Below are 72,089 nucleotides of genomic sequence, written 5' to 3'. Positions count from 1 at the left end.
GAGATTTTCCCTTCTATCTCTTATATTCTGTTGATGTGCTTGAATGTATGACTGCTGATCTCTTTCCTAGGTTTTCTTTCTTCAGGGTTGTCTCCTTTGTGATTTTTTTTACTGCTTCTATTTCCATTTTTAGATGCTGGCTGGTTTTATTCAATTCTTTCCCCTATTTGGTTGTGTTTTCCTATAATTCTTTAAGGGATTTTTGTGTTTCATCTTTAATTGTTTCTAGCTGTTTATCTGTGCTCTCCTGTATTTCTTTAAGGGAGTAATTTATGTCCTTTTTAAAGTACTCTATCATCAACATGAGATAGGATTTTAAATCAGAGTTTTGCTTTATTGGTGTTTGCTGTATCCATAGCTTACTGTGTTGAGGGAACTGGGCTCTGATGATGCCAATAGCCTTGGTTTCTGTTGCTTATGTTCTGGCACTTACCTCTCAACCTCTAGTTATATCTGGTGTTAGACGGTCTTGCTGTCTCTGACTGTTACTTGTCCATCCTGCAAGCCTGTGTGTCAGTACTCCTGGGAGACCAGTTCTCCCCAGGAGGAATTTGGGTATGGAGAGCTGTGGCAAGGATTTAGTTCAGGGATGCAGATGGAAACTGGAAGGATCCTGCCCCCAGCTGTTCCTTGGTTCCTATGTCCTGACATCTCTGGGTAGGTCCCTCTTATGCAGAAATTTGATCATAATTGGTGGTCTTACCTGTGCTCAGAAGTGTGTCTGCCCTCCTAGGAGACCAGGCTTCTCCCAGTGGTATTTGGATATGTAGCACTGTGGCAAAAAAATCAGCTTAGGGTCCAGTGACACAGAATCAGCTCTGAGCACAGATGGAAACTGGAAGGCTCCTGTCCCAGGCTGATCCTTGGTTCCTGTGTCTAGAAGGCTCTGGGCAAGTGCCTCTGAGCAGAAGTGGTGGTCATGCATGTGCGCACAGACTTGTCCACACCACTGGGAGACCAGCTCACTCCCGGCAGTAGGGAGTACTGTGGCACTACTTTTGTTATATTTTTAACTGAAATAAAATAATTTATGACATATATCACATCTGTATTTTGAGTGTGTTTAAATAGTTCCAGTGTGTTTGGAAGGAAATGTACTTGATATACCAGAATCATCTTGTATACGATAACCTCCCATTACTTCAATGTTCCCACCAATATTTTCTCCTGAAGTGCATTATTCCATATTCACTTTCAAAAATTACACACCAATGATTTTAGCTCAGTTTTTGTGCAGTACACATGCTCTGTGAAGTGACTTTCCTGAGGAGGTTTCTGCATATTAATTACACAGTGGTGATTTCTGCCCCTGATTTCTAAATAACTAGGATCAAAATTCCAAGCTCTTAAGAGAAACAGTCTGTGACTGTCAATCCTTCAGTTGCCCCAGTAAGAGAAAGTCCGTCAAGCTGCATCCTGTCCTGCTCTGTGCTTAGCTCTCAGATTTTCTCCATTTATATCTTTTCATAAAAACATCAGAACAGGCAAACACAAGCCAACATCTTGCTTCCTGCTGACATGCAGTGACTAAGACTAGGAGCAAGGGCAGGAGCTGTGCAGAGAGCCAGTCTTGGCTGGTGTTTCCTTACTGAGCTTAAATGGCAAGCAGAGTATGTTGTAGGTTGTGGTCTCCCAGGCTGACAGCTGTGTCAGACCTGAGGCTTCTCTGCAGCCTCCAGATTCTGTAATTCAAAAGTGCACTTTAGTCTGCTGTGTTACTGTGTATGTGCTAAAATATTGGTTAATAACCTAGCTGTAAGTCTGAACCTCAATAGATACCCACAGTGGTTTTACTTTTTTGTTTGTTTGTTTGTTTGTTAAAAAAAATGATCAGGATTAATTGTCAAGATACTTCTCAAAAGTAGACATTATTACCTAGCACATATGTTCTTCAGGCCTTGGGCATGGCATTCCTGCAGTTCCTGTATTTCATGATCTCTCTGGATAGAACTGACACGTGCTTGTTGGTACTTTCTTTCCTGATGCACCAGCATCTCCCTGAGTCTTCCGAGTTTTCAAGATAGAATTGTGCAATAAAAAGAGCACACTGTTCAATTCCACCTCATCCCGATCCCATGTGCAGTTGGAAGAGTCTTTTCCCTATCCAGATCCCTGTGTCAAACTTACATTAGCTCACAGCGGTGATGAGGGGGATGAGGACATGGTAAAGGTGAGCTGTATGATAGTGAGAACATAATTCACTGATCTATGATTATGAAAGCAGGCAGGTGGCAATCCGCTCTGACATAAACCATGAGCTTCACACGCCATCTCCACACCAGGATGAGGGCAGGCTGACTAGATGCTGAGAGGAGGAAACAGACGTGTCTGTCCTTCCTACTTTTTCTTGGATCAGTGCACACACAGAGTCATAACTGCCATCATGCAAGGCATCTGTAGCAGGGTTTTCTCCTCCTACTCCACTCTCTATCTCCCTCCATATCACAAGTTCAAGTCACTGTCCTGAGCACTTGTCATCTGTGTGGAGGCTCATTTGGTGATGCCAGGCACTACAAGGCTCTCACACATTGCAGTAACTGCAGGATGGCCCTGTGTCTGCAGACCTGGCTTCCTTCAACTCTGCAGTGCAGGGCAAGCTAACTCTGTCATCCTGCAGGGGACATTACTACAGCTGACACTAACAAAAGAGGGTTCGAGTTTTTCTTAGCCACTTCTTCCTCCCTGACTAAATCATTTCCCTGAAATGCTCATTATACTGTTTCCTCTTCTGTCTCTTACATGGGACCAACTTTCCCAACATATATTGCCATTTCTGTGACTTATTTCTTAATATACAGAGTGTCTTGTATCTATTTAATAAACCTTTGTTTTTGTTGGAAAACCTGAAAATCAAGTAGAGACAGCAGCACAGGATTGGATTCATTGTCCAAATATTTCCTCAAACAAAATGAGATTCTTGATTTTTTTTCATTATAAAAAAATTACACATAGTACATGGAAGAACACAGCAAAAGACCAAACAGGCAACCAGCTATTTCTAGGTCATCATGTTTTTTGTCTCAGTGAGTCAGAGAAGTGAACTTGCCACAGTTCACAGTGACTGAGTCAATAGTGTCCTAACAACCTCTCCATCCTGGCCACTCTTTGACAGTTTCTACCAGGTGGGCAGGGCCCCAGGGACTGACTCCACGAATTTGTGATGTCTGAAATAGAATTAGCAATAATAGTGACCATGACCAAACTCTAGAGGGCAAGGTGCAGTCCTGTGAGGTCCTCTTTTGCAGCAGACTCCATTCCTTACAGAGAGTTTAAAACTTTTAATAACTAAAACAACAGAAGAACAGAAGAATTTACTTCCAAACAGTTTTACTCAAAAGCATGCTCATTGTCCAGAAAACAATCCTCTGTGCTGAGGGACTATTAAAACCCAGTGTCTCCTCCACAGATGGTGAAACTCCCCCTAAGGCCCCCAGGCTGCTCTTCTCACAGCCTGCCTGTGTCCTGACTACTTTCTGATTCTGCACTTGGGTGCAGAGTACTTTTTTGTCTGAGGAGAGTGACAAGTTCTATCTTGAAAGTATGGAAACAAGGCATCCCAGTGTTAACTGCCTGTCACAGTACTCACTCCCTCCCAGAAACAGCCATTTTGGGAGCACTAAGCACAAACTTTAGGTGAGCTCCCTTGCCACACCTGCAGGAGAGATCAGAAAGTTTACACCAAATAGACAACCCTAGCTTTCCTCACTTTACTCCTTAGACTTAATTCTGATGAATTTCATCACCATGATGGTTCTCTTCCAGGTTGCAGGCCTCCTGGTCTTCTTAAGAGTTTTCTGTTCATTGGATGGAATGCAGAGAGCTTCAAAGCTCTGAATAGCCAGGGTGACAGAGACAAATGGACATAGCTGAGGCCAAGTTGGGGTCTTCTCTGTGAGGAACCTGAATGTTCAGCACCATCCTCACTGACAGAGGCAGGATGAGGCTTCATATCCAGCATAGCTAATACACAGTTATGGAAAGCATATGATCCCTGTGACAGAAGGGACCTGGTGACCTGTAGCTGAAGCTTGTAGTCAATCAAGCCCAGTGATACACTCCTGATGCCTGAATAATATGATGGCTCCAGAGTTGGAGGCAGGAAAATTGTAAGTTCAAGGCTAGCCTTCGATACAGTGAAAGGCTCATTTACAAAAGGGAAAAAGAAATACAATGATGTCACATGGGGTGATTTGCATTCATGACATAGAATTTGAGAAAATGCTGTAAACAACTCCTGTCTTGTGTCAACATGTAATTGGACAGTATAAATGGAAACATGATTCTGGAGAGAACTGGATATTAGGAAGGAAGAAATATTTTCCTAATCTTCTATACAGGATCTCACCATGTAGCTCTAGGTAGCCTAGAACTCACAATATACGCTAGGCTAGCCTTGAACTCACAGAGCTCTGCCTACATCTACCTGTTGTGGACAGCCCTGGGGCTGCTTGTATTTTGATGCTAATTCTGATCTCTTGGAAAATCCTGCCACAATGAGTGTTAAATAGCCCTACCTTGTGTCAATATTTTGTACAACAGCCATAAGAGATGATTCACAATTTCCCCAATCTATTATTTATCTATTATTATTATATATTGTATAGATGACATCTTATTGGCTGATCCAGATACAAATATGCTGGAAAGAATGTTTGACAAAGGAAAAAAAAAAACTTTCTTTGCTGGGGGATTTTAAATTGCCCCTGAAAAAATACAAAGGGGAAATTCTATTAACTATCTAGGATATAAAATTAGTGTTCAAAGGTTTAGACCACAAAAGGTGCAAATCAGAAGAAACCAATTAAGGACCCTTAATGATTTTCAGAAGTAACTGGTAGATATTAACTGGCTTCAGCTGCAATTGGCTTGACCACTCAAGACTTACACAATTTACTTCAAACATTAAAAGGTGAGAAAGATTTAAATAGCTCAAGAAAACTATCAGCTGAGGCTGAGAGGGAGTTAGCTTTGTTAGAAAAGAAAATGCAGGATACATATCTACATCATATTTATCCAAAAATGGCCTGCATCTTAATTATCTTAACTTCTACTCATTCTTTTATAAGAATTCTTATGCAGAGGGAAGATAATACCTTAGAATGGATATTTTTACCACATAGAGCAAGAAATTAAAAACCCAGATTGAGAAGGTCTCTGAATTGATACTAAAAGGAAAAAAATGAGACTTCGACTATTACTCAGAATGGATCTGGATGAAATTCTGGTACCGTTTATTAATGCAGAAATTGATTCATTATGGGCACAAGATGAACATTGGCAAGGAGCAAGTAGTAACTTCTTGGAAGACATTAACAACAGATACCCTAAAAGCAAGTGGCTTCAATTCATAAAAAGAACTAATTGTTTTCTACATTGTATAATAAAGGGAACTCCAATATCTGGAACCTCAATATTTTACACTGATGCCAGTAAGTCAGGAAAGACTGGATATACATCAGAAGATGTGAGGAAGGTGACCTAGAGTCCCTATAATCCAGCTCAAGAATCTGAATGACATGCCATACTCATGGTGTTGTGAGATTTTCAGGAGCCTCTTAACAGAGTAACTGACTCTCAACATGCAGAAAGGGTTGTTTTACACAGAGAGACTGCTGAACTGACTCTGGATGATCCTGAATTGACGTCACTATTTATTGACCTACAACAAGTCAATTAGAAATAGGAGTTATCCACTATATATAAAACACACATAAGAGCCCATACAGGTTTGCCAGGCCCTCTGGTGCAAGGTAATAATTAAATTGACCAAGTATTGGTAAGAAGTATACTAGAGGCTTTAGAGTGCCATATAAAACACATGTGAATATCAAAGGTGTAAAGAAAGATTTCTCTATCACTTGGCAACAAGCCAAGGAAATTGTGAGGCAATGTCCTACTTGCTCATTATATACCCATACTCCATTGCCTACAGGAACTAACTCTAAGGATACCCAAAGAAATGACATTTGGCAAATGGATATCTTCCATTTCACAGAGTTTGGTAAACTGAAATGTGTGTTCCATACCATAGACACATATTCAGAATTTCAATGGGCAACTGCCTTAGCATCAGAAAAGTCTGATTCTGTTATTACACATTTGTTAGCAGTTATGGTCATTATGGGAATACCCACACAAATTAAAATGGAACAGTCCAGCATATATCTCTAATAAGATGAAACAGTTTTTCAAATATTATAATATAAAAATGGTACATACATATCATACAATCCTAAAGAACAAGCAATTGTGGAGTGATCTAATTGAACTCTATAGGAGATGCTTAAAAGGCAAAAGGGATCAAGGAGAACCCTCAAAGATAGATTACATAGTGCTTTATTAACCTTAAATTTGGAATAACAAAAAACCTAGGATAGCAAAAACTCTTCTCAAGGAAAAAAGAACCTCTGGTGGAATCACCATGCCTGACCTAAAGCTTTACTACAGAGCAATTGTAATAAAAACTGAATGGTACTGGTATAGTGACAGACAAACAGACCAATGGAATAGAATTGAAGACCCAGAAATGAACCCACACACCTATGGTCACTTGATCTTCAACAAGGGAGCTAAAACCATCCAGTGGAAGAAAGACAGCATTTTCAACAAATGGTGCTGGCACAACTGGTTGTTTTAATGTAGAAGAATGTGAATCGATCCATACTTGTCTCCTTGTACTAAGGTCAAATCTAAGTGGATCAAGGAACTTCACATAAAACCAGAGATGCTGAAACTTATAGAGGAGAAAGTGGGGAAAAGCCTCGAAGATATGGGCACAGGGGAAAAATTCCTGAATAGAACAGCAATGGCTTGTGCTGTAAGATCTAGGATTGACAAATGGGACCTCATGAAACTGCAAAGCTTCTGCAAGGCAAAAGACACTGTCAATAAAACAAAAAGGCCACCAACAGATTGGGAAAGGATCTTTACCTATCTTAAATTAGATAGGGGACTAATATCCAATATATACAAAGAACTCAAGAGTGTGGACTCCAGAATATCAAATAACCCCATTTAAAAAATGGGGCTCAGTGCTAAACAAAGAATTCTCACCTGAGGAATACCAAATGGCTGAGAAGCACCTGAAAAAATGTTCAACATCCTTAATCATCAGGGAAATGCAAATCAAAACAACCCTGAGATTCCATCTCACACCAGTCAGAATGGTTAAGATCAAAAATTCAGGTGACAGCAGATGCTGGCAAGGATGTGGAGAAAGAGGAACACTCCTCCATTGTTGGTGGGAGTGCAAGCTTGTACAACCACTCTGGAAATCAGTCTGGCGGTTCCTCAAAAAATTGGACATAGTACTACCGGAGGATCCAGCAATACCTCTCCTGGGCATATATCCAGAAGATGTCCCAACTGGTAAGAAGGACACATGCTCCACTATGTTCATAGCAGCCTTATTTATAATAGCCAGAAGCTAGAAAGAACCCAGATGCCCCTCAACAGAGGAATGGATAGAAAAAATGTGGTACATTTACACAATGGATTACTACTCAGCTATTAAAAAGAATGAATTTATGAAATTCCTAGGCAAATGGTTGGACCTGGAGGGCATCATCCTGAGTGAGGTAACACAATCACAAAAGAACTCAAATGATATGTACTCACTGATAAGTGGATATTAGCCCAGAAACTTAGTATAGCGAGATATAAGATATAATTTGCAAAACACATGAAACTCAAGAAGAACGAAGACCAAAGTGTGGACACTTTGCCCCTTCTTAGAATTGGAAACAATCACCCATGGAAGGAGTTACAGAGACAAAGTTTGGAGCTGAGACAAAAGGATGGGCCATCTAGAGACTGCCATATCCAGGGATCCATCCCATAATTAGCCTCCAAACGATGACACCATTGCATACACTAGCAAGCGTTTGCTGAAAGGACCCTGATATAGCTGGCTCTTGTGAGACTAGGCCAGGACCGAGCAAACACATAAGTGGATGCTCACGGTCAGCTATTGGATGGATCACAGGGCCCCCAATGGAGGAGCTAGAGAAAGTATCCAAGGAGCTAAATGATCTGCAACCCTGTAGATGCAACATTAGGAACTAACCAGTACCCCGGAGCTCTTGACTCTAGCTGCATATGTATCAAAAGATGGCCTAGTCGGCCATCACTGGAAAGAGAGGCCCATTGGACACGCAAACTTTATATGCCCCAGGACAGGGGAACGCCAGGGCCAAAAAATGGGAATGGGTGGGTAGGGAAGTGGGGGGCAGGGTATGGGGGACTGTTGGGATAACATTGGAAATGTAATTGAGGAAAATACGTAATAAAAAATATTAAAAATTAGAAAAAATTAACCTTAAATTTTTTAAATGCCAATGAACAAAACACCACAGCTGTTGAAAGGCATTGGATTGTGGAAAGAACTGTTGAACTAAACCAGGCTGTTTATATTAAGGATATTCTGACATCAGAATGGAAAATGAGAAATATGTTATGCTGGGGGAGGGATTATGCCTATAATTTCACAGGAAAAGAAAAGCTGTGGGTTCCTTCCAAGTTGATAAAAATCAGACATGACAAAGGAAGACCTCCTGAAGACCTTGGTGACAGAGAAGAAAAGGGATACTAACACAATCAACAAAATAAGTGATCTATATGTCATGATGTTTATATCTCTGTATATAGAGACAGCTCTGGAACTGGCTGAGAATAAAATGTCTTTACACACTCAGTAATTGGGTACAAATTTCCTGTAACTTGTTATTATATACCATCCTTTAAAATGGCAAGTATACAAAGTTATATTGCAGTTTCATTATACGATCAAACTAACCAGAGGAAAGCCAGTCATCTTTCTTTATTGATATTCATTGACCAATCTGTGCACCCTGCCAATTCCATGTGAATATCTTAACAGAATTACATGTCACTTTTAAGTTTTGTATACTGCAGGATGAAAGAAGAGAAAGATAGCCCTGAAATGATTCACACTCCAGAATGCTGAGATTCTGGGACCTTCCATTCCAGCTTCGTGATTAACTCTGTCTCAAATACATCAAAGCTGCTTCTTTTAAAGACTTGCTACCAGAAGTTGTCTAGAACATCTATCTTGCATACCCAGCCTTTTAGAATGTCATAGTCAAGATGTCAGCTAGGCAGTGAACTTTCTCAGCACACAGTGACTGGAAGGTAAATAATGCCAGCTAGCACTCCTGTGTTAAAGCCAACTTTCCTATTTCCCGTGAGGCCGCCAGAAGGGAATTCTTCACCCCAATTCAGCTGGAAGCAGACAAAAGATAATCGTCCTGGTCACTTAAGTTGGGGTAGATGGTTCTGGTTATTTCATGAATTATAGATATGTTGTCATTTAGGGGATACCTTACAAATGTAGCTTTGGGCAGAGAGGGAACTAGACGGTTTGAACTCGGGGATTCCTATCTTTCCTTTCCGCTTCTCTATCCTTTCTTCTTAGGTAAAAGAGAAGGGGCAGGAAAGAAAGGGAGGATATAGTAATAACATATAAATTATAGAAATAGACATATAGGGATAGATTAGCAAATTCATTCCTAAGAAAAACATTACATAGCTATATCTTACAAGGATTCAGAATTTATTTGATACAAATTTAACATTTTCCTTGGTATGAACTTCTTTTTTTTTTCTTTATCCATTCTTTTATTGTGGGACATCTAGGTTGTTTCCAGTTTTTGGTTATTACAGGTTCAGTTACAGACATGTCAATTTCTTTTTTTTTTTAATTTTTATTAGATATTTTCTTTTTTTTCCATTTTTAATTAGGTATTTAGCTCATTTACATTTCCAATGCTATACCAAAAGTGCCCCATACCCACCCACCCCCACTCCCCTACCCACCCACTCCCCCTTTTTGGCCCTGGCGTTCCCCTGTACTGGGGCATATAAAGTTTGTGTGTCCAATGGGCCTCTCTTTCCAGTGATAGCCGACTAGGCCATCTTTTGATACATATGCAGCTAGAGTCAAGAGCTCCCGGGTACTGGTTAGTTCATATTGTTGTTCCACCTATAGGGTTGTAGATCCCTTTAGCTCCTTGGCTACTTTCTCTAGCTCCTACATTGGGAGCCCTGTGATCCATCCATTAGCTGACTGTGAGCATCCACTTCTGTGTTTGCTAGGCCCCGGCATAGTCTCACAAGAGACAGCTACATCTGTGTCCTTTCGATAAAATCTTGCTAGTATATGCAATGGTGTCAGCGTTTGGATGCTGATTATGGGGTGGATCCCTGGATATGGCAGTCTCTACATGGTCCATCCTTTCATCTCAGCTCCAAACTTTGTCTTTGTAACTCCTTCCATGGGTGTTTTGTTCCCAATTCTAAGGAGGGGCATAGTGTCCACACTTCAGTCTTCATTCTTCTTGAGTTTCATGTGTTTAGCAAATTGTATCTTATATCTTGGGTATCCTAGGTTTGGGGCTAACATCCACTTATCAGTGAGTACATATTGTGAGAGTTCCTTTGTGAATGTGTTACCTCACTCAGGATGATGCCATCCAGGTCCATCCATTTGGCTAGGAATTTCATAAATTCATTCTTTTTAATAGCTGAGTAGTACTCCATTGTGTAGATGTACCACATTTTCTGTATCCATTCCTCTGTTGAGGAGCATCTGGGTTCTTTCCAGCTTCTGGCTATTATAAATAAGGCTGCTATGAACATAGTGGAGCATGTGTCCTTCTTACCAGTTGGGGCATCTTCTGGATATATGCCCAGGAGAGGTATTGCTGGATCCTCCGGTAGTACTATGTCCAATTTTCTGAGGAACCGCCAGACTGATTTCCAGAGTGGTTGTACAAGCCTGCAATCCCACCAACAATGGAGGAGTGTTCCTCTTTCTCCACATCCACGCCAGCATCTGCTGTCACCTGAATTTTTGATCTTAGCCATTCTGACTGGTGTGAGGTGGAATCTCAGGGTTGTTTTGATTTGCATTTCCCTGATGATTAAGGATGTTGAACATTTTTTCAGGTGCTTCTCTGCCATTCGGTATTCCTCAGGTGAGAATTCTTTGTTCAGTTCTGAGCCCCATTTTTTAATGGGGTTATTTGATTATCTGAAGTCCACCTTCTTGAGTTCTTTATATATGTTGGATATTAGTCCCCTATCTGATTTAGGATAGGTAAAGATCCTTTGCCAATCTGTTGGTGGTCTTTTTGTCTTATTGACAGTGTCTTTTGCCTTGCAGTAACTTTAGAGTTTCATTAGGTCCCATTTGACAATTCTCGATCTTACAGCACAAGCCATTGCTGTTCTGTTCAGGAATTTTTCCCCTGTGCCCATATCTTCAAGGCTTTTCCCCACTTTCTCCTCTATAATTTCAGTGTCTCTGGTTTTATGTGAAGTTCCTTGATCCACTTAGATTTGACCTTAGTACAAGGAGATAGGTATGGATCGATTCCCATTCTTCTACATGATAACAACCAGTTGTGCCAGCACCATTTGTTGAAAATGCTGTCTTTCTTCCACTGGATGGTATTAGCTCCCTTGTCGAAGATCAAGAGACCATAGGTGTGTGGGTTCATTTCTGGGTCTTCAATTCTATTCCATTGGTCTACTTGTCTGTCTCTATACCAGTACCATGCAGTTTTTATCTCAATTGCTCTGTAGTAAAGCTTTAGGTCTGGCATGGTGATTCCACCAGAAGTTCTTTTATCCTTGAGAAGACTTTTTGCTATCCTAGGTTTTTTGTTATTCCAGACGAATTTGCAAATTGCTCCTTCCAATTCGTTGAAGAATTGAGTTGGAATTTTGATGGGGATTGCATTGAATCTGTAGATTGCTTTTGGCAAGATAGCCATTTTTACAATGTTGATCCTGCCAATCCATGAGCATGGGAGATCTTTCCATCTTCTGAGATCTTCTTTAATTTCTTTCTTCAGAGATTTGACGTTTTTATCATACAGATCTTTCACTTCCTTAGTTAGAGTCACGCCAAGATATTTTATATTATTTGTGACTATTGAGAAGGGTGTTGTTTCCCTAATTTCTTTCTCAGCCTGTTTATTCTTTGTATAGAGAAAGGCCATTGACTCGTTTGAGTTTATTTTATATCCAGCTACTTCACCGAAGCTGTTTATCAGGTTTAGGAGTTCTCTGGTAGAATTTTTAGGGTCACTTATATATACTATCATATCATCTGCAAAAAGTGATATTTTGAATTCCTCTTTTCCAATTTGTATCCCCTTGATCTCCTTTTGTTGTCGAATTGCTCTGGCTAATACTTCAAGTACCATGTTGAAAAGGTAAGGAGAAAGTGGGCAGCCTTGTCTAGTCCCTGATTTTAGTTGGATTGCTTCCAGCTTCTCTCCATTTACTTTGATGTTGGCTACTGGTTTGCTCTAGATTGCTTTTATCATGTTTAGGTATGGGCCTTGAATTCCCTATCTTTCCAAAACTTTTATCATGAATGGGTGTTTGATCTTGTCAAATGCTTTTTCTGCATCTAACGAGATGATCATGTGGTTTTTGTCTTTGAGTTTGTTTATATAGTGGATTACATTGATGGATTTTCATATATTAAACCATCCCTGCATCCCTGGAATAAAACCTACTTGGTCAGGATGGATGATTGCTTTAATGTGTTCTTGGATTCGGTTAGCGAGAATTTTATTGAGGATTTTTGCATCGATATTCATAAGAGAAATTGGTCTGAAGTTCACTATCTTTGTTGGGTCTTTCTGTGGTTTAGGTATCAGAGTAATAGTGGCTTCATAAAATGAGTTGGGTAGAGTACCTTCTACTTCAATTTTGTGAAATAGTTTGTACAGAACTGGAATTAGATCTTCTTTGAAGGTCTGATAGAACTCTGCACTAAACCCGTCTGGTCCTGGGCTTTTTTTGGCTGGGAGACTATTAATAACTACTTCTATTTCTTTAGGGGATATGGGACTGTTTAGATGGTCAACTTGATCCTGATTCAACTTTGGTACCTGGTATCTGTCCAGAAATTTGTCCATTTCGTCCAGGTTTTCCAGTTTTGTTGAATATAGCCTTTTGTAGAAGGATCTGATGGTGTTTTGGATTTCTTCAGGATCTGTTGTTATGTCTCCCTTTTCAGTTCTGATTTTGTTAATTAGGATTTTGTCCCTGTGCCCTTTAGTGAGTCTAGCTAAGGGTTTATCTATCTTGTTGATTTTCTCAAAGAACCAACTCCTCGTTTGGTTAATTCTTTGAATAGTTCTTCTTGTTTCCACTTGGTTGATTTCACCCCTGAGTTTGATTATTTCCTGCCGTCTACTCCTCTCGGGTGAATTTGCTTCCTTTTTTTCTAGGGCTTTTAGATGTGTTGTCAAGCTGCTAGTATGTGCTCTCTCCCATTTCTTCTTGGAGGCACTCAGAGCTATGAGTTTCCCTCTTAGAAATGCTTTCATTGTGTCCCATAGGTTTGGGTACGTTGTGGCTTCATTTTCATTAAACTCTAAAAAGTCTTTAATTTCTTTCTTTATTCCTTCCTTGACCAAGGTATCATTGAGAAGAGTGTTATTCAGTTTCCACGTGAATGTTGGCTTTCCATTATTTATGTTGTTATTGAAGATCAGCCTTAGGCCATGGTGGTCTGATAGGATACATGGGACAATTTCAATATTTTTGTATCTGTTGAGGCCTGTTTTGTGACCAATTATATGGTCAATTTTGGAGAAGGTCCCGTGAGGTGCTGAGAAGAAGGTATATCCTTTTGTTTTAGGATAAAATGTTCTGTAGATATCTGTCAGGTCCATTTGTTTCATAACTTCTGTTAGTTTCACTGTGTCCCTGTTTAGTTTCTGTTTCCACGATCTGTCCATTGAAGAAAGTGGTGTGTTGAAGTCTCCCACTATTATTGTGTGAGGTGCAATGTGTGCTTTGAGCTTTACTAAAGTGTCTTTAATGAATGTGGCTGCCCTTGCATTTTTGCGTAGATATTCAGAATTGAGAGTTCCTCTTGGAGGATTTTACCTTTGATGAGTATGAAGTGTCCCTCCTTGTCTTTTTTGATAACTTTGGGTTGGAAGTCGATTTTATCCGATATTAAAATGGCTACTCCAGCTTGTTTCTTCAGTCCATTTGCTTGGAAAATTGTTTTCCAGCCTTTCACTCTGAGGTAGTGTCTGTCTTTTTCCCTGAGATGGGTTTCCTGTAAGCAGCAGAATGTTGGGTCCTGTTTGTGTAGCCAGTCTGTTAGTCTATGTCTTTTTATTGGGGAATTGAGTCCATTGATATTAAGAGATATTAAGGAAAAGTAATTGTTGCTGCCTTTTATTTTTGTTGTTAGAGTTGGCATTATGTTCTTGTGGCTGTCTTCTTTTTGGTTTGTTGAGTGATTACTTTCCTGCTTGTTCTAGGGCGTGATTTCCGTCCTTGTATTGCTTCTTTTCTGTTATTATCCTTTGAAGAGCTGGATTCGTGGAAAGATATTGTGTGAATTTGGTTTTGTCGTGGAATACTTTGGTTTCTCCATCTATGGTAATTGAGAGTTTGGCCGGGTATAGTAGCTTGGGCTGGCATTTGTGTTCTCTTAGTGTCTGTATAACATCTGTCCAGGCTCTTCTGGCTTTCATAGTCTCTGGTGAAAAGTCTGGTGTAATTCTGATAGGCCTTCCTTTATATGTTACTTGACCTTTTTCCCTTACTGCTTTTAATGTTCTATCTTTATTTGGTGCATTTGTTGTTCTGATTATTATGTGTCGGGAGGAATTTCTTTTCTGGTCCAGTCTATTTGGAGTTCTGTAGGCTTCTTGTATGATCATGGGCATCTCTTTCTTTATGTTTGGGAAGTTTTCTTCTATTATTTTGTTGAAGATATTAGCTGGCCCTTTAAGTTGAAAATCTTCATTCTCATCAATTCCTATTATCCGTAGGTTTGGTCTTCTCATTGTGTCCTGGATTACCTGGATGTTTTGAGTTAGGATCCTTTTGCATTTTGTATTTTCTTTGACTGTTGTGTCGATGTTCTCTATGGAATCTTCTGCACCTGAGATTCTCTCTTCCATTTCTTGTATTCTGTTGCTGATGCTCGCATCTATGGTTCCAGATCTCTTTCCTAGGGTTTATATCTCCAGCGTTGCCTTGCTTTGGGTTTTCTTTATTGTGTCTACTTCCCCTTTTTAGTTCTAGTATGGTTTTGTTCACTTCCATTACCTGTTTGGATGTGTTTTCCTGTTTTTCTTTAATGACTTCTACCTGTTTGGCTGTGTTTTCCTGCTTTTCTTTAAGGGCCTGTAACTCTTTAGCAGTGCTCTCCTGTAATTCTTTAAGTGACTTATGAAAGTCCTTCTTGATGTTCTCTATCATCATCATGAGAAATGTTTTTAAATCTGGGTCTAGATTTTCGGTTGTGTTGGGGTGCCTAGGACTAGGTGGGGTGGGAGTGCTGCGTTCTGATGATGGTGAGTGGTCTTGATTTCTGTTAGTAGGATTCTTACGTTTGCCTTTCGCCATCTGGTAATCTCTGAAGCTAGCTGTTTTAGTTGTCACTGTTAAGAGCTTGTTCTTCAGGTGACTCTGTTAGCCTCTATAGGCAGACCTGGAGGGTAGCACTCTCCTTAGTTTCAGTGGGCAGAGTATTCTCTGCAGGCAAGCTCTCTTCTTGCAGGGAAGGTACCCAGATATCTGGTGTTCAAACCAGACTCCTGGCAGAAGTTTTGTTCCACTCACTAGAGGTCTTAGGATCCCATGTGGAATCCTGTGTGGGCCCTTGCGGGTGTCAGGCGACTCCGCAGGCAAGGTAGCCAGGGGCTCGAGTGGAGTGGAAGGGGCTTGTGCCCCAGATCAGGCCCGGGTAGCCTGCTTCCCTATGTACAGCAGTCTAAGGTTCCGCCCGATTGGATTGGGGCCTGCGCTGTGTTCCACTCACCAGAGGTCTTAGGATCCTGTGGGGATTCCTGTGTGGGCCCTTGCAGGTGTTGGGCGAGACTCCGCTGGCAAGGTAGCCCGGGGCTCGAGATGAACTTCTTATTGATATAAAATTGGGATTAATATTGATATTCTCATATAGACATCGTCCTATGTAACACATTTAAGAATACAAGGCTTAGACCCAGTCCTTCTATAACTGCTATTATAAACTCTTTTCAGATGACTAAGCAATTTGAGTTAAGGGCCAGATATCAAACTCATGGTCCTGAGTTAATTTAAAGGGTGTTTCTGAGATATTTCAATGAGAAATGACCAAGAGTAGTCAAGGCTTAACAGTTCAGAAATGCTTTGTGTAGTCTTCAAAGGCATCAGAAGTCCACATAATATAATGTTTATGGACATTTCTTTATTAAAGATCATTTGACTAGAGACCTGTCTTCTCCTGACAGCACCCCTTTCTTGGATTCAAGGAAGAAATTGAGCATCAGTGGAGTTGCTCCAGTTGTGGCAAGACAGCCACAAGGCAAGAATTACCTCATCTCATCTACAGACAAAATACTGTCCAGAAAAAAAACAAAAACAAAAACACACATTATGTGGAATGGTCAACTGATAATCTCTGCCAAGACAGGGTAATCAGCCCTTCAAAATTCTGCTTTACAAAGGTCTATCAGATGATCCTGAGCCAGAAGGCTGAAGACAGATGCTCCAACCTTTTGAAGTATAAGAGACTGTCCAGGTGATCAGCAGTCTCTATAATTTGGCTAAGTTTTAGAAGGTATATTCTGTGCTTCCCCTATTTTCAGGTAATACTAGTCATTCTTGGATTTCTGACAGGGTTTAAGACTGATAGTCTCATAGCCAAACCAAGCTGATTAGAATTGAGAAAAGTGATATAGAATAGAGAGATTGGTTTTCAGATTGCATACAATCTAAACCCAGGACATGAGTCAGGTGTGGAATTATGAGAGTTTTTTTTTTAAGATAGAATAGATGACAGGGGTCCATTCACTGTGGAGAAAAGAAAATGAATACTCAAAGCAGTGAGGAAGAGACAGATGTGAGGAAGCCATTGTGTCCTGACCCTGGATGCCACCAAGGACCTTGTCTGGGTTCATAGTCCTCATGCAGCTGAGGACTGTGTCTATATCTGTGCCCTGAGTTATGACCAAAGGCAAACTGATGTCTGTGGTCTGGGCTGCTGCTGGAGATCATGTGGATGTCTGAGGAACCTGCTCCTGAGCATATACATACTATTCTGAATGGAGTGGGCTACCACCTAAGGCCATGGGACATCTGGAACCATGTTACTTCTGAGGGACATGTCTGGGTCTGTGGTCCCTGGCAAATAGAATATATTTGATGTTCCAGGCCCATTTAACTATCAAAGGCTTTACAGATGTCTTGCATGTGAAATGCTTCATGAGGCACTGTGCTGAGTTTGCCCCACTCATCAACCAACAAAGCACTCAGGGGAGTATTGCCCCTCTCAAGCTGAAGCACTTAGGATCAGCCCTGCACTTCACCTGGGAAGCACTGTAATACACTACAGCTTCTACAATAGACGTTTGAAAATTATCTTATTTTATTTTCTGGGGGATGGGAAAAGTTACAAGGATAGAGGAAATATACAATGGGTACATGATGTGAAATTAACAAAAAAAATCAATAATAGTTTTTAAAAGTAGTCTGAAATGACAACTCTAAAAGTTAAATGGCCATATTGACATATGAAGAACATTTCTAGGTGATAGGATATAGATGGTATTAGTTCATTATATTTCACAAACTTGTTCTTATGACATATTAATTACATATGATTCTAAGTCACTTATGTAAAAGTACATCACTGGGTATAGTTTATCTTTGATATTTTTCCAATACAAAATTATAAGCCCACACTTTGCATACCATCAGTTATATTCAGGCTAGGCAATATTCTCTGTTTCATCAACATTCATTAGAAGTTTCAGCTGCATATAAAACACCTCATCAAGAGTTAGAACTGTAATCCTACTCCAGGTGAGAAATTCTTCTGAGGTGGAGAAGCTCCTCCCTAAGAAGGCTGATTAAGTGAAGAACTTGTTCAGGAAACATACATACATGGGAAAACAGATGATAAGCAACAAGCATCAGGAAATGATGGTCAACCCATTGATTGGGACAAATTTCTCATAGGCTTTTAAACTGTTGAGAAATTGCAGTTTGGTAATTTTAGAATCATTACATTTTTATTCATTTTATGCAGCATGGCTAAAGAACCTGACTTCATTTTCATCATGAGAAAAGACCCTTGATATACACATTTTCCATTCTGAACATTATGGACATACAGTGGTGTTGGGTAAGACACTCATTATTGTCCAACCAGAGTGCACATGACTACTGCACTCCTTTCTTGAACTGAACCTTCAACTTCATGAGCAAAACTTAGATAATTTCTATTTCTTGAGTGTCTAGAACACCATACTGGATTTTGTCCATGTTGGTTCCTCTAAGTCCTACCCTCTAAAGGTAGATTCATACAGTGTCTGCTTCTGTGTGTCTAATATTTCACTTTGTAGAGTACCTTCAGGGATCACTAGCATTAACTCATGTGCCAGAGTCTCCTACATTCTGAATTCTGAATAATAGTTCACTCATGTAGAGGCTACAATTGTGTCCCTATATTCAGAAAGTTCTTTCTCTTAGGTTGTTTGTATCTTAGAATGTTGAAAATTTGTCATATACATTTTGGTATAAAGATTTTTTCTTTTACTTCTGAACATAACTGATATGTGTGTGCACACCTATGAGTGTGTGTATGTTTGAGATTATGTCATTTTATATACTAAGCATTTATATAATATTGAAAAATACATAAATGGGCAGCAGTTGAGATATTGGGAAATGTCATTATCCAGCACAGATTTAGAGAAGTATATGTGATCAAGGTGGTGACAAGAGAGATCACCTTGCAGGTTTCCCCCAAGGACAGTCAATAGAAAATCTTTGTAGTACCTCATTATTTGTTGTTTGATTGTTTAATTATAAGTCTTTCATGCCTACAGTTATACAAAAGTGCGTAAGTTAAATAGGAAAGACACAAGTCCACATTTTCACTTAACCTCAAACCATGCATATTAGGCCATGACTTACAGCTCTGGTGCCAGTATGCTGGCATATCTTGAGAAAACATAACATCACAGAAAATCAAACTTTACTATCATCTCATACATGGATATCAATGGGTTATATATATGTTTTTCATTACTGAGAACCAGCAGAGGACTGACCAAAGCATAGCTATGGGCTACAAGAATCTGGACACAATATATCGATGAATTTTCCTGGAATATCATACTTGAATAGGATGTGATGCTGTCAAAACATGATATCACCAGAAAGAAGGTCATAAGCATTAGAATGGTTCACAGAGCTCTTTGCTCTGGCGTTGCTTTTGGAGAAAGGTTTAATTTCTGAAGGCACTGGGACTGGGTCTTATGCCTGCACAAGAGAATCACCATGTAGCAAGTTGAGAGGCACATGAGACCAATAAGCAAGACATTCCTGAAAACCAGCAGTGTAGAAAAGGTGTGCTGCATTGAGGAACTCATGGGTAGAAAAGAGCAATATTTCATGATATATATAAGATTAATTGAGCTGATATTTCCTGGGGCAATACCTGCTATGAAGGTATGACTGCTGATGGATTTGTAGAAGATACTCAGTAAAATAAAGAAACATAAGAGCTGTTGTGGGGAATTGTGTTTGAACTTTGCTAAGTGAGAGCTTTGAGAGCAGAGGATAATGGCCTGGTAGATACTCAACAGGCAGGTGGCACAAACAGAGAGGCTCCTGAAAAACCTGTGCAAGAAAATGAATAGTTTACATGTGATGTCATCCCATCCTCCTGAAGACATAAAAAAGTTCCTGGTTATATATGTTGCAAGTAACAGCATCACTAGGTGTATTAGGGCCATGAGACCAATGGGCAAGTCAGTGAGTCTGGCCCTGTGCCCACAAATGAACATGAAGGTATGGAAGAGGAGAAGGAAGCTTTTGGCTGGGATCACGATGCCTATCTCAGAGAAGAATGCATTTCTGATGTAAACACGACAGTACAGTGTATTGTTTTTATTCATATTGTGTTGGGTAGAAGCACATAGTAGCTGTCTAAAGAGAAAGTGAGAAACTCCTTTGTTACATATTGACTTCCACATCCAGAAAAGGAACATTAACCTGAATGTGTACAGATACATCCCAACTAATCCACAAACAACTAGAAATTCAGCTTTCTCTCACACCATCCAGAATCCTCTTACACATTTTCTAATCCTCCTCAACTGTAATTAGCTTAAGTTTTTCATTAAGAACCTGCATCAGGGTGTAAGTTTTACTCTACATTGAAATTTCATACTTTTATATATAATATTTCCTTTCCTACTACCTCTTATGTCTATTTCTCTATGTGATCTCTAACATGCTTTTGATTTGTATCATCTTTGCTGTCAAGAATATGTTAGATCTGTATTTTAAGTGAAACAGAAGCAGGGAAATGTCACAAAATGGAATGAGGCTTTTCCAGCACTAGACACTCACAGAGTTATTTTATTTTGGTGTTTTCTTTACCTTTCCATTTATTGCCAGACCAAATATTCTTATCATAATTCCACCTAAAATGATGACTAAGGGTGAACTCTGAATCCATACTGTTTCAGGTTGTAACCGAAGTCTTGATTGCACACCTACACACACACACACACACACACACACACACACACACACACACCTGAGCACTTTGAGGCCAAGTTACAGCCACATCCTCTAAAACATCTGAACAGCAATGTGCCTGTGCCAGAAACACTAGGTATGAAAGAAAAGGTATACACACCAAATGTGGAAGTGTTTCCTGTACATCATGATCTCCATGGAAATGTCATCCACTGGTCTTATTCTCATGTCATTTCTGGTGCTTTGACTTGCGGGGGGGGGGGGGGATTAACACAGTCCTTTAAAATCATTCAATTTAAACAGAAAAGATCAAAATTACAAAGCAGTAGAATGGTGGAGCTGTCCATGTTCTAAGAGTTCTGAGGGCACTTTAGGCCAATTATTTGAATCCACTTTTGTAACTCCACATCTCAATTGCTTTAAGATCTCTAGAAAATCAAACCAACCAGCCTCTGTGACAAGAGCCTGGTCATCAGACAATGGCAGTGACTGCCCCGTTGTTTTCTTTTTCAAAATCATAACAGAGTAGGTAACAGCTATGGATCCAGTTGATCCCTGCAAAACAAAAAGAAACTGATACATTTTCTATTGTCAAATAAATTGAAATAAATGATAACTCAATGAGTAGAACAGAGGGGGAAAGGATTAACTGAACTTAACTAGTGTTTCTTCAGGACATTGAATACCCGTGTTTATAGCACGAAGCAGAAACTTAATGTCTTAACTAAAGCCTCCTTGCTGTAGTCTAGCTTCTGTGCTACCAGAAAAAAATGTCTACAAGCTATCCAAGGAGGGACAGAATCATTCATGCTATGAGCCTGCATCACTTATGAACCACAACACAGAATGAATTTATGAAATTCCTAGGCAAATGGTTGGACTTGGAGGGCATCATCTTGAGTGAGGTAACATAATCACAAAAGAACTCAAATGATATGTACTCACTGATAGGTAGATATTAACTCAGAAACTTAAAATACCCAAGATATAAGATACAATTTGTAAAACACAGGAAACTCAAGAAGAACGAAGACCAAAGTGTGGACACTTTGCCCCTTTTAGAACTGGGAACAAAACACCCATGGAAGGAGTTACAGAGACAAAGTTTGGAGTTGAGACAAAAGGATGGACCATCTAGAGACTGCCATATTCAGAGATCTATCCCATAATCAGCCTCCAAACGCTGACACCACTGCATACACTAGCAAGATTTTGCTGAAAGGACCCTGATATAGCTGTCTCTTGTGAGACTATGTCGGGGCCTAGCAAACACTGAAGTGGATGCTCACAGTCAGCTATTAGATGGATCACAGGGCCCCCAATGGAGGAGCTAGAGAACATATCCAAGGAGCTAAAGGGATCTGCAACCCTATAGGTGGAACAACAATATGAACTAACCAGTACCCCTGAGCTCTTGTCTCTAGCTGCATATGTATCAAAAGATGGCCTAGTTGGCCATTGCTGGAAAGAGAGGCCCATTGGTCATGTAAACTTTATATGCCCCAGGACAGGGGAACACCAGGGTCAAAAAGTGGGTGGGTAGGGGAGTGGGGGGGAGGGTATGGGGGACTTTTGGGATAGCATTGGAAATGTGAATGAGGAAAATACCTAATAAAAAATAAAAAAAAAAATTTTAAAAGAACTTCAAGTTTCTAAAGAAAGAAATTAAAGATCTCAGAAGATGGAAAGATCTCCCATGCTCATGGATTAGCGTGATCAATATAGTAAAAATAGCTATCTTGCCAAAAGCAATCTACAGATTCAATGCAATCCCCATCAAAATTCCAACTCAATTCTTCAAAGAATTAGAAAGGGCACTCTGCAAATTCATCTGGAATAACAAAAAACCTAGGATAGCAAAAACTCTTCTCAATGATAGAAGAACCTCTGGGGGAGTCACCATGCCTGACCTAAAGCTGTACTACAGAGCAATTGTGATAAAAACTGCATGGTACTGGTATAGCGGCAGAAAAGTAGACCAATGGAATAGAATTGAAGACCAAAAAATGGACCCACACACCTATGGTCACTTGATCTTTGACAAGGGAGTTAAAACCATCCAGTGGAAAAAAGACAGCATTTTCAACAAATGGTGCTGGCACAACTGGTGGTTATCATGTAGAAGAATGTGAATTGATCCATTCCTATCTCCTTGTACTAAGGTCAAATCTAAGTGGATCAAGGAACTCCAAATAAAACCAGAGACACTGAAACTTACAGAGGAGAAAGTAGGGAAATGCCTCAAAGATATGGGCATAGGGGAAAAATTCTTGAGTAGAACAACAGTGGCTTGTGTTATAAGATCGAGAATAGGCAAACAGGACCTCATAAAATTCCAAAGCTTCTGTAAGGCAAAAGACACTGTCAATAAGACAAAAAGGCAACCAACAGATTGGGAAAGGATCTTTACCTATCCTAAATCAGATAGGGGACTAATATACAATATATACAAAGAGCCCAAGAACCTGGACCCCAGAAAATCAAATAACCCCATTAAAAATGAGGCTCAGAACTAAACAAAGAGTTCTCACCTGAGGAATACCAAATGGCTGAGAAGCACCTGAAAAATGTTCAACATCCTTAATCATCAGGGAAATGCAAGTCAAAACAACCCTGAGATTCCACTACACACCAGTCAGAATGGCTAAGATAAAAAACTCAGGTGACAGCAGATGCTAGAGAGGATGTGGAGATAGAGGAACACTCCTCCATTGTTGGTGGAATTGCAAGCTTGTACAACCACTCTGGAAATCAGTCTGGCAGTTCCTCAGAAAATTGGACATAGTACTGCCGAAAGATCCAGCAATGCCTCTTCTGGGCATACATCCAGAAGATGTTCCAACTGGTAAGAAGGAGACATGCTCCACTATGTTCATAGCAGCCTTATTTATAGTAGCCAGAAGCTGGAAAGAACCCAGATGTCCCTCAACAGAGGAATGGATACAGAAAATGTGGTACATTTACACATAGTACTACTTAGCTATTAAAAAGAATGAATTTGCCGGGCATGGTGGCGCACGCCTTTAATCCCAGCACTTGGGAGGCAGAGGCAGGCAGATTTCTGAGTTCGAGGCCAGCCTGGTCTACAGACTGAGTTCCAGGACAGCCAAGGCTATTCAGAGAAACCCTGTCAAAAAAAAAAAAAAGAATGAATTTCTGAAATTCCTAGGCAAATGGTTGGACCTAGAGGGCATCATCCTGAGTGAGGTAACACAATCACAAAAGAACTCAAATGATATGTACTCACTGATAAGTGGATATTAGCCCAGAAACTTAGTATAGCGAGATATAAGATACAATTTGCAAAACACAGGAAACTCAAGAAGAACGAAGACCAAAGTGTGGACACTTTGCCCCTTTTAGAATTGGGAACAAAACATCCATGGAAGGAGTTACAGAGACAAAGTTTGGAGCAGAGACGAAAGGATGGACCATCTAGAGACTGCCATATCCAGGGATCCATCCCATAATCAGCCTCCAAACGCTGACACCATTGCATATACTAGCAAGATTTTGCTGAAAGGACCCTGATATAGCTGTCTCTTGTGAGACTATACCGGGGCCTAGCAAACACATAAGTGGATTTGCTCACAGTCAGCTATTGGATGGATCACAGGGCCCCCAATGGAGGAGCTAGAGAACATATCCAAGGAGCTAAATGGTTCTGCAACCCTATAGGTGCAACAACATTATGAACTAACCAGTACCCCAGACCTCTTGACTCTAGCTGGATATGTATCAAAAGATGGCCTAGTCGGCCATCAGTGGAAAGAGAGGCCCATTGGACATGCAAACTTTATATGCCCCAGTACAGGGGAACGCCAGGTCCAAAAAGTGGGTGTGGGTGGGTAGGGGAGTGGGGGGGGAGGGTATGGGGGACTTTTGGGATAGCATTGGAAATGTGAATGAGGAAAATACCTAATAAAATTATTTTTAAAAAAAGTTGAAAAAGGAGAAAGTCCAAATATAGATGAAATTGAAATATAAGTTTTAAAATCCAGATTTTCTAGTAAAGAAATCTGTTTTTTTTTTAAGAAGTCTGGTAAATGAGGCATGTGGTATTTTGGTTGTTTCTTCCACAGTAAGATAAAACCTCAAGGTCAGTATTACATCTAAAGTCATATTGACTCTGATGTCAAAGTAGCCTTTGAACTAAACTTATATATGATGCCCTACTACCTAATTTATTTCAGAGTTATTCCTATAACTGATATATAAGTAAAAGAAAATTAGCTAATTATCAAGCTAATAAAGGATTTTTTATTCTCAAAAAAATAATGAATTTATGAAATTCCTAGGCAAATGGATGGACCTGGAGGGCATCATCCTGTGTGAGGTAACCCAATCACAAAAGAACTCAAATGATATGAACTCACAGAAACTTAGAATACCCAAAATACAAGATACAATCTGCAAAACACATGAAACTCAAGAAGAACGAAGACCAAAATGTGGACACTTTGCCCCGTCTTAGAATTGGGAACAAAACACCCATGGAAGAAGTTGTAGAGACAAAATTTGGAGCTGAGACTAAAGGAGGGACCATCTAGAGACTGCCATACCCGAGGATCCATCCCATAATCAGCTTCCAAACACTAACATCATTGCATACACTAGCAAGAGTTTGCTGAAAGGACCCAGATATAGCTGTCTCTTGTGAGGCTATGCCGGTGCCTAGCAAACACAGAAGTGGATGCTCACAGTCAGCTATTGGATGGATCACAGGTCCCCCAATGGAGGAGCTAGAGAAAGTACCCAAAGAGCTAAAGGGGTATGCAACCCTATAGGTGGAACAACAATATGAACTAACCGGTACCCCCCCCACCCCACCCCCAGAGCTTGTGTTTCTAGCTGCCTATGTATCAGAAGGTGGCCTAGTAGGCCATCATTGGAAAGAGAGATCCATTGGTCTTGCAAACTTTATATGCCTCAGTACAGGGGAACGCCAGGGCCAAGAAGTGGGAGTGGGGGGTGGGGGGGTTGGGGGGGAATGTATGGGGGAACTTTTGGGATAGCATTGGAAATGTAAATGAGGAAAATACCTAATTTTAAAAAATCAATCTCTAATCATCCAATGTCTGGAATCGAACTCATGATCTTATGGGCTCCTCCAAGGGCTTGGGTCACTTCTCCAGCCATGCCCTGTGTAGTACACGCATCGTCCTCTAGGCTCCAGATGCCTGTATGCCACTCCTTCTGCTCTTGGTGGTCATCTCATGGTACTGGCATCTCTAAAACACTGCATGAACCCTTCAGTCCTGGGCTGTCAATTGCAATGGAGCCTGCACCTTCACCAATGGCCTTCCATGGCCTCTCACAGTGCCGAGCCTCAGCTACTCTGTGTGTCCCCTTCATGCCTTCAAAACCAGTACCACCTGGGTGACCCTTACACATTACCAAGTCCTGCTGCAGCAGTAGTACAACCTTGGCTATCTCTGGACCACAGCCTGTTTGTGCTTTCAGAAAACACTTCCCAGAATATGTCACCTCAAGGATGCTGGTCTCTTCTTAATCACCGCTAATTTCTTAGCTCCAGCTAACCAGCACCAATAGTCTCAGTAATGCAAAGTTTTTGCTTTAGTAGTTCTGGTATCTTTTTAATCACAGCTGATTCTTCAGCCCCAGCTAACCAGAACTACAGAATCTTCACAATCAAACAGCAATGGCCCTGAAAAAAGTCTTTAATTTTCCCTCTGAAATTTCACAAGCCAGACCTCCATCTTCTGCACTGTTCTCAACATCTTCCAAGCTCCTACACAACATCTGACAGAGCTCTTAACAACAAATGGATCTTCAAGCCCAAATTTCCAAAGTCCTTCCATAGTCCTCCCCAAAACATGGTCAGGTTGTCACAGGAATACCCCCACTATGCTGGTACCAATTTGTCTTAGTCAGGGTTTCTATTCCTGCACAAACATCATGACCAAGAAGCAAGTTGCGGGGGGGGAGGGTTTATTCGGCTTACATTTTAATAACCAAAGGACGTCAGGACTGGAACTCAAGCAGGTCAGGAAGCAGGAGCTGATGCAGAGGCCACGGAGGGATTTTTTTTACTGGCTTGCTTCCCCTGGCTTGCTCAGCCTGCTCGCTTATAGAACCAAGATTACCAGCCCAGAGATGGTCCCACCCACAAGGGGCCTTTCCCCCTTGATCACTAATTGAGAAAATGCCTTACATTTGGATCTCATGGAGGCATTTCCTAAACTGAAGCTCCTTTTTCTGTGATTACTCCATGCATGTCAAGTTGACACAAAACTAGCCAGTACACTAACCATATAATCAGTCATAAGACATTCCTCAAAAGATACAAAAAGATTTCAATAATCCCATGTATCCTATCAGATCACCATGGACCTAGGCTGGTCTTCAATAACAACAAAAACAACAGAAAGCCTACATACACATGGAAGCTAAGGTGGGAGTGGGAGGAGCACCTTCGTAGAAACATGGGGAGTGAGCATAGAATAGGGGCTGTGTGGAGGGAAAACAAGGAAAGGGGATAATATTTGAAATGTAAATGAATAAAATATATTTTAAAAGGAAATGATATTGCAGTGAATTCTACTACAATCGCATGTTTATGAATATTATTTAATATAATATTTTACAAATACATAAACAGATTGAAATTAATATCTGGATGCGTTTATATTTTAAAAAAGAACAGTAGTCCACTTTCCCAAAGGCAAAGGTTTTAGAGGGTTTGTTGACTAATTAAATATTTCAGCATTTGCTAGAGTGTATGTCTCCTTCCTATCCTTCATAACCAGCTTTGACTCTCCCATATGTGTCCTTGTTAGAACACTAATTTTACAGAAGGGGAGAGTAGCACAACTCTCCCTCCCTAGATTACAAAAGAACCTCACAAAAGGGTAGACACAGGCTAGACAATATGGAGGACAATGGGGATAGTAGGGCTTAGATGGGTACATAGTATAAGAGAGGATTCCTGCACTTGAAATTCTAGAGCAATCCAGGCAGGAGCAGGGAAGCATTTCCCACAGGTGAGGAAATTTGACATGACAGGACCTGGAGAAGGAGGGGGAGGGAATCCTTAACTATAGCACTTCAGAGCCCACAACTCAGCTGGGTATTCACTTGGGCATCTTTTGCAGTGACTTACTACACTCACTAGTCTCTCCCCATCTCTTACCTCTCTCCTTAATTTCTCTTTCTCTTCTGTCTTCTAAGATGGCTACTCCCAGGTGTAAGGAATAACAAAGAATTTGATGCAATATGCAGGAGTCCTTCACAGGGCCATCAACTCCGTACTCCTGGATCTCGGAAGACGTTTTAGTGTTCTAGGCCAACAGAGTTTCCTAAACATACCATGCCCATAGGCCTTAGAGAGAAAGGGGCCTGGAAGACTCCTTTCATTCTTTTCTTGGCCTTCTGAAATATGTATGTAATACACATGTAAGTTTTGACTAGGAAAAGTCTGAGTATTAGTAAGCTGCCAATTCCTGTATCCTGTATCTCCAGATTTCTGCAGGATGTGAAGGAAGCAAAGAGAGAGCAAAGGGCCAGAACTCATTAAGAGACCCAGTACAAACCAACTGCAGGGCACAGGCAGGAAAACCCTCCCTTAGGTTTGCTTGGAGAAGTAATAAGACCTCACTAGATAATTAAAGCTTGTGTGATCACACAGAGATGCTGGCTACTCTGAAATGAAACAGAATGTCATGGCTTTCAGAGTTAACTTCAGGTTTCTTGGGCTACACAGCAACAGGCATGGGATTGGAGAGGCCCCAGTGTGTCTCTAGAGGCAACTTTACCTGGCACTCTTAGCAGTGGATGATATGGATCCAGAAGTGAAGAAAAACCATAGTGGAGGGCTAAGGGCACCAAGCCACCCACAAAACCTTCTACCAAAATGTGTCCTGCCTACAAGATATTCAGGGACAAGAATGGAACAGAGAAGAAGGGAATGACCAACCAATGACTGGCCCAACTTGAGACCTACCCCATGGGTAAAAAACAATCTTTGACGCTACTAATGATACTCTGTTTTCGTGTAGACAGGAACCTAGCACAACTGTCCTCTGAGAGACTCCAATGAGCCTTAAAGACCAACAGAGGCAACTAACCTGGATCCTTGGGGCCTCCCAGAGACTAAACCACCAATCAAAGAGCAATCACTCAGCCAATGGAAAGAGATGCAGAAACCACATCCAGAAACTAGATGGAGCTCAGAGACTCTTATGGAAGTTGGATGAAGGATTGAGGGAACAAAAGAGGACAGGGACTATGCAGAAAAACCAAGAGAGTCAACTAACATGGACCCTTTGGTACTACCAGAGACTCAAACATCATCTAAAAAACCAGCACAGGCTGGACTTAGGGCCACTGCAAATATGTAGTAGATAAGCAGCTTGGTCTTCATATGGGTCTCGCAAAAACTAGAGTGACAGCTGTCCATGGATCTGTTGCTTGCCTGTGGCTACTGTTCCTCTAATCGTGCCTCTTGTCTGGCCTCATTGGGAAAGGATATGCCTAGTATTACAGTTTGCCAGGCTGGAAAGAATGATACCCACATAAGGATCCCCTTGTCAGAAGAGAAGGGGAGAGAGGAATGGTGGGAGGACCTGTGTGAGACTGTAATTGGAGAAGAGAGTGACTGATATTGGAACGTAAAGTGAATAAATAAATAAAATTTAAAAATAATCCTGTCATTTTCAAAAAAGATGCAGTTTGAAAAAATATATAAAAACCAAACACAAAGCAAAGGACAGGAATGAGACAGCATGTATCAAGAGCTACTACAAGGAAGGAAGATTGTGCATTTCCACCAGCAGAGGAAATGGAAGAGATATTTATTTCAATTAACAGAACACAAAGATTGTTTCTCCCAAGCTCTGGAACTTATCAGTTCCTGGTGCCTCACGGGTCAGGGAAGATACCGCATCTACTATGTGTTCAATAATTAGTTGCCTGCATCCTCTTCCTCATAATCCCTCTGCTGACATTTCTTAACATATAAGAAAGGACCGACAACACCAGTTTGTAACCTCTGAGGGTGAATTGGGAGACAAAGAAGTAATTAGGCAATACTGATAGATACTTTGCAGCAATGAGAGGATACCCTCTAAATTATAAGATTGGGGGTGGGACTCACCTCTAAAGATCCTGAAATAATTTAAAGTGTTCAAACTATAGAAGTCACTTAAAATACTTGTATTTGCCATATGACATTTACAGCTACAAACAGAATTTATTATTTAAATTTCAAATGGAAACATCAATTCTCTGATATGTTTGTAAATGTACATATATATAACACAAAACTTTTACTCTGCTAGTCGAAGTGAGTCACTGAATCCAAAAAAGAAAGGCGGCCCTAAATTTAATGCAATATAATTTGGAGAGTCTAAATCACAAAATAAATGTCCTTTAATGAAAACCCCCATTTTTGCAAATCACAGTCCCCTGTGCTGAGGAGCAGTCAGAGCTTAGCGTCACCTCTGCAGATGCTGAAAAATTCCTGGCAGCCCCTGAGTTTCTTCTCCCACATCCTGCCTGGGACCGGAACACCTTCTGATTCTGCACTTGGGTACAGGACACTTACCCAGATGGATGTGGCAGAGCAGTATGCTATGCCTGTGGAGATCTGAACACACTTCTGTCACTGGTGCCTTTAATGCATCTATTCAGACTATAATTTAAATGTCTGTATATGCTATGTCTTGTGAGGGTATGCCAGTCAGTGCCTGGCAAATACAGAAGTGGATGCTCACAGTCATCTATTGGATGGAACAAAGGGTCCCTAATTTAGAAGGAGCTAGAGAGAGTACCCAAGGATCTGAAGGGGTCTGTAACCCTATAGGAGGAACAAAATATGAACTAACCAATACCACCTCCCCCGCAGAGCTGTGTCTCTAGTTGCATATGTAGCAGAGGATGGCCTAGTTAGCCATCAATGGGAGAAAAGACCCTTGGTCTTATGAAAATCATATGCCCCAGTACAGGGGAAAGCCAGGGCCAGGAATCAGGAGTGGGTGGGTTGGGGAACAGGGCGGGTGAAGGGTATAGGGGGCTTTGGGGATAACATTTGAAATGTAAATGAAGAAAATATCTAATAAAAAAAGAAAAAACCAAAATGTCTATATATGATAATAGTCTACTGAGGGGTCCACCAACATGGCATCCCTGCAGAAAATTTTTGCCTGCATCTTGATTTTACTGTATTTTCTCCTAGATAACAGCACACCAGTGGTAGGGGAAGCTCATCAGATTTTACTCATAAATTCCTATGACACATCTACTAGAGGAATAAAAGGGTAATATAGTCAACCAAAACTTTGTTCATTCTTAATGTCAGATGTACTTGATCTTTACTTGTTTCATACTTTTTACTTTCTCTGCATTAAGATGAAGGACTGTAGAAGCTCCCATGAGTTGCCTGTGGCTCTAGAAGTGTTCTTCCTGGTGTCATAGTTGAGAAAGCTATAGTGTTTGCCATTCCCTCTGACAGTCAGCACTAGTACTGTTCTGACACTTGATTATGGAATCTCCCTGTAGGTTTTATGCTATTCACCCAGTAATAAGAATGCAGGTTAATTCTTTCCTGTATTTTCCATGTGTTTATTTGGGGATTTTTGGTTTGGTTTGGTTTGGTTTGGTTTGGTTTGGTTTGGTTTGGTTTGGTTTGGTTTGGCTTGGTTTGGAGAGAGAGGGGGGTATAAGATATATGTGTGGATAGATATAGATGACATAGACATAGATATAGACATAGACATGGACATGGACATGGACATGGACATGGGCATGGGCATGGGCATGGGCATAGGCATAGGTATAGAATATAGGTATGTATAGATACATTTTTCTGATACAGGGTTTCTCTGCATATCCCTGGATGTCCTGGAACTCAATCTGTAGACCAGGCTTGCCTCCAACTTAGAGATTTCCCCTGCCTCCAGCTCTTGAGTGCTAGGATTAAATACATGTGCCACCAACATCAAACCTATCTGGAAATTTTAAAAACATTCTTATTCTTATTTTTATGTTTGGTTTGTGGCTGTTGTGTAGTAATGTAGACTCAGTTCTGTAGCTCATGCTGACCTTGAACTAGTTATTCTGCTGTTTCAACATCAGAGTTAATGACCTGAGTCACCAGGCCCAGCACTGCTCATGTGTTTTATACAACTTGCAGTTTTATGGTTTCTTCTTCATCCTTCATTCTTGATATTTTAAGTGTTCTCTCAGGTTTCCTAGTTAAATACCATTCCAATTGTCTTTTTTTTTGGGGGGGGTTACATTAAAACATTTATTCTGTTCCATGACACTGTCACCATTGTGGAGGAAATGGCTGCTCAGCTCAGAGCAGCTCTACTCATACAAAGTTCTGAGCAATGACCAGCACCTTGGAATATTCTCCTTCCCTTCTGCAAAGGCTGGTCAGGATAGGTATTTTAATTTGCATCCCTATGAGGTTGTCATTGTCCTCAATGAGGACCAAGTTGTTGACATGCAACCTGCTTGAGGCTTCCTTCATAGAGAAGACAAAACACACAACAGATACTCTCCAGTCTATCTCTCTCCTCCAATCAGTTTCCAGTTATTTCTTTAGAGTATACATGCCATCACTGAATTCACTGGATTCTAAGTGCAGTAGGGTGCATGTAGGTGACATTTCCTCACTTTGAGTGACAGATAACAGTTTTGCTGTGTGAAGTGTGCCTCTTGGTATGTTCAGCATTGTGAACTGTGTTTCTCTCTGAGAGTGTTCAGCTGTGTGAAATGTGTGGCTGAGTTTGTATTCCCCTGCATGAAGTCTGCTCTGGGGAGTTTTGGTTTAATCTCAAGTATGCAGGCATGCTACAAGCCAACTGTCCTCATGATATTTATTGAAGTTTATTGATGTTTATTGACACTACAGCTAAGAAATTATCTATTACTAATTTACTATTTAAATATGGATTTTTGACCCCATGTAAAGTACTCTTTTTATCATCTCTATCAATTTGACTCCTGTAAGATCTGTCCTTTGTAATTCACTGTGCTTGTGTCTCTCTGGCAGAGTTTTTATTCAAGATGTTCCTGGAGGGCTAAGTCTAACATTCCTCAGTATGGGTTGACTGTGATCTGATCCTACATCCTGACATCAGCAGACACTTGCTATTCCTAACTTTAATGATTTTAAATCTGTCTATCTGGGCATCACTGTGCAAATGACAGTATGGTTCTCTGGATATATTTCTGGCTCTGTGTGTGTGTGTGTGTGTGTGTGTGTGTGTGTGTGTGTGTTCTGGATCATGTGACAAATGGCTCTCAAAATAATGTTTCCTTATTATTTTGCCAAATATGAACAACTAAGGCAAATTAATTATTGGAAATGTCATGGCTCCCACGTAGATAGGTCATGGAATGTGTCAGAGAGATGGTTCCACAGTAAATCATCCTGATCCTTAGAAGACTCAAGGTCTACAAACACACGCACTGGGTGGGCCATAAGGGCCTATTGATGGAATTCCAGAGTACCTGACCTCTATACTCCATGAGCACCTGCACTCAAGTACAAACACAAACACACATATGCACACACACACATGCACACAAATACAAACAAACACTGATTAATCTTAAAAATATATATCCTTGTTCAGAACTTAAAAACAACGTGAAATCCAGGACAAACGGGAGCTGTCTCACAGATCTCCTTTGAAAATGCTCTGAGAGAAAGTTCATGTGATATCTGAGAGGGTATGTGATTTAATTTTCTTTTATATAATTGTCATCCATAGAAAAAGTAACAGATTTAACAGAAAAAAATACTTTCATGTATCAATTTAAGATGCAGAATGTTACCACTATGCCACCATCCATAGATCTGATGATAACATATTGGATTATATTCACAGTCCATACCCATCACTGAATAATCAAATATTTGCTATTCTGCCACACATTGACCTCAAAAACTTAATTATATGCTTTTCAGTGCAAATAAACACAAAAGGGCTGACTGTGACATAGCTATGGGACACAATAATTTGGAAACAGTACAATATTGAGCCATCCTTGAACTTCATCCTTGAGTGGAAGATAACAGTGTCCAAAATGTAGAAAACCACAAAGAAACTCATGAGCAGCAGGATGGTCCTGGTGGCCCTTTGCTCTGGGGATGCTTTTGAAGAAAGGCTGGTGCTGCGAAGATGCTGGGCCTGCTTCTTGTGCCTCCATAGGAGAGCCACCATGTACCCACTGGACAGGGCCATGAGACTGATAAGAAAGGTTTCCCTGATGGCTACCGGTGTGGAAAACATGCTTGTTCTGGAGTAACTCATGGGTAGAAGTGAGCAGGACTGAGTAACATACATAAAATTCTCTGAGGTCAAATTGGGGGTCACAGTCATTGATACTAAAAAGTGACTGCTGAAAGACATATAGAGAACACAGAGGAAAAGAAAGGCACCTGAGATGTGATGGGGATATTTATGTTTAAACTTTGCTAAACAAGAGTTTCTAGAACTAAGTGTGATGGTCCAAAGGACATTCAGCAGACAAGTAGCACAAAGGGTGAGGCCCCTCAGAAACCTGTGCAAATAGATAAGGGATTGGCATGTGGTAGAATCCCATCTCCCCCAAGGCATAAACATGTCCACAGCTATGAGTCCCATAGTTATAAGCAGCATTAGTTGAGTTAGGGACAAGAAAGCAATGTAGAGATCAATGGGCTTATGCCTGTTCTCACCAAGGAGCATGCAGAGGTAGGCTATAAAAAGGATACTGTTAGCTGAGATCCCAACACTCACTTCAGCAAGCAAGGTGATTTTTATGTTTGTGTCAATGTGGAGTAAGTTGGCTTTATTCATTGTATGTGGGTAGGAAGAAAATAGCAAAAATCTGAGGAGAAAAGAGAAAATTTTTCATTAAAACATATGCCCTTACCCAGAAATGCCAAACAACACTGAGCTGGCAGCAAGGTGTCACATCATCCTGATTCTACATCACTAACAATTGTGTGCATCATCATGGGCTACCTCCAAAAATAAAGTTTCTTATACATTAAACATTTCCTTGAGTTTTATGAATCATTCCATCTCCTGGTCCACTGGTTTGGATTATTCTTGGGTAAGAGCTGCATCTCACTTGATTGTCAGACACACAGTAGCTTTACATATCTGGTGAATTGGAATGGAGATGATTGCACAAAAGTAGAAATGTACCTCCTGGAGGACTGTGTGCCCATGGGTTCCAGTGCACAGTGTCATTTTATTTCAGTGTCTGCTTTATTCTGCTCCAGCAGGCCAAATATTCATTCTCCATTCTGTGTGTGTGTGTGTGTGTGTGTGTATGTGTCTGTCTGTCTCTCTCTCTCTCTCTCTCTCTCTCTCTGTGTGTGTGTGTGTGTCTCTCTGTCTCTCTCTCTCTCTTTCTCTTTCTTGTGTGTGTGTGTATTCATTTGTGTGTTTCCCTCAACCCCATACCAACTTTGTTCTCTTTCCTCTCCCCTCTTCACTCTCCTCGCTCTCTATTTCTCAAACAGCATTTCTCTGTATAGCTCTGGCTGTCCTAGAACTCACTCTGTAGACCAGGCTAGCCTCTAACTTAGAGATCTTCCAACTTCTACCTTTGAAGTGGTTGGGTTAAAGATATGTGCCAACACTGCCTGGCCAGGCCAAATATTCTTAATAAATCTCCAGAACAAATGATTACCATTTTGGACTCTGGATCAAATTCTACCCACTGTCATTTCCTCAGAGTGTGACCATAAGCACTCAGAGCTACAGTCTCTCCTCTAGAACATATGCACAGTCAGTCCTGTACCTATATCAGAGGACTCTAGGTGTGAAAAGACATGCTGTATACATACCCACCAAACATGGAACTTTTTCAGAACAATCTCTATAAACATGTCAGCTAATAGTTTTCTCATGCAGTACCTTCTCATGTAGACTGGGAGAGACAATTCATCTCTGTTAATGACTGATCTGCAATTTTTCCCTTCCTGAAACAGAAAAGACAAAAATGATCAAAACTATAGAATGATGGAGTGAGGTTCCCTCTCCTAACACTTTGAAATCTTGGTCTTTTTCTAAATTTGAAATGACTCTACATCCAACCTATGACTTTAATCTTTTGCCATGATGCTTCTGAGAAAAGATCCCAAGAAACAAATGTCAGTGTGATCATACTCTTACTTTTCTCTTTTGACATGTAAAATCAGTGTGGAAAATAAAATTTCAATTATAATAGACTCAGGGCCATCCCATTCTAAGGTCATGATTAAATGAAAAGTATCACCCAGTCTTCAAGGAGAGGCTCCATAGGAGTCTTCCACCTCCTATGTGCAGGAGCCTTCTCCAGATTTCAGAGAAGCCTGACCAAAGGACATGAGAAATGCAGTGGACATTTTATGTAGAACTTATCATTTCCTTTAATGAACATTTAGGACATATGAGGCATATAATGCTAAAACAAACAAACAAACAAACAAACAAAACAAAACTTCCCAGACACGTAGTAAAGAACTATCAATTGAAAATCAAGGGTATGTGAAGAAATAATTTCATAGTTTTTAGCTGATATTGTTCTGTAATATAGTATATTAATAAGTAAAAGTGTTTAAAATATTCTAAATATTTATAAGGAAAACTTCTCTTTGCATGACAAGAAGACCAGTACAGGAAACCTTGGGTCTACATTCAACCCTGGCAACTCAGGGAGCTTGACTGTGTTTTCCCAAAGCTGTCAATGTTGGTTCTGGGCTTTCTGGATTTGAAGAAAGTGCTCTAGGGACAGGAAAATGCAGTCTAAGATGTGGGCAGGTGGAAGCTGATATTTTCTGACTTTTGGGCATCTAGTCACAACTAGAAAATCACTCAGAGCTTTCCTCTTAGCACTGCTTTCATTATGTCACATAAGTTTTTGTATGATGTGCCTTCATTTTCATTAAATTCTAAACGTCTTTAATTTCTTTATTTCTTCCTGGACCAAGTTATCATTGAATAGAGCCTTATTCAGTTTCTACATTTATGTGAGCTTTCCATTGTTTTTGTTGTTATTGAAGACCAGCCTTAGTCGCAGGTGATCTGATAGGACACATGGGATTATTTCAATCTTGTATCTGTTGGGGCCTGTTTTGTGACTGATTATATGGTCAACTTTGGAGAAGGTACCATGAGATGCTGAGAAGAAGATATATTCTTTTGTTTTAGGATGAAATGTTCTGTAGATATCTGTTAAATCCATTTTGTTCATAGCTTCTGTTAGTTTCACTGTATCTCTATCTAGTTTCTGTTTCCATGATCTGTCCATTGTTGAGAGTGGGGTGTTGAAGTCCCCCACTATTATTGTGTGAGGTGCAATGTGTGCCACCGTACCTTTCTCTCTGTATCCCAGTCGAACCACTATGTGAAAGAAACCACCAAACAAACTTAGTTCAGAAACAATGGTAACTCAATTGTTGGCACAATTAGCATCCTAATCTTGTAAGCCATACTGAATCTAAATCTTCCAATGGAAAACCCTGACTGATCCACCATTAAAACCAGGAGACACTAGCAGCTACATCTTGTCCTGTCACTATCCCTATCTAAAAGGCCCTAAGTCTCTCCTGCTTCCTCTTCTCCTCTGTCCAATCCAGAAGTCTGGCCTACTTGCCCAGTGATTGGTCCCTTTATTCATTTGGGAGAAAGGTTCACAAAAAGTCACCCGAGTACATGACTCATTCCTCAGTCCAGACAACCCCTACTGAGGAAGCAGAAATAACATAAAAAATACAGGCAGTACCAGGGCCAACCACAATATAGCCAAAAGCTGGAAAGAACACAGATGTCCTTCAATAGAGGAATAGATACAGAAAATGAAATACATTTACACAATGGATTATTACTTGGCTATTAAAAGCAATGACTTTGTGAAGTTATTAGACAAATGGATGGAAAATATCATCCTGAGTGAGGTAACCCAATCACAAAAGAACACACATGGTATGCACTCACTGGTAAGTGGATGTTAGCCCAAAAGCTCAGAATGCCCAAGATACAATTCACAGACCACATGAAGCTCAAGAAAAAAAAGAAGATCAAAGTGTGGGTACTACAGTCCTTCTTAGAAGGGGTAACAAAATACTCACAGGAGCAAATAAGGAGACAAATTGTGGAGCAGAGACTGAAGGAAATGCCATCCAGAGACTGCCTCATGTAGGGATCCACCCAATATACAGTCACCAAATGCAGACACTATGGTAAAGTGGGCCAATCACTAGGTAAGTAGGCAGGACTTCCAGGTTGGAAAGAGGAGAAGAGGAAGCAGGAGAGAGTTATGGACTTTTGGACATGGATATTGACAGGACAAGATGTAGCTGCTAGTGTCTCCTAGTTTTAATGGTGGGTCATGCCAAGAAGTGTATGCTGACAGGAGCCTGATATAGCTGTCTCCTGAGAGGTTCTGCCAGAGTCTGATACATACAGAGGCAGATGCACACAGCCAACCATTGAACTGATCATGGGGTTCCCAATGGAGGAGTTAGAGAAAGGAGTGAAGGAGTTGAAGGAGTTTGTAACCCCATGGGAAGAGCAACAATATCAAACAGCCAGAGCTCTCAGTGTCTAAACTACCAACCAAGGAAGACACATGGAGAGACCCACAATCCAGACATATATATAGCAGAGGGTGGCTTTGTAGGGGCATCAGTGGGAGAAGAGGTCCTTGATCCCATGAAGGCTCTGTACCTCAGTGTAAGGAAATGAGAAGGTGAAGAGGACAGAGTGGGTATGTGGGTAGGGGTACACAATAATAGACGCACAAGAAGGGGAGAGGGGATAAGTAGTTTCTGTGGGGAAAATCATGAAAGGGGATAACATTTGAAATATAAATAAATAAAATATTCAATAAAATAAATGAAAAAAGGAAAATCATACAGAGAAGTTGGGAATGAAATGTTGGGGGGCCACTAGACTGTGCAGAGGCAAGGACCATTGGGAGTTTGTGGGCTGAGGACAGAATCTCACTCTAGAGTGGGTCTGGTAGCTTTTGCTTAGCTCAGCTGTAAAGGAAGCAATAGTTGCCTGGAAGCAAAAAGAAGCCTTCTACAAGAAACTTAGATGGCAAGGCTCTGTAGGCAAAAGTCATCTCCATGCTCCCTATGGATCATGGTAGATGAGAGAGACTTTCCTTACTTCCAAACTGTTTATTGGTTGTTCATCATGAAAAACGGATGCAAACCTATTTCTCAGCGTGGCCCAGAGATTAAATGCCTTTGTATGAAGGAATATCTAAGAGGGGAAGCTTATTGGCTAAACCATCAGGACCTCAAAGTCCCTCATTAACATGGACTCTGTTTTTGGCTACATGGCTGATGTGATACAAGTCAGGAATCTGACAGGAAGCTGGGAGGCACATATTCTTCCAGATGTGTGTACTCAATTTCCACGGTGTCAGACATGCTCTAACTTACCAAGTTTCCTGGCATGGTACACTATCCCACAGAAAACCACAATCAATCAATATGTAGAAGTTGTAGACCCCAGTCTCAGTGGATCCATCTACCATGATTTCCTGCAGCCAAGGCTCAGAGAACACTGCAGAGATGGGTGGAAAGATTGAAGAGCTGGGAGATCAGGGAGTTTGCTGAGAGATTGTGCATCCTGGTCGTGTTAAGGAGATGTGGCTGCCTAAACATGAGCTAAACAAGGACAACAATTAGACATGCCAAGGTACAGGACAGCCCAACACTCAACCTATACAAAGAACTACAGGCAGCTAAAGAAAGCGAAGAACAGGAGAAATCTTTGGTTGGTGGTTTAGTCCCAGGGAGCTCTGGGGGTACTGGTTAGTTCATATTGTTGTTCCTCCTATGGGGCTGCAAACCCCTTCAGCTCCTTGGGTACTTTCTCTAGCTCCTCCATTCAGGACCCTGTGCTCAGTCCAATGGATAGCTGTGAGCATCCACTTCTGTATTTGTCAGGCACTGGCAAAACCTCTCAGGAGACAGCTGTATCAGGCTTGTGTCATCAAGCTGTTGTTGGCATCCACAATAGTGTCTGGGTTTGGTAAATGGGATGGACCCCAGGTGGGACCGTCTCTGTATGGTTATTCTTTCAGTCTCTGCTCCACATGTTTTGTATCTATAACTCCTTCCATGGGTATTTTTGTTCCCCATTCTAAGAAGGATCCACACTTTGGTCTTCCTTCTTCTTGAGTTTCATGTGTTTTGCAATTTGTATCTAAATGACCAACCAAAGAAAACACATGGAGGTACTCATGGCTTTAGCTACATATGTAGCAGAGGATGACCTAGTTGGTCATCAATGAGAAGAGAGCCCCTTGGTCCTGTGAAGGTTCTATGCCCCAGTATAGGGGAATGCCAGGGCCAGGAAGCAGGAGTGGGTTGGTTGGTAAGCAGGGGAGGGGTGAGGTGGTAGGGGAGTTTTTGAGGGGAAACCAGGAAAGGGGATAATATTTGAAATGTAAATAAAGAAAATGTTGAATAAAAAAAGAAAAATAATAAAATGCTGTTTCGGCTGAAAAGAAGAAGAAGAAGAAGAAGAAGAAGAAGAAGAAGAAGAAGAAGAAGAAGAAGAGAAGAAGAAGGAGAGAAGAAGAAGGAGGAGGAAGAGGAGGAAGAGGAGGAGGAGAAGCAGCAGCGGTGGCGGCAGAGGCAGAGGCAGAGGCAGAGGCAGAAGCAGCAGCAGAAGAGGAGGAGGAGGAGGAGGAGGAGGAGGAGGAATCATCTTCTCCCAGGGAGAGCATACCAATTGGGTGTCCAAAACCAAATGTCAGCACAGAAAACACACAAACAAGTAACATTACAGACTGAGCATGTTGTATTTATGCATTCAAGAACATGTATTATGTAATAAAGAGAAGCCATGGAAGCAAAGGACAGCATTAGGGGTTATTTGGAAGGGTTCTGGGAGAGATAGAGGAAAGGTTAGCTCTTGCATTTGTACTATAATCTTAAAAAATAATAAAGAAATATAAAATGAACCAATAGGGAAAACGTTAGAATTCATAAACACTGGATATGAATTTATAATTCAGAGTTGATATAGATAGTTGTTAAAAAGCATTTAATAATTTGGTTTTGTGAAATAGGTTGGAATGGAGGATGGAAAAGCTTAGAGGGAAGAACAAGAGAACAAAATGCACCTGGAGCAGGAAATGTCCAGAAGAATCTTGAGCATTCCTTCATAAAGCAATTGTAAAGGTTTCAGCTACTCAGGAGCACATAGATAGCCTCTGTTCTGCATGGACCCAGGAACCCATGAGTAGACACTATGTCATCCTTCAGTGACATAAATCATAGACAGCCTAAGATCCATTGTATCATCAATAGGCCTCAGACAGGTGATCATGGTTCAGAAAAAAAAAAAAAAAAAAAAAAAAACATGACCTTACCTTGTCATTTGGGGAAAAGTGAAGAGTACAATGGAAGAGGGACATATCTCTGTAAAACCACTGCATGCTGGTGCTTATGTCCCTGTGGGTACATTGCATCCAGGGAAGGAAAAGGCAGAGTGTCTGTGTTCTCCACTATAACATGGATGTAGCCAACCTACACCCTGATGCCGAGTAAAGAGCAGGGTTGAAGGCAGGTCTGATCAAAACTCATCTGTCCCTATGTTTATGAAACTGTGTGCTTGTGTTTGTCATTGTCACACCATTCACCCTTACCATGCTACTATTGCTTTTACCCCTGCTGGGCTTCCCTGTAGAATGGACTGATCCTTGGTAAGTTGGGACTAGCTCTGCTACATGGAAGTAGGTTCTGTTTAGAATGGAGTTACATCAGGCAGCATTCCTTATGTAAAAATTCTACTTGGACAACTGCTTGGAAGACAGTGGGGAAGGAGCCACCAGTGACTCAGATAAGAAAAGCCATCAGTAAGCAGATATCAGTACTGTGTACAAAGAGGAAATGAAGAAAAGAAAATATGTGGGTATGATGGGGAACACCATGAAGAATACTTGGGCTAAGAAATGGCTGAAATTCTTTATTGTCCTATGAGCTCACATTTGAAGCAAGAATGTTGCAGTATTTCAAAGCATATCTTCAGAAAATCCATAGAAGAAAGAGTAAAGAGACAGAAAGTCTCAGAGAAACCTTGTCACAGGCCTCACAGGCCTGATAGGAGTTTTTTTTTTTTCCAAATACCTGCTGTTCCTACAGAGACCCAATCATGTTGTAGGAGAAACTTTCCCTGACAGAAAGAACCTGAGATGTGATGGATCCCAAGTTGGTAGAAGGGGTTACAGGCCTCCTTGCCCAGCAGCTTGGACTCTTTGTAACAAAAAAATGAGATATATTTCTGTTTATTTGTTCCAACCAGCATAAGAAAATACAGTTTGCAGAACTGTGGGAGCTAGTAAGAGAAGCCAGATCTAGAAAAAGCAACAAAATCCAGGTATTGCCATTATTTGAGTGTTTTGCAATTCTTTTTCCCAAGCTTCATGAGTCACATATTCCCGCTCTTAAAGTTCAGCATAGACTTGATATTTCATAAATGGAAACCCTGTCCATTAACTGAGACGTTGCATGGTGCAGATCTGAGACTATGGATAGTCTCTGAGTTCTGATAGCTCTAGATGAACTGGGGATAAGACACAGCACACTGTGAGCCTGTCCACTGTGCAGCTTTGAACATACAGCTTCATTTCCTTGGAAAGCTTCTGTCTTAGTTATGGTTTTATTGTTATGGACAGACACATGGAAAAGGCAACCCTTAGAAGGGTAACAATAAATTGGGGCTAGTTCACAAGTTCAGTCCACTATCATCAAGGACATAACATGGTAAGGTCAAGACAGGCATTGTGCAGGACCTGAGAGTTCTACACTTCTTTCTAAGGTAAGCAGGAAAAGACAATCTTCCAGTAAGCTAGTAAGAGGGTCTCAAAGTCCACCTCCACAGTGACCTACTTCCTCCAAAAAGTCAATACCTACTCCATTATGGTTATATCTTCTAATAGAGCCACTCCTTGGGACAACCATATTCAAACCACTACATTCTACCCCCTGGCCTCCATGGGCTTGTTCAAACACTGGAGTCCGTGAGAGACATACCTATCCATAGTATAATAGAAAACACATCTAGGCAAATTTCCAATGTCTTAATCATCTATAGTAGTCTCAAACATGCAAAAACTCCAAAGTTCATATTCTCTTCATGTTCATCCAATCACTTAACAATAATCCCCACAGCAAGACAGGAAACCAGCTGGGGAAACTGAAATCTTCAATTCTATGTCTGATGTCAAAGTAGTTTTCAAATCTCTAAGTCCTTTTTCATCTTTGTTGACTGCCACAAACTTCTTTTCCTGGGCTATTTCCACTCCCCATTAGCAGATTTCCTCAGCAGATATACCGGACCTATAGCAGCTTGACTACCTTGGGTTCTCCAAAACAATTTCAATATTACAGGTTCTTCTTCCAATGTCTGGAATCCACTCCTGATATTCTGGGCTCCCCCAAAGGGCTTAGGTCACATGGTAATATTCTTTTCCCCTAAAACATCTAGAGACAAGCTTCCTCTGTTCAAATCACCCTCAACAAAAAAGGCTTTCATATTCCTAGTAAAATGGCAAATTAATTCCCACTTACAGCACTCCAAATTCAAAGTCCCAAAGTCCACATTCTTCCAAACAAAAGCATAGTCAGGCCTATCACAGCAATACCCCAGTCCTTGGTACCAACTTGCAACATACTTAGAGTTTTACTGATATGAGCAGACACCATGACCAGGGCAAATCTAAGAAGGATCACATTTAATTGGCACTAGCTTAGTAATTCAAAGGTTCAGTATCCAGGAGCATAGTACAGGAAGAGCTGAGAGTTCTACATCTTGTGCCAAAAGCAAACAGGAAAAGATTGCCTTCCAGACACTAGGACAAGGGTCTTAAAGACTGCCCACAGTGACACACTTCTTCCAAAAAGGCCACCCCTATTGCAACGAGGCCATATCTCCTAATAGTGCCATACCTTGGGCCAAGGATATTTAAATCACCACAGCTTCAAATCTCTGAATTAGACAAACCAAAGAAGTCAAGTCCAAAAATAATTCTACACAAACACAGAGCTGAATACACTTCATTAAGATGTGGATTTAAGGTTTCCATGACAACAGGAGATCTGTAGGAAAACATAAGCCAGGAAATTCCCTGTGTGACTTTAGAGCTAACACAGAGAATCATTGACTTTAGAAAGACGAATTCAAAGCAAAACTCTATGGAACTGTGCAAAACTGATGAATTTTAGGAGTTGCAGAAAATGAATATCCTTAGAAGAAAACACATTCATTACCCATGCAGAACACAGTCCCCTGTACTGAAAGGATGTCATAGCTCAGCTTCTCCAGTGCAGATGCTGAAAACTTCCCTATAGCTCAGGAACAATTTCTCTCTCAGCCTACCTGGGACCAAACCACTTGTGATTCTGCACTTGAGTGCAGGACACTTACCCAGATAGACATGGACTCTTCATGAGGAGATCTTACACAGGCTTGGATTAAGGGAGTTTTTAATGCATGTCAGCTCAGCAAGTTGTAATTTTAGTTTCTGTAGAATGTGACAAGTTCTCACTGGAGAGCAGGGAGACATGGCATCCCAGTGGAGCATCTTCCTTTCCTTTGATCTTAATCCCTGTGACCTGAATTACAGCCACCTGGGGAGGACTGGGCACAAACTTTGTCTGAGTTAACTTGTAATACATGTAGGAAGGATCAGAAAATCCGCACAAACTAAACTCTAGCTTTGCTCATTTTGAAGCTCAGGTATAATGAATCCCAAACCATTCCATACTTTGTGATGTGTCTGCTCTTGGGTGAGAGACTCCTGGGCCTTCCATGACTTCCCATCAGCTCTGAGGCTTTCGCCCTGCAGTCTTAACAGGCAGCCTTCTGCTGGGTCAGTCCCCATGTGGAATATCTGGATTCCGTGTAGTATTGGTTCTATGAGCCTTAATTTCCATATGTTCAGCTTCAGGATTCAAGCTCTGAGTGAAACTTACAAGTAAATTTAAAAGGAAATTATAGGAAACTGAAGAGGGAGAGAGGCACAGCTGGAGGCCTTTGGTGAGGAATTCAGGGGCCCATGAAAGCATCTTAGTGCAGGCTTAATCTAAAACCCTAATATCACCCCCTGTTCACTCTCTATTCTATGCATGGGTTCAATATGTGAGTTCTCATTAAGAAGAGACCTTAACAGAATGAAATCAATCTGCAGGCTGAAACTAGATTTTCAGTTGCAGCAGGACATTGAGATTTTCATGAAATGATGAAAACTTGGCATCAGAAGCTGGACAGGGATCATAACAAAATTATGATTTGACTGTTACTCCAAATTTCTATCAAGAGATGCTGTTATCAAAGATCAGTCTTCAAGGAGATTATAGGGGAAGTTATGTTGATACCCAGAACACAGACAAGTTGAAGGGGCTGAACTCAGAAAACTGATGCACTGCCAGTGAAATCCTGGTTAGGTCTCAATGTTGACATGTTTCACAGAGCAAGCTTGATGACTCTCCTTCATTCCTATAGTGTACCATTCTGTATACAATTCTGATGAGTTACAATGTACCATGATGCTTTCAACAGAGCCAATATGGGTCCTTGATCCTCAACTCTAGGTTATACATAAGCCTCATTCTTTTATAAACCACAGTCTCAGATATTTGTACTCAGAAGAAACTATGCATGTTCTAAATTTACATAGTGAATTCTCATCAAGGATAGTAGAAAAAGGCTTTACTGAGAACAAGGAGAAGAGACAGATAAGCTTGATGCTAACATCTACTTTGTTAATCTTTTTCTAATGAAACTACCCAATATTTATTAATATTAATTGCAGTCAGTCACAATTACCTCTGTTTGACATATATTTACTCATTCAACCCACATTAGTATTGAATCAAGCTCTATTATAAGAGAGATTTTGCTGACAACTAAACAGGAAGGAGCAGACTGAACAACTTGGCCAATTCAAACAAGTAGTAAGTGAGATGCTGAAATGTTATGCCTGTTATGTAGCATTTCCTCCACAGTTAAAAGGCTTCCATCTTGGAGGGAAACTTTCTGAGTCATAGAATGAAAGTGAAATACCAGGATATACTAAGACAGGATGCTGACAAGAAGGTGAGACAAGATGTTCTAGAGCAGTGGTCCTCACCCTCCTAACACTGCAGCCCTTTAATACAGTTCCTGATGTTGTACAGACCCAGACCCATAAAATTATTTTGTTGCTATTTTGCAGCTGTAATTTTCTTATTGTTATGAAACTTTTTAAATTCATTACATATTTTTGTCTACATTTTAATCATCTCAATTCCTTTTATGTATTGAGAATCTCTTCAAAGTATCACCTGGAAAGAATGAAGCCTATGGCCAATGTGATGAGGTAGGAAATAGGAGATGGGACATCCAGGATAGACACACACACACACACACACACACACACACACATATATATATATATATATATATATATATATATATATATACACAAAGAGAGAGAGAGAGATACCACAAACACACAAACACAAAGAGAAAGAGACAGAGACAGAGAGACAGAGATACATAGAGGCAGAGAGAGAAATTTGAGGACAGAAGCACAATGGATACAGACAAGCTGTCCAACTCAGCGGATTGACATTAGGGCACACTGTGTCTGGCACAGTGTCACAGGCTGCATCTGAGGTGTGTTAGAAACACTGAAAAAGGGAAAAAACTGTCATGGGTCTGAGAGGGCAGATAAGGTTAGTCTGAAGATTTGCTAAAATTGCATGTAAATATTAAAGAAAGGAGCAAGAAGACTAAGCATTAATTCTTACTCTGTAAGGATATTTCTTAGTCACCTTGCATGTAAGATTCAGAAAGAAGCACTATAAAACTAGTGAACTTGTTCCACATTTGAAAAAATAAGAGAGAGAGATGTGAGTTCTTGGTTTCATATTCCATCTGCCAAGCCTACTGCTTACTGACATGCATTCCCACCATGACAGTGCCATTAGTCAAATGAACTGAATATTTCCAAGAGGTTAAGGAAGATCTGACTCATGAATGATTCTGTAGGGAACTAGCCAAATCTAGAATGAATGTGTGTAATTGCCATTGGCACAGCACTGTCAATGACCAGTGGCCCAGAGCCATAGTAAGGTCAAATTCTTCCCAGGGTAAAGATCAGTGGAATGGCAAAGCCTTCCTCTGGTCCAAGTAGGAGTGTTGTCAATGTGCAGAAAATATTCACCATAGCCTCCCCTTGTCCAGATGTTTACACCCTGAAGACTGCCTCCTACAGAGACAGTTCCTCCTGAGAGAGGCTAAACTTGCCTCCCTGTTCAACTGTATGCAATAACCTGCTTCTTTGTTTATCTGTATTCAATAGCACCACTTCTTTTTTCAACTGAATATAATATACACACTCAGCTTATGGGGTACTTTGGCTTCTCCATCAGAGATCCCAAGCCAATCCCAGCTTTTCTGTATGTGTTTGTGTGCCTGTCCTTTTTTCATTTCCTCACTGCCCCTAGTCTGGTAGGACCCAAGCTCGGGAAGAAAATGGCTCAAGATGAAACTCAACATTAGCAGAAGATGAGGCTTTGCTACACAACCATATGGAGTCCCCATCCTGACACAGGCTAGGGTCATGTGGGAATCGAGAAGCTCAATCTTCCACCTGATTGTCTTGTGAGCAAGTCTGTGGGAGGTTTCATTGATTAATGATTGATTTGGTAGGGTCCGTTCACTGTGGATGGCACATCCTTGGACTAGTGGTATTTGAAAGCAACCTATCAGAAGCAAGACCATAAGCAAGCAATGTTCTTTTATGGCTTCTGCTTCAGTTCCTGACTCAAGGTTCCTGCTGTGTGTTTCTGTCCTCATTTCCCTCAGAAATGACCTGTGATGTGCAAAGTAAACATTGAAATAACCCTTTTTCTCTCCAAGTCGGTTTTGGTAATAGCTTTACCACAACAGAAAGAAATTAGGACACCTGAGAATACAGCTGACCAGACACAGCAGTGTAGAAGGACTCTTGTCTTTCTCTTCTTCTGTTTTTTCTTTTATTTATTCTTTAATCTATTTTTACTGCCCAGAATTTTCCCCCTCACAGTCCACCCTCCAACTGTTGCACACCCCATACCTTCTCCTCCCATCTCCAAGAGAAGGTCTCTACCCCACCCCTACCCCACCAGACCTCCCTGGGGACTCAAGTCCCCTAAGGTTGAGGCGCATCTTCACTAACTTTCAAGACCCAACAGTCCCTTGCTGTGTATGTGTTAGGGGCCTCGTATCAGCTGGCGTATGCTCCCTGGTTAGTGGCTCAATGTCTGAGAGATCTTGGGGGTCCAGGTTTGTTGACACTACTTGTCTTCCAAAAGGGTTAAACCCCTCCACAGCTTCTTCTAGATTTTCCCTCTAATTCAACCACAGGGATCACCTACTTTTGTACAATAGTTGGGTGTAAATATCTGCAAATGACACTTTCAGCTGCTTGGTGGACCTCTTAGAGAACATCCATTCTAGGCTTCTGTCTGCAAGAACACCAAAGCATCAGTAAAATCTCAGTGCCTCTGTTCTCCCCTTGAGCTGTATCTCAATTTGGGCCCGTCACTGGACCTCTTTTCTTCATGCTTTTCTCCATTTTTGTCTTGCAATTCCATCATACAGGAACAATTCTGGGTCAGTTTTTGACTGTGGGATGGCAACCCCATCCCCCCACTTGAAACCCTATCTTTCTACTGGAGGTGGACTCTACAAGTTCCCTTTCCACACTGTAGGTCATTTCTTCTAAGTTTTCCCCTTTGAGTCCTGAGAGTCTTTCACTTCCCAGGCCTCTGGTACATTCTAGAGGGTTCATCCTACCTCCTACCTCCTACCTCCTACCTCCTACCTCCTACCTCCTACCTCCTACCTCCTACCTCCTACCTCCTACCTCCTACCTCCTACCTCCTACCTCCTACCTCCTACCTCCTACCTACCTCCTACCTCCTACCTCCTACCTCCTACCTCCTACCTCCTACCTCCTACCTACCTCCTACCTCCTACCTCCTACCTCCTACCTCCTACCTCCTACCTCCTACCTCCTACCTCCTACCTCCTACCTCCTACCACCTCCTACCACCTCCTACCTCCTACCTCCTACCTCCTACCTCCTACCTACCTCCTACCTCCTACCTCCTACCTCCTACCTCCTACCTCCTACCTCCTACCTCCTACCACCTCCTACCACCTCCTACCTCCTACCTCCTACCTCCTACCTACCTCCTACCTCCTACCTCCTACCTCCTACCTCCTACCTCCTACCTCCTACCTCCTACCTACCTCCTACCTCCTACCTACCTCCTACCTCCTACCTCCTACCTCCTACCTCCTACCTACCTCCTACCTCCTACCTCCTACCTCCAGAGGTTGCATGTTTCCGTTGTCTCTTGCTGGCCCTCAGTGTTCCAATCATTTTCCTCCACCCAATACCTGATCATGTTTCTCACTTCCCCTCCCAGTCTTCTGTCCCACCCAGTTGTTTCTCCCACCTCACCTCCTGTGATTATTTTCTTCTCCCTCCCAATTGGGATTGAGGTGTACTCACTTGGGATCTTCAGCATGTTGACCTTCTTGAGCTCTGTATCCTGGGTATTTTCTAATTTTTGGTGAATACACACTTACTAGTGAGTATATACCATGCATGTACTTTCAGGTCTGAAATACCTCACTCATGGTGATATTTTGTAGTTCCACCCATTTGTCTACAACATTCTTATTGTTCCTGTCCTCTAGGGTCCAATCCTGTTCCTGAGATGTGGGCAAGATCTGATGAGGTCCCATAGACCCAAAACCAATGCCAAGGCCAGAGATGGTGTGAAGGATGTTTGGATGCCTCATCTCAGAGATTCCTCTCCTCTTCTTGCTGACACCCACTCTCCATACCCGAACCTTAAGGCAAATCTCCTGTTTTCACCCACAGAGAGAAACCATAGTTTTTACTAAGCTATGTAGTGTGTGTACATAGATTCCTATCATGAGAAACAATTTGGTGTCCACAAAAATTATGTTGGTGACTAAACTCTTCTTTGGCTATAAGCTGACTTTATGTACTTGACTGCTTTGGGGCTCATGTTGTGGGTCAGGGTGGGGGGGTGGAACTGAGTCAATCTCATTTGTAAGGCACCAGGATACCAGGTACACTCCAGGGAGAATTTGGAGTGTCTAAGTGTTCTTTCAAACAATGTGGTACCTTTGGCTGGTCAAAGGCATTATGGGAGGTACATGCTCTCATCTGAGCAATTCCTTAGAACCTGGAGTAGGTGAGTGGAGCCTGTACATCATGAAGTGGATAATACAGACCATATGAAGAAAGACCAAAGTGTGGATGCTTCAGTCCTACCTAGAAAGGGGGACTAAAGAGTCATGGGAGATAGACAGTGGGCAGGACTTGGGAGAAAGAGGATGAGGATAAATGGGGGTCAGGATAGGTGTGGGAGGAGACTGGGGAGATGCAGAGGGGGTCAGGAAATTGAAAAGAGTTATGTAGCAATGAAGGATGGGGAACTGGGGGTAGCCACCAGAAAGTCCCAGACTCCAGGAAAGCAAGAGGCTCCTAGGACCTAACAGAGATGACATTAGCTGAAATACCCAACAAAGGAGAGAGAGAACCTGTAGAGACCATATCCAGAGGTTAGGCATGGCCAATGATTGAGGGATGTTGCCACCCAATATTCTCAAAATTTTAACACAGAATTGCTCCTATCTAAAGGAAATACAGGGACAAAAAGTGGAGCAGAGACTGAAGGAAAGGCCATCCAGAAACTTCCCTACCTGGGGATCCATTCCATATGCAGCCACAAAACCCAGTCACTATTGGTGATGCCAAGAAGGGCTTGAGGACAGGAGCCTGATATGGATGTCTCCTGATTGGTTTATCCAAAGTCTGATTAATACTGATAGAAATGCTTGCAGCCAACCATCAGACAGAGAAGGGTAATGCTAGGGTGGAGGGGCAGGATGAGTAAGTGGGTAGGGGATGAGTAAGTGCGTGGGGGATGAGTAAGTGTGTGGGGGAACACCCTCATGGAGGCAGGGAGGGTTTCAGATGGGGACTATGTTCCATAGCTACTTTTGTCAAGATCTTTATATTACTGTGTGTAAAATACCTAGGGGACAAAAAAAAAAAAACTGCATGTCGTTTCTGTCCATACAGATATTAAGACTTCCTGACTCCATCTGTGAAGAGAAAGCTGGCCATTCAAGCTCCCTAGGAAGAAGAATCCTGGATTGGCCCCAGGAACACTTATGTTCAGCTGCCTATGATTGCAGAGCCCCAAGCTTCAACATCTCCCTTCATTTCTATATTTAATTTAAGATAACTTTTACTTTTTACTAAGAGAAGGAAATCTGGAAGGCATAATACACAGGACAAAAATTTCTTGGAAACAGGTCCTACATGTGTTGAAGGATGCTGGAAGAAGCATACTGTCACTCACTGTGTAGATTTAATCAGAAACATGGAAGCTCAAGGAAAGCACCAGGAATCTCACTGTTAGCAGATGAATTGTGCAGTAGAAGTTAAGTTTGTATTCATTTTGCTCGAGGAGAAAATTAGCAAGTTTTTGTTGACTACATTGTGGCTTGTTCTAACTTGCACGTTTGCCGAGGAAGCTCAGTGAAAAGTTTGGGCAGAGCTCACACAGGACAGATGTTACCCAACATCACAGAGTCAACTCAACAGGTAAAATGTTCCAGTGGGATCCCACATGTCCCTGCTCTCCAGTGGGAACTTGTCACTGACAGTCACTAAAATTGCAGGCTGCAGAGATGCTTTAAAGGCTCCCTTCACCTAAGTCTGTGCAGGATCTCCTCAGCTCAGACTCCACCTGCCCCACCCCTTCCATCTGAGTAAGTGCCCTGAGTAAGCACAGAATCAGAAGGTGGCTGGGTCCCAGGCAGGCTGTGGGAGCTGCAGGGGGAGTTTCAGATTCTGCCATGGGGATGCTGAGTCTGAAGGCCCTCGGCCGAGGGTACTGTGTGCTGTATCAAGTGCATTTTCTTCCTGAGGTATTCATTTACTCAAGGTCGTAAACTTACCTAATTTTTATAAGATGTCTGTTAATTTTAATTTCAATTTATTTTTCTGAGCTAATTACTAAATTTACTTCATCATCCATAAGTTGTAATGGTGTAATTTCCAGAGGATTTCAGAAGTGATGTTTTGTATGCATCTTGGAAGGTACTGATGTTTTAATTTCAAACTTAAGCAAATAATTTTGCTTCTCTTAATTATGTACCATAAAGGTAATGGTGTTGATATACTGCCATCTATAGAGTAAATACTTAGAAGTTCAAAAAGCCTTTGAAAAAGAAATGGGTACCTCTCAGGAGTCATCACTGGGTGGTGAGGGAAGGAGGTTGTGCTGCAGCACTGTGCAGGGTCCATGTTGATGGCTGGAGTCTGTGTCATGGTGCCTCTCTGTGGTATCTGTTCCTTCTGTTTCTGGAGGTTTATTTAGAAACACCAGGTACCACTCTCACTGGATGACTAAGGAAAAAAACACAGCTACAAAGCTTTAAGATTTCAAACACAATTCTTACAGTCTTTCAAAAACTGCTGCCCTTCCTCAGCCTAAGGGCTCTTCATGGTTTGCCCATCACATTTCCAAAGTTCATTCATTTTTCACATCTCTGGAAACAGTGTTGGCATCTGCTGGGTGAATTACTTGCCTTCCCCATTATACCAGCCATCCCTCCCTAATTTCGTCCAAGGTTTAACTGATGATTGTGCAGAAGGTAGACATCCTGACTGAGTAACCTTACCTTCAAATTGTTGACCCATGCCAAATACCAAACCCTTCTTTGTGAGGATCCTAGCAGTTACTGGTGTCCATGATTTTGGTAACTGTGGAATGACACAAAGACTAAAACTAGGGCCTCCTGGGTTTCAATTTTTCTGCTCTGAGCACCCACAGCCTTAACAATCGACTTTGACTGAAGACTGCTCAGGTTCCTCTTTGTCATTTCTTGTTCCATACATGATTCCTTTTGTAATCTAACCAAATGCCTTCTTTCCTTTCCTTTCTCCCCACTGTAACCTCTTTTAATGGGACCTGTTTCAGAAACCAGTGACCTTTCCTGGTACTGTGTACACTATGAACAGAAGTTCATGTCTCTTGAAAGAAGCCTCTTTTGTTACATTGTCAAAATGCAATCAGAGTGCATGATGCAATAGATTGTCCCAGGTGTGACACAGCTTACTCTCTCCTGCCCTCTCTGAAAGATGAGTGTCTTTTAATTCTGCAGATCAGAGAGTGTGGATCCCCTCTTCTACTCTCCTAATCTATGCTCAGCCAGGAAGGTGTGAGCTGCTGAGGCTCAACTGGGAGGGGACAAGCTAGAGATTTCCTTGTGACTTGTATCTGAGAAGGGTTCATATACACCAGAGAGTTTTCTGTAGAAACTATACACCTTTCTAGAATTTGCAGCCTCACTGATTCTTTTTGTTATTTGTTTTTTTCAAATCATGATTTCTCTGTGTAGCCATGGGTGTCTTAGAACTCACTCTGTAGACCAGTTAGGCCTTGAACTTGAACATCCACAAATGTCTGTCTTTGAAGTGCTAGAATTAAGGTATCTGCCACCACTGCATGGCACTGATTTTTATGATATAAAATTAAATAGAATTGTATGGTCAGTGAAATTTGGATGTAACAGGATGACTAGAGAAATGTTATCTGTATTGGTCCTGGTACACAGATATTCCTGATGGCAAGCTATCGCATCACTGTAAGTTTCCTCTTTGTTCCTGTGGAATTCCACCTCCAGAAAGAAAAGGGTTTCCAGTGCTTTCAAAGCCAGAATCCATGAAACCATGACATTGAGAATATCACTGAGGAGTCACAGACACTGTACCTTCCTGAATTTCCTAAGAGCTTCAGTTTTGTAGGGCTGAGGTTTCTAAAGTGACCCTGATACTGGCACAGCCTGCACCTGGTCTGCAGAGCTGATAGCACACTGCCTGGACCCTCTGACAGGATGACATATAATTGTTCATAAAGATCAAGTTCTTTTTCATTTCTGTTCTATTTTCTTTATACCTGCTTCTTGCTTCCTTTACTCTTTTATTTTCTGTGTAGCTCAGTGTAGTTATATAAAAATGCACATTTCCAGAAACAATGTGAGAGAAATCATTTTGGAATTCTCATACCCATTATTCAGCTAGTGCCAATGTGAACACGATGCCAGCTACTACTTTAAACTCCACAGGTGTGTTTAAAACACTCAGCTGCCACTCAGTACACATAGATAACAGAATGACATCCAGAGTGTGTGTTCCCTGTGGAATTTGTCCCAAAAAGCAACTGCCAGTTTCCTTGATCATTGGGAAACAGAAGTACATCTTTCTATACCCTACTATGTTCTGATTCTTGTGACTGGGATTTAGAAAGCAAACACATAAGTTTTCAAAGAACTTCATAATAAAATGGGAGTAATTAAGTAAAATCCATATATATATATGTGTGTGTGTGTATACATATATATATATGTATATATATAAATCTAGAATACATGATCCATAATTTTATAAAGGATTATCCTTTTCTAAAGAAGCTACATATTTTTATTTTAAGGATGATTGCTCTGTTAAATGTTTTCACCAACTACCTGCTTCTGGTCTAATGCCTTAACCAATACCCTGTACTTGAGAATTTTATCATTTTTACTCCTCCTTAATATCTTCCATTACAGTATCCCATACTCTAAATAAGTATAGAACAATTTCACCCACAATCTTGACTTTCAGTGGCAAATTTTTAATCTATAATAGAATCTTGTTCAAAAAGTTACATGCCCCATATGCTTGGTGTCTGTGCTACATAGTTTCATGTTAACTTGATACAAGCTAGAGTTATTTTTGAAGAGAGAGCCTCAACTGGGAAAATGCAAAAACTTGATTGATGATTGATTTGATATGGGAGGGCCCAACTCACTGTGGACATTTCCACACCTGGGCTGGTCATCCTAGGTTCCTTTAAAATGTAAATTGAGCATGGTATAAAGAGCAGTGCAGTCAAAAACAATACTCAATAGCATCTCCACCACTTCCTGCCTCCAGGCCCTTATTGTGAGTTTTTAATCAGCTCACATTGAAGTTGGTAGCTTAATAGTCTCTGGGGTTGTACTGCTTCGGAAAGCAGGGATGAATCAGGGAGTGACACTGCATCTTCTCACCTATGGCTGGGTTAGAGTACCTAAAGAGAGCCAAGAAGAGACTATTGAAGAAACTTCAGACCACTTGAAATACAGACTCAAGAAATCTGAGATTTCAGCATCACAAGACATTGATTAGGAGAGCAGTAGCTGCTGTGGGGATAGGACATTTTTTGAGTCTACCAGACAAGGTGTGTGTGAGATGGAGAGTTTTCGCAGCACTGTGGAGGAGCCCAAAAGCTTGTTACTGAGTCCCAGAGACTTGACACAGTTTACACTGCTGGACTTTGTTGAATTTGATTTTGACTCTGACCTGGTTCATCCTTTTGATAACAAGAAAATATTTAAGGTATGAGTTATGTTACAGGGGCCTATAATTAAGAGAATTTGACCTTTTAAATGGATGGATTTTGGACTTTTACAGACACATTGGAGTTTTACAAAGTCTATTTTTATTTTATAGAAACTTTGAAAATTTAAGAGAACTGGATATTTTAGAGACTGAAAATTTTGGAGAATTTGCATGTTGAATTTTATTTGAAGATTTAGGTGGTCAAATTGACCTCTTAAAGTATATGAAATTTTTATATTAAAATGTTGATATTGGAATGATATATCAGGAACAAAAATAGAGGCAAGATTAGCTGCATATGTGGCAGAAGAGAGCCTAGTCAACCATCATTGGGAAGAGAGGCCCCTTGATTTTGCAAACTTTATATGCCCCAGTACAGGGGAACATCAGGGCCAAGAAGTGGGAGTTGGTGGATAGGGGAGCAGGGTGTGGGGAGGTTATAGGGGACTTTCAGGATAGCATTTAAAATGTAAATGCAGAAAATACCTAATAATAAATTGGAAAAAAAAAACAGTGATATCTTTTGTGTCAACCTGACAAGGGTTCACCTAGGCCAGCTATTTTGGTTTCATTGTTTCTTTGTTTGTTTTGACACAGGGAAAATCATTTAGAGTGGGAGAAGGTAATGTCAGTTCAGATAATTCCCCCATGAGATTAAGATGTAGGCATATTTGTGGTGAATTTTTTTAATAGGTGATCTTTGTGAGAAGACCAAAATCAGTATAACTATAGGCCTTGGCTGGGAGATACTTAGGAATACAGACAAGGAAAGCCATGAAGCCAAAAGCCAGTGAATAGCACACCTCCATGACTGTGCATCAGTTCCTGCCTATAGGATTCTGCCTTAAGTTCTTCCCCCAACTAACCTGGATAATGTATTATTAGCAGTAAAATGCAATAAAGGCTTTCCTACCAAATAGGTTTGATACTGGTAATTTACTAAGTCAATGTGTAAGCAAAAAACTGTAACAATTCTACAGCATATACAGCACATTGATAAATATAAAATTGTATTTGGCATGTCAGAAACCTAGAGAAGTATCAAACATCGTTTATGGAAACAGGGTGTGTAGACTCCTGTAGAGCCTGTCTTTCAAGACTCAGTTGTACAATTTTACATTATTCTGTAATAAGGGATAACCCAAACTCTTTTAATTGTAATTCTATTTCATCTAGACTTCACATCCTGAAGGAAGACATGGAGTAAGCTCCTGCAAACATTTGCCCAATTTGTTCTTCTCTTGGAAGATGTTCTAGATTGAGATTAGAAACATGCAAGATGAAGAAACAGAGTATCACTCCAAGACTGAACTGTCAACCTGAGTTATCTGGAAAGGACTCCACTCCAATGTTCTGCTGTTTGTAATTTATTTATATTTTATCTTCTGTTTCAAGCAGGGATGGAGTTGACAAGTTACTATCTCTCCTTGACAACCAACTTAAGGCACTGCATGAGAGAACTAGCAGATGAAATATCTACAGAGACCATCTTGTGCTGGAACACTGCCATGATTGGTGTGTAAACAGAATGCTCTTATATACCTACTGCCAACCTGACACAGGTACATGGCTGTGTATATGTTCATGAGTAGGTGGCTGGAGTTCAGCCTCAGAGTATTCTAGGTCTTGGTTAAAATGGCAGACTGTGGGTTGCAGAAGAAATGTCTGTATTCACAGATCACGATTCCTAAAATTTGATATATGAATATCTTAAGAAAATTGGTTTTGGAGTATATTTTTAATCCACATGAACTCTTTCATTGGGAAGGACTGATTTCTTTCACAAAATCATCCTCATTCAAACTCACGCAAAATAGTAAAACTCTGTCTATAATGTTGCTGGCAGTGAGGGTGTTGTAGATGAAAACCAAGTAAGATGCTGTTCCTGCTACAGGAAAACTCACACATGCTAAATAAGAGAATACATAATCTATGATGTGTGCAGTATTTAATGTTGAGGGAGCTCACGCACTGATGCAACCACCATAGAAGACAGGATCCATGGCTCAGCTTAGGACAGGTGAGATGATCTGTAGGGTGTGAGGTGCAGCTGAGGTCTTTATTGGATTATGGTGAGGGGAACAGAGTTGCCAAGGAGGGATGAGTAAGATTCTGTTCTTTTCTCCTTGTTCACTGTTCTCACATACAATGAATAAGAACAGCAGACTACATACTAATTCTAACATTGGGAACACATTTTTCTCTGAAATTGGCATTGGCATCACAGGAAACAGCTTCCTTCTTCTCTACCACATCCTCAAGTTCATTCGTGGGCACAGGCCCAGACTCACTGACCTGCCCATTGGTCTCTTGTCCCTAATCCACCTACTGATGCTTCTGGTCGCAGCATTCATAGCCACAGACATTTTTATCTCTCGGAGGGGCTGGGATGACATCATATGTAAATTCCTTGTGTACCTGTACAGAGTTTTGAGGGGTCTCTCCCTTTGCACCACCAGCATGTTGAGTGTCCTCCAGGCCATCATTCTTAGTCCCAGAAGCTCCTGTTTATCAAAGTTCAAGCATATATCTCTTCATCACATCTTATGTGCTATTCTTTTCCTGAGTGTCCTCTATATGTTAATTAGCAGTCAACTCTTGGTATCAATCATTGCCACCCCTAATTTGACCACAAATGACCTTACTTATGTTACTCAGTCCTGCTCTATTCTACCCTTGAGTTACCTCGTGGAAAGCATAAATTCTACGCTGCTAGCCATCAGGGAATACTTTCTTATTAGTCTCATGTTCCTCTCAACTTGGTACATAGTGGCCCTTTTATGCATGCACAGGAAACAGACCCAGCATCTTCAGGAAACCAGACTTTCCCTAAAAAAATCCCCAGAGCAAAGTGCTACCCAGACCATCCTGATGCTCATGACCTTCTTTGTGCTGATGACCATCTATGACAACATTGTCTCCTGCTTAAGAACTATGCTCCTGAATGATCCAACATCTTACTCTATCGAACTCTTTATGATTCACATCTATGCCACTGTCAGCCCTTTTGTGTTTATGAGCAATGAAAAACATATAGTTAACTTTTTGAGGTCCATGGGTAAGAGGATGATAAATTTGAATCTTCACTGATGAGCAAGATCCTTAAGAAGAGCCAATGTGCTGCCGTCGGAATTGTCATTCATAGCATGCTGTCTATGTGCTTTGCCAAATGTTAAATATGAAGTTGTTTTTCTGTTAAAATGATATATTTTAACCAACATGAGAGTAAACATGTAACAGAAGATTTAACAAAATACACTTTGAGATATGACAAGGGCATTTTAATTTTTATGTTATTTTTATATTATTTCTCAATGAAAGATGCTCTATGAGGTAGTTCTTGGCCATCAAGGTTTTAGATTTACCACACTGTTTGTAAGTATGTGACCACTTCACATATGTTTTGATATTTCAATTTTCTGTTATGAATTTTGAAAAATTAGGAAAACATTTCTTACTAAAAGTAATGCTATGATCCAGAAAGAAAAGGAATTTTACACATAACTTTTAAAACAGAATTATGTGGAGAAGTCACATAGTGAGTTGTACAGCAATACTAAGAATTACAGGATTTAAAAATCTAAGGATATAAAATGAAAATAAAAGTCTAGAATTGATAGAACATATGACCAAAACACACCCTTGGCATGGTGTGGTATATTGTTCAATCAATTCCAATTGCAAGGCAATTCCAGCACAGGATGCTTTGTATGGAACCCCCAAAAACAGAAAACATCCACATCACACTGGTCAGCCTCCTAGAGGTTCAAGACTCTACCCCACACCTCTCCTTAAACCCTGTACCTCCTCCTTCAGTCTGCACTTTGTTTAGCTTCTGGTAAAATCTGAAGCTTGTGGAAGCATTAGGCAATTGAGTAAACTCTACTAAGAAGTTTAATAAGCCAATCAAACATAAGTCACTCTGGATTGCTAAAGCAAGGAGAAAAAGGGTACATGAAAATCTTTCGAAAAATTAACTTGGAACTTAGCTTTTGAACTGATGTCCTCTGGTTCCATGGACCAGACTCAGTTGCACTCCCCCTTCAATCCTTGGAAATTAGGATTTCTGGAAGGTGGGCATGCAGTTGTCGAGAAAACGGTGACAAATGGACACAACACAAGGGAGTGCTGTATCTGGATGTAATTTTCTCCAAACAAACACCAGGCTTTTTAATACAGAAGAAAAACAAGAAGGCTAGGTGAATACATCTGTCAAGGTACACTGGTTCTTAACACAAAACAAAGAAAATATATACATATAAAAATGACGGGAGCCAGGCCGCATTTACAACTGAGAATAGGAACAACCCTAACAAAGCTCAGCTAAACACAGGATCCAGTTGAATGCTCTGATACAATGCTAGTCTATTGCTAAATCCACCACCAGGGGTCCTTTAGTAAATACTTGATTGTGCTATTCCTCTGGGCCTAGTGAAAAAAACATGCAACAGGGGAATTCCATTTGACTAACCCTTTCATGAATAATACTACAACCCAGCTATTTAGTAGCCCATTGTGTATTCCTGTGTTTGGGTGTGACTTGGCTATTGTCCTAAGTAATTACTATCTATGTAAACTAGCCCTGAGCTTTCTAGCTCTATTCAAGTAAATTGTAATGCCTGATTATTTTCACTGTCTCTACTAGAAGTAAATTTGAGTGTTACTGAATAAGTAATGTTAATAATGAATTCCAAACTCACAGTCAGTTACAAGGACTTTGTAGGAACCATTGGAGCACTGGTGGGGGCTTAGCTATATGCCAAAATCAATCCTTAAAGACATGTATAATAATAAAAAAAAAAAACTGAAAGAGGGCACACGGATCTATACACCAGATTAACACGGGGATAGATTATGAGTATATGTGCTATTAGAATGCCAAGGTTCCAGGAGGCTAAGTTTCCATGAAAACTCTTTGCCTCAGGACTACTTCCAGGTTTCTAAATCTGTAATGTGAGTCACTACTGGAGTATATGTAGCACTCTGGGCTAATTGTTTCTCTACAATTACTGGATGTCTTGCTTTGAAAGATTGTGACAGATAGTAGAAAAAATTAGGCCCCTAGACCCTAGCCTGAGAAGGTGAACTCTGTGACTCAATGTTCCAGGATATGCTAACCACAAAACAGATGGTGACATTCCTCCACCCAACCACTACTTTGTTCCAGGAAATGTTTGTACAAAAAGAACTCCTTGACCGTTCCTTGAATCTGTTATGCAAACTTGCTAGCTTGCTGTTGGTTATTGTCAGGTATTTGAGGTTTTTGCATTTATAAACCTCTTACCTCTTGAGCTTGTGGTCAAACTCCTCTGTCCCTGCGTGATACACAAGTCGACCCCAGAGCACTGGTTCCCGAATTAACCTCTTGCTGATTGCATCAAGATCCGTCTCTTGCGAGTTCTTGGGCATCATGATATCCTGAGACTTGAGTGAGAGTCTCCCCACTGTGAGGGGAAGGATCTTTGATTTGGGGGCTTGACCAGGATCTGAGACCACCCTCAAGCTCTGTGGACCCCCTTTGAGGTAAGATTCTGTCCATATTTGTCTGTCTGTTTACGTGTCTAAATCATGTCTTGGTGTGGTTTCACTCAGATTTACTTTTGGTTCTTGCTTTGGTATTTTCCATTGCACGGTTTCTGTTTTGGAGGGAAACCCCAACCATGGAGGGGCCAATGTCCTGTCTGGAGCAACGAGTGAAGCGGTGACCCTCCTACTAAGGAGAGACCACCAACCCTCATGACGGATTGCATCTTTTCTCTGATTCTGGTAATCCACGTGGAAGCGGATGCTTGTCAGCCTGCGTCTAATCCTTTTTTTGTGTATTATTTATGTTTCTTGTGACTTGGACGATGGGACAGACTGTGATGACTCCCCTTAGTTTGACTCTGAACCATTGGACTAAACATAGGGCTAGGGCTTATAATCTTTCTGTTGAAGTCAAGAAAAGACCATGGCAGACCTTTTGTGCCTCAAAATAGCCAAATTTTGGTGTTGGTTGGCCCCTGGAGGGCACTTTTGATTTGACCATCAGTTTTGAGACTAAGGCAATAGTTTTTCAGGAAGAACCGGGGTTGCATCCCAATCAACAGCCATACATAACTGTTTGGCAAGACCTGGTCCAGGACCCCCCCACACACACACACTCTGGGTCAAACCATCGGTACAGGGTTGCAAGCTAGGCTCCTGAAGCCTGGCTCTCAAGGAATCAATGGGAAACCAACTGAAAGTAAAGGCTGCTCCTGAAACAGAGCCGCCTAAACCTTCTGCTCCCTCTTCTAAAATTTATCCCAAAATCAAGGGACCCACCCGAATGGCCCCTTCCCCTTCCTCCCCCATAATCCCAATGCCAGTCAGCTCTACCTCGTCTTCCTCGACCTCCTCCTGATGAAGACGCCGGACCTGCTGCTGGAACTCGGAGCCATCGAGCCCAAAGTCCGGAAGGGTGAGACTGGACCATGAGTCTGCCCCTGAGGATCTACGGACCCCCAGTAGACCCTCCAAATCTTCAGCCACTCCAGTACTGGCAGTATCATTGGCTGTTTTATATAATTTGAAAACTAATCACCCTTCTTTTTCTGAAAACCCTGCTAGCCTAATGGGACTGGTTGAGTCACTCATGTTCTCCCACCAGCCCACCTGGGATGATTGTCAACAGCTTCTACAGGTTTTATTCACCATGGAAAAGAAGGAGAGGATTCTCCAAGAAGCCCGTTAAAATGTTCCTGGTGCTATTGGGGTGCCCACTAACTTGCCTAATGAGATAGATGCAGGGTTTCCTCTCAACCAACCTGACTGGGACTTCAACACCCCTGAATGAAGGGAGAGACTGACAGTCTATTGCTGGGCTCTCGTGGCAGGTCTCAGAAGGGCTGCTTGATGCCACACCAATTTGGCTAAGTAAGGTAAGAGAGGTTCTTCAAGACTCGGTAGAGCCACTATCTCTGTTTATCAAGCACCTGATTTAGGCCTATCAACGGTATACTCCATTTGACCCAACTTTGAAGGGACAACTTCTTACAAAATTGTAAGCTCAGATTAGGTTCACTTCTGCTTTCTTTCTTTTTTTTTTTTTTTTTTTTTTTTTTTTTTTTTTTTGACAGGGTTTCTCTGTGTAGCCCTGGCTGTCCTGGAACTCACTTTGTAGACCAGGCTGGCCTCGAACTCAGAAATCCACCTGCCTCTGCCTCCCGAGTGCTGGGATTAAAGGCATGCGCCACCACTGCCTGGCACTAGGTTCACTTCTGATGGACCTAGGGTAACCTGGGAACCTCCCACCTCAGTGGTGCTGGCCCTGGGGCTGAAAGAAGAATACCGTTTGCATGAACTTCCAGACTGGTCAATCTACTCAGATGTTCAGGACTGGCTGACAGCTTTTCCAAAACCTTGGGCTGAAACAGGAGGGATGGGAATGGCAATCATGGTCCCCCCAGTAGTGGTGGGACTCAAAACTGATGTTGTGCCCATAGGGGTCTGCCAGTACCCCATGAGCTGAGAGGCAAGAGAAGGGATCAGACCCCACATCCAGAGACTCTTACAGCAGGGCATTTTGGTACTCTGCCACTCCCCATGGAACACCCCCCCCTCCTGCCAGGCAAAAATCCAGGGACCAACAACTACAGACCAGTACAAGACCTCCAGGAGGTTAATAAAAGAGTCCAGGACATACATCCAACCATTCCCAATCCTTACAACTTACTCAGCTCACTCCCACCAGAAAAGAAATGGTACACTGCTTTGGACCTTAAAGATGCTTTCTAAGCTTCACCCATCCAGCCAACTAGTTTTTGCTTTTAAGTGGAGAGACACAGACTCTGGGATGATGGGTCAACTACCTTGGACTAGATTGCCTCAAGGTTTCAAGAACTCTCTTACTCTCTTCGATGAGGCACTACATCGAGACCTTGCCTCCTTCAAAGCTGAAATCCACAGGCAACTTTCCTTCAATATGTAGATGATTGGCTCCTGGCCACAACTACCCAAACAAAATGCCAGCAAGGAACTGAAAAACTCCTGACTGAATTGGTGAGTTGGGATATCATGCCTCTGATAAAAAGGCACAACTATTTCGGGACTGAGGTCACCTACTTGGGCTACACACTCCGTGATGGAAAAAGATGGCTGATGGAGGCTAGAAAACAGACAGTGACCCAGATTCCTACTCCAACCACCCCTTGCCAGGTAAGAGAGTTCCTGGGAGCAGCTGGGTTTTGCAGACTCTGGATACCGAGATTCGCTATGCTTGCAACTCCTCTCCACCCCCTGACCAAAGAGGGAGGAAAATTCTATTCAACAGTTGAACATCAAGAGGCATTTAACAAAATTAAACAACCCTTATTGTCAGCTCTAGCCTTGGTCTTGCCTGATTTAACTAAGCTATTTACACTATATGTAGATTAACGGGCTGGGGTGGCCAAGGAGTCCTTACCCAAAGCCTAGAGCCCTGTAAGAGGCCAGTTGCCTACCTATCAAAATAATTTGACCAAGTGGCCAGCGGCTGGCCATCCTGCTTAAAAGATATTGCTGCAGTGGCCCAGTTGTCAAATATGCAGATAAGCTAAATTTGGGACAGCAGATAATTATACTGGCACCCCATGCCCTGGAAAGTATCATCAGACAGCTGCCAGACAGATGGATGACTGATGCCCTCATGACTCACTACCAAAGCCTGTTGCTGACTGAACGAGTATTTTTTTACTCCCCCTGCTGTTCTTAACCCCACCACCCTGGTACCCAAGCTGAACAATCGTGTCCCACACATCATTGTGCAAACATCCTAGCTGAAGAAGTTGACACCCATCGAGATTTGCAGGATCATTCATGGGCTGGAAGCTCTAACTGGTACACCCGATGGTAGCACCTTTGTGGTCAAGGATAAGCAGAAACCCAGGACAGCAGTGGTGAATGAGAAATGGGTGATTTGGGCCAGCAGCCTACCTGAAGGAACTTCAGCCCAAAAACCTGAATTAATAGTCCTTATCCAGGCCCTCAGCCTAGCTCAAGGATAAAATATCAACATTTACACAGACAGCCGGTATGTTTTTGCCAATGCCCATATCCATGGGGCAAATTATAGACAGCAGGCATTACTAACTTCTGCAGGAAAAGAAATTAAAAATAAAGAAGAAATCCTCAGCCTGCTCAAAGCTATGCATCTGCCTGCTAAGGTGGCCATCATACACTGTCCAGGACATCAGAAGGAACGAGATTCAGCAGCCAAAGGAAGGCAAATGACTGACTTGACTGCCAAACAGGCAACTCAAGGAAATATGATACTGGTTCTCAAAATGCCAGTAGATATTACGACCTTAGAGAAAATAGTTTCCATTATTCTCTAAAAGATCTTGATGTCATGGACCAGTTAGGACTGAATCAACATACTCCTTATGGGGTATTCCAAACTAAAGAAGGAAAAATGATACTTCCAAGCAAAGAGGCTCGTGAGTACCTGATTAACTCCTACCACCTGATCCATTTACGTGCAAAAAAAATTTAAGAGACTTGGTAAATACTTCAAATTATTATATTATTTGATTGTCTGACTTGGCAAGTGAAGTTTACTAAAGAATGCAGTGCCTGTGCCCTGACTAATGCAGGATGCTCCCCATATACTCCAGGAAAAAGACTTCGGGGAGACAGGCCAGGAGCCTACTGGGAGGTAGACTTCACTGAAGTGAAACCAGCCAGATATGGTAATAAGTATCTGTTAGCTTTTATAGGTACCTTTTCAGGATGGGTTGAAGACTTCCCTACAGAGACAGCAAACATGTGGTCAAAACTATCTTAGAGGAAATCTTCCCAAGATTTGGCATCCCTAAGGTAATCAGGTCTGATAATGGGCCTGCCTTCATTGCCCAGGTAAGTCAGGGATTGGCCAGCCAACTGGGGATAAATTGGAAATTACATTGTGCATATTGGCCCCAGAGTTCAGGATAGGTAGAGAGAATGAATAGAATCCTAAAAGAGACCTTGACTAAATTATCCCTAGAGACCAAAAAAAAAAGACTGGACAGTCCTCCTTCCTTTCACCCTGTTCCAAGTTTGGAACACTCCTGGGTGCTATAAACTTACCCCTTATGAGACTTTGTGTGGTGGACCCCCACACCTTACTGAGTCAGGAGGGATCTTTGATCCTGATGTTGTTCTCTATAAACCCCTGTTTGTCTGTCTTAAAGCACTCAAGGTGGTGAGAAAAGAAGTGTGGGACCTGCTCAAAGAAGCCTACAGACCAGAGGATTGGCGGTGCCCCACCAGTACCACCAGGTTAGAGATACTGTTCTAGTTCGGCACCATCGAGTAGGAAAGGACCATACCTAGTGTTGGTGACTACTCCCACTGCTATAAAGGTAAAAGGAATTTCAGCTTGGATTCATGCTTCACATGTTAAAAGAGCACCAGAGCAGCCCAGAGATGAATGGGATTTGGAAACCACTGATAATCCTCTTAAGCTGTGACTCTGTCACAGGCGGGACAAGACTGATGGACAAGACCAACCGTAATCCCCATGCTCCCCAAAAACTGACATGGCAGGTCCTGTCACAAACTGGGGACGTGATCTGGTCCACTTCCAAAGTTGCCCCCCCCAACCCCCATATATGTGGTGGCCTATGCTCACTCCCGATTTTTGCCAACTGGTAGCCAGCTTAGATTCTTGAGATATTCCTGATGCTGATGCGCAGGATCTACCTCTCCAGGCAGGAAAGAGATTCTCCCCTGGAGGTGCATTTGGGTTCGGAGATCCCAGGCACAGATGTCAACTGGGATGACAAGGCTTCTATGTCTGCCTTCATGATGGCTGGGATAAGGCTGCAGTCTGGCGATGTGAGGGCCTAGAAAGCTTGTTCTGTTCAGCATGGGGTTGTGAGACTACAGGAGAGGTGTATTGGAAGCCCAGTTCCTCCTGGAATTGGATCATAGTTTACAAAAATTACACCTTTCCCCAAAAGTGCTCTGGGAACAATCCTGGAATCTGTGGCACAACCCCAACTTGTATCCCCCTAAATATCACTATCACTACCCGAGGGAGAACCAAGGCCCTCTCCACATGTCTGTGAGGGAGAACATGGGGTCTCAAATGGTGTTTCCCAGACAGGTTGACCAAACGAGATCTTAGAACCACTTTCAAGATTCAGCTTAAGGTCAAGGGCCTCCTAGCCCACCCTGTGGGTCCTAATAAGGTGTTGGCTGAACAAAGTGCTCCAGCCCCACTACCCCCAAGAAGGCCACCTCTGCCTCCTACTTTTACTACTCCCTCCAAGGTTAGTTTGGCCCCTCTAGAGGCCCCTACAGCCACCACCTTTCCCCAGACTGGACAGAGGTTGTTAAATTTAGTCCAGGGGGCCTTGAGTGTGATTAAGACTAGCCTGGACTTGATCAAGTCCTGCTGGCTATGCCTGGCCTCGGGACCTCCTTATTATGAGGGAACTGCTGTTTTAGGAGGATTTAATAGTACTACAACCCATGAGGCCTGCATGTGGGGACAACATCATAAAATCACCCTAACCCAGGTTTCTGGCTTTGGCACTTGCATTGGAACCCGGCCCCAAAATCATCAACATCTCTGCAATGAAACCCTAAAGAGCCATAAGACATCAGATACCAGATACTTGTTTCCTGGGTTACACAAGTGATGGGCTTGCAATACTGGATTAATTCCCTGTGTATCTACTGCTATCTTTGATAATTCCAAAGATTATTGTGTGCTTGTTCAGTTAGTTCTTAGAGTACTCTATCTCCTAGCCAGCACCCTTAAAAATATCTATGACAAGCATGTTACCAGGTTTCACAGAAAACCAGTAACCCTGACTCTAGCAGTCATCTTAGGACTAGGAGTGGCCACATGGGTGGGTACGGATACCACTGCTTTGATCTAGATGCCCATTATTTTAATGAACTTAGGTCTGCTATAAATCAAGATTTGAGGGCTTTGGAACAATCTTTGTCAGAGCTAGAGGAGTTGGTCGCCTCATTGTCTGAAGTTGTGTTACAGAATAGGAGAGGTTTAGACCTGCTGTTATTAAAGGAAGGAGGATTATGTGCTGCCTTAAAAGAAGAATGTTGTTTAATGTAGATCACTCAGGAACAATTAGAGATTCCATGGATAAGTTAAGAGAAAGACTAGATAAAAAGCAGAAAGAAAGAGACGCCAGTCAAGGATGGTTTAAAAGTTGGTTTAATAAAACTCCATGGATGACCACTTTGATGGGACCACTATTGACCCTATTATTGCTTCTTATGATAAATCCCTGGATTTTAAAAGGTTAGTTGTCTTTATTAGAGAAAGAGTTAGTGCAGTGCAGCTTTTAGTCTTGAGACAACAGTATCATACCTTAAAAGATCAGAAGCATCAGAAAAAAGATGATGTCTAGTTCTAAGATTAGAACTACTTACAAGAAGAAGTGGGGAATGAAAGATTGTGATAGAGAGTGGAAAAATTAAGGGCCCTAGACAGGAACCTGAGAAGGTGAACTTTGTGACCCAATGTTCCAGGATATGCTAACCGCAAAACAGATGGTGACATTCCTCCACCCAACCACTCCTTTGTTCCAGGAAATGTTTGTACAAAAAGAATGCCTTGACCGTTCTTTGAACCCATTATGCAAACTGGCTAGTTTGCCCAATGCTGTCAGTTATTGTCAGGTGTTTGCAGTTTTTGCCTTTATAAACCTCTTACCCCTTGAGCTTGTGGTCAAACACCTCTGTCCCTGTGTGGTAGACAAGTTGTCCCCAGTGCACTAGTTCCTGAATAAACCTCTTGCTGATTGCATCAAGATCCGTCTCTTGTGAGATCTTGGGCATCGAGATATCCCTAGACTTGAGTGAGGGTCTCCCCACTGCAGGGGTCTTTCAGCTTCAGCTTGCTTGTCTCATGACTGGTTGATTTCAGCAACTGTGGAATGTAGACAAACTATGAATTTGTTGTGCAAAGTTAAGATAACTCAATGAGAGAAAAGTAAGTTTTATGTGACTTGACAGATATAGGGTGACAATATAGTTAGACAGAGACACACAAAATGCAATGCCATTTTTAGGTTCAAGAAAAAAGTGACATTTTTTTGTTTTTGCTTTATGGGTAGATTTTTAATTCAGCAGGGAAACAAGTGTCATAAATCTGTGTATTTGTGGAACATTTGATGTGTACGCACTCACTAGCACTTATTGAGTAACTAGAGATTTCAAATAGCATTTTTGTATGTTTTTGGTACTTCCTAATAATAAAGACATATTATCTTCATACAGATACAGCATTATCCCTAGTGACGCTGAGGTTCAGTGGATAAAGTATTCACTGCACAAAAAAAACCTGAGCATCCACATATCACAGAGTAGCAGGCATCTTTCACCCCCAGAGTTCTTATGGGCAAATGGGTAGTGAATTCCCAGAAACTCTGTGTTACTTAGCCTGGCCCACATAGTAGAGAATAACAAGAGAACCAACAGAAACAAAGTGGAAAGTCAGGACAAGTGTAATAGGTTGAAATCTGGCCTCTACATGCATAGGATGATGCATAGGTGCCTATATTCACAGACATGAACACACGTGCGCACGCGCACACACACACACATTTAAATTATTCCCCCTATATCAAATAATGATGAGAATATAAATATACCGGAATATAATTATCAATAATAAAACATTGTGACAAACATGTCTTGCACACCAATTGAATTCCACTCTTTACACATATGATTCTTGTTCTCAGACTCTCCTGGGAAAGCAAAGTTCTTGCTGAAGATGCTGCCAGCACCATGCTTACTTCTGGCACTAAGCTGCAAAGGCAGCTCCAGTGTTGTGTCTCCTAGAGAGAGTTTCCTGTGACTGCAAATGTATGAATGTACATAATAGATCAGACATATAAATTTTAGTATTAGCTGATGCCATAAAGAGATGAGCTTGAAATATGCTTTTACATTAGAGGTGAATTGTCAAATTAAGGCCTGTGTGTTTTCATATAAATGACAGTATGTGTGTCACTCAATGTTTTAAGAGACCAATTCACAGAAATGTGTCAATGGTAAACAGACATTCCAGACCTGGAAAAGTCATTGTTCATACTTGAATAGCACAGGATTTTAGGGTTTTTTAAAAAAAGGAAATAAATCAAACCTTGGATGATGGAAGGAGACAAGTTGGCAAAAGAATAAATTACATGTACTCTCTTCATTTTAAATACTGCACACTGCCAGAAAAAGGGTCACATGTGAACAAAATGGATTGGGATTCATCCACTACAAGTACAAAAATATCAAGAGTGAAGGTCAAGTCCTGTTCTTAATGTTCAGCATGGACTTGATATTTCTTTTCTGTCAATCTTGTCCATTAACTGAGAAATCCCATGGTGCAGATCCCAAACGAAAAACAGCCTCTGAGTTCTGATAGTTCTAGATGAACTGGGAGTGAGACACAGCATACTGTGAACCTGTCCACTATGCAGCTTTAAACCTACAGCTTCATTTCCTTGAAAAGCTTCTGTATTAGTTAGGGTTTTATTGCTGTGGACAGACACATGAACAAGGCAACCCTTAGGAGGGTAACAATACATTAGGACTGGCTTTCAAGTTTAGAAGTTCAGTCCACTATCATCAAGTTCATAACATAGTAGGGTCAAGGCAGGCATGGTGCAGGAGGAGCTGAGTGTTCTACATTTCTTCCAAAGGTCAGCAGGAGAAGACAATCTTCCGGTAAGCTCATAAGTGGGCCTCCAAGCCCAATTCCACAGTGAACCACTTCCTCCAAAAAGTAAATACCTACTCCAATATGGCTATATCTTCTAATAGAGCCACTCCGTGGGCCAACCATATTCAAACCACTACACTCCACCCCCTAGCCCCCACGGGATGGTACAAAAGCATGAGTCCACAGGAGACATACATAGTCACAGTTTAATAAAAAACACATTTAGGCACATTTCTGATGTCTTAATCATCTATAGCAGTCTCAAACATGTAAAAATTCCAAAGTTCTAATTCTCTTTCTGTTCATCCAATCACTTAACTGTAATTCCTAAAGCAAGACAGGAAACCAGCTGGGCAAACTCTGAACTCTTCAACTCTGTATATAATATCAATGTAGTTTTCAAATCTCTTAAGTCCTTTTTCATCTTTGTTGACTGCCACAAACTCCTTTTCCTGGACTATTTCCACTCCCCATTAGCAGATTTCCTCAGCAGATATACTAGACCTATGGCAGCTTGACTACCTTGGGTTCTCCAAAACAATTTCAATATTACAGATTCTTCTTCCAGTGTCTGGAATCCACTCCTGATATTCTGGGCTCCTCCAAAGGGCTTGGGTCACATAGTAATATTCTTTTCCTCTGAAATATCTAGAGACAGACTTCCACTGTTCAAATCACCTTCAACAAAAAAGGCTTTCATAATCCTATTAAGATGGCAAATTAATCCCCACTTATAGCATCCCACTGCACTCCAAATCCAATGTCCCAAAGTCCACATTCTTCCAAACAAAAGCATAGTCAGGCCTATCACGACAATACCCAAGTCCATGGTACCAACTTTCAACATACTTAGGGTCTTACTGATATGAACAGACACCTTGACCAGGGCAAATCTAATAAGGATCACATTTAATTGGCACTAGCTTACTAATTCAAAGGTTCAGTATCCAGGAGCATAATACAGGAAGAGCTGGAGCATGCAGCATCCAGGGAGTCATAGTACAGGAAGAGCTGAGAGTTCTACATCTTGTGCCAAAAGCAAACAGGAAAAGATTGCCTTCCAGACAGCTAGAACAAAGGTCTTAAAGACTGTGCCCACAGTGGCACACTTCTTCTAAAAAGGCCACCCCTACTGTAACAGGGCCATATCTCCTAATAGTGCCATACCTTGGTCCAAGCATATTCAAACCACCACAGCTTCAAATCTCTGAATTAGTCAAACCAAAGAATTCATGTCCAATAACAATTCTAGACAAACACAAAGCTGAATACATTACATTAAGATGTGGATTTAATGCAAACTCAGTTGGCCCTAGCACACCCAGGATCTTGGGATCACTGGTGAGTGGAATGCAAATCTGTTCCAAAAAACCACGGAAGGTCTTGTGCCAGAAGGAACAGGGAAAAAGGACACCTGCCGAACCAGTGGCTGGGGTTCGTTCAGGTCAGTGCTAGCCCCTCACCATCTTGGGCATGAATTTGGCAGATGATCCCAAGGTCCACAGAGCACTCTCCATGCTGCAAGCACTCTAGTGCACCCAAAATTTTGAGATCACTTGTGATTGAAACACAAAATCTGCTCCAAAACAACCCAGAGGGTCTTGTGCCAGCAGTATCAAAGACAAATGAAACCTGCCCAACCAGCAGCTGGGATTCCATCTGGTGGCTCCAGCCCCGTGCCATCCTGGGAAAGAACTTGGTAGGCCTTAGCACACCCAGGATCTTGGAATCACTGCAGGAACAGGGACAAAGGAAACCTACCCAACCAGCAGCTGGGATTCCTTCTGGTGACTCCAGCCCTGCTCCATCTTTGCCAAAACACAGCAGGTTCTAGCACACCCAGGACCTTGGGATCACTGAGACCAGTCTACACAGGAGAGAAAGATGGCGGCAGAAGCAAGAGAGCCTCTTGGACACGGTCCTTTCCGGCCTTAAACCTCAGCCAGGAGGCAGAGCTGAGACACAGACCCCTGGGGACCTTCCCCACCAGAGGAGACACAGCCTCCAGAGGGCTCTGACACAGGGATTCAGGAGGTGGATCTGAGCTCCAGACTTCTGGGCACCTTCCCTGCAAGACAAGAGCTTGCCTGCTAAGAGAGCTCTTACCACTAGGTCTCAAGAGAGAGTTGGACTGCCAGGAGTGCTGACAGAGGCTAACAGAATCACAGGAGGAACAAGCTTCAACGAGAGACAGCTAGAAAATCTACCACCAGAGATTACCAGATGGAAAAAGACAAATGTAAGAATACTACTAACAGGAACCAAAGCCACTTGGAATCATCAGTACACCCAACACAGCAAGTCCTGGATACCGCCCACCCCCCAAAAAAAAAACAGAAAAACAAGTCTCAGATTTAAAAATCATATCTCATGATGATGGTAG

At 41.5% G+C, this 72,089-nt stretch overlaps 2 protein-coding genes and 1 pseudogene across 3 annotated transcripts; 1 reads left to right on the top strand and 2 right to left on the bottom strand.

Moving 5' to 3' along the window:
• Vmn1r-ps28 (vomeronasal 1 receptor, pseudogene 28) lies at window positions 19,014-19,955 on the bottom strand (annotated as a pseudogene).
• Vmn1r44 (vomeronasal 1 receptor 44) lies at window positions 33,426-35,488 on the bottom strand. Of its 2 annotated transcripts, XM_006505380.2 has the most exons (2): window positions 35,430-35,488; window positions 33,426-34,389 (listed from the first exon to the last, which is right to left on the bottom strand). In XM_006505380.2, exons 1-2 carry the CDS (start codon window positions 35,435-35,437, stop codon window positions 33,426-33,428), a joined length of 972 nt encoding a protein of 323 aa, XP_006505443.1. In that variant the 5' UTR covers window positions 35,438-35,488. The 2 variants fall into 2 exon arrangements, with proteins under 2 accessions (XP_006505443.1, NP_444457.2); NM_053227.2 differs by lacking the exon at window positions 35,430-35,488 and having other exon boundaries at window positions 33,426-34,358.
• Window positions 35,489-57,102: 21,614 nt separating this feature from the next.
• On the top strand, window positions 57,103-58,171 carry Vmn1r43 (vomeronasal 1 receptor 43). The gene has a single exon (NM_053220.2). It carries the CDS (start codon window positions 57,130-57,132, stop codon window positions 58,117-58,119), a length of 990 nt encoding a protein of 329 aa, NP_444450.2. The 5' UTR covers window positions 57,103-57,129; the 3' UTR covers window positions 58,120-58,171.
• The last annotated feature ends 13,918 nt before the right edge of the window (window positions 58,172-72,089 follow it).

The sequence above is a fragment of the Mus musculus genome, chromosome 6 (assembly GCF_000001635.26).
Source record: "Mus musculus strain C57BL/6J chromosome 6, GRCm38.p6 C57BL/6J".
Classification (NCBI taxonomy): domain Eukaryota; kingdom Metazoa; phylum Chordata; class Mammalia; order Rodentia; family Muridae; genus Mus; species Mus musculus.
This window is presented reverse-complemented; position numbering and strand designations above follow the sequence as displayed.

Bases quoted from the DNA above. Each gene is read 5' to 3' on its own strand.
- Vmn1r43 (NM_053220.2), top strand. From the start codon at position 57,130: ATGAGTAAGATTCTGTTCTTTTCTCCTTGTTCACTGTTCTCACATACA.